Here is a 72089-nt window from a genome sequence, read left to right on the forward strand (position 1 = left end):
GTAGTCGGTTTACACGCTTACTGGATTTAAAGAGAGCCGGGGAAGAGCAAGAGCAACGTTTGCATCGCGTACCCCTCGGATGTCAGCGCCTCCGATGATAAAGTACCACAGGGTTCGGCTGTCAATCTCAAAATAATTGACAATGGGGGCAAAACGGACAATAGATTTGGCGTGAAAGGGCTGAGAAGATTAGGGGTGAATGGCCGACGATGGCGTGCTGTCCTGAAAGGCCGTGCTCCTTGATTGACTGAGCACATTGTGGCGGGAAAAAATAAAATTAATATGTTAAGGCTGAAGTTCAAAAAACAAGCCAGTCCTCACTCTTGATTCCATTAGCAGTCCTTTTCATGTTACCTGTTTCACGTTTGTTCTCCGTTTCTGCGCAGGATCAATGTTTTTTTCTTTTAAAATGTATTTTGCTTCTTTTAACAGCGCGACAATGAGCCCCGGCCGAAAAACATCTCAGCACTGCAGTCCGCTGGAAAAGTGTAACGCGCGGTGACAGTGATTGACAGGCTGGCCGAGTGCTCTCCTGTAGTGCCAAGGAAGATGCGGTGGGGTGGGGAGGCGCGGTATAATGCAGCGGCTCCGTCGCCAGGCTACCGGGGTGCGTCAGTGTGCCATGGGGCCAGTCGGGCCTGTCGCTGGCTGGCACACAGCTGTGCCACACATCTGCCTGAAAGAAGGGCTCTCTTTTTCCCCATGCCCCTCCTCCTGACGCGCCCCGACACTCTCCAACTGCACGCCAGGTCCTCCTCGCCACCATCTTGTCTCTGCCCGCCCTGGCCGCACAGCGTCACGTTACCCTGACGCAAACGCAGCACTCCCCCCACCACGCATGCCCGTTGCCGCATTGCATTCACGCACACATACACACACACACCCATACACACACTGACATTCATTCATGCCTTTGTGGAAAACATAAATGTACATTTTATTTGACACGTACCCAGTCACACACGGTACGATATGCAGTGAAATGCTTTTAATAGATGTATTAGATGCACATACATAGAGTAATCCTGAAAAGAACAAGTGAAAATCTGAATTAAGATTAAAACCCTGCATGTGTGAAACGTTCTGAAGTTTTAAACTCTATTCTCACATGACTGCCGTCTGGTACTCAGAAGTTCTCTGAGGGCCGGCAATGACTTACACTGAACATCAGCTGGCAATTATAGCACAAGGTCAGGTAGCACGACCAGCTCCTCTTCTGTACCTGCCTCAGCACCATTGGGGCTGGCACATGTCCTCTGTATGAACCAGTGGCGCCACCTAGTGTCGCGTTGTAGTACTTCGACGGCAAAAGGACGTTTGCACAGCATAACTAACAAAAAAAAAAGAATGTGAAATATAAAATATTTTAAAACTTCTACTGCTATCTGAAAAAAATGATCTCCCGGGATAACTATTAAACCCATATGTAATGCATATTTACGCATGGTTCCCTCTAGTGTTGTGTCAGGGAAATACTCAGGTAAAAGATGTGTGTGTGTTTATGTGTGCATGCACACGCACACATATATACTGGAGATAAAATAGATGAGTATTCGCTCTCAGATGAGCTGTGAATGTTGTTGTGATCGTGGATGACAGTCAATAATATTCATATTCATATTAGGAATAAATTGTCCAAAATCTGCAAAACGCAATCAATTTAAATGTAAAATTGCCTTTTCTGTAAACTATACATTTGGGTTTAATGTATAGCTGGCCTATGCCTTCCAAATACAATTATATTATTTAAGTATATATGTATATATTAAATATATATTAGATTCTACCTGTAACTGTACAGATACTATATTTATAGTATCTAGGATGTCTTATGTAGCATTAGTTTGACATGTGAACCTGGATGGAGAAGAGCATGGAGCATAAGGGCAGTGGTGGCCTAGCGGTTAAGGAAGCGGCCCTGTAATCAGAAGGTTGCCAGTTCGAATCCCGATCCACTGAGGTCCCACTGAGGTGCAACTGAGCAAAGCACCGTCCCCACACACTGCTCCCCGGGCGCCTGTCATGGTGCCCACTGCTCACACAGGATGATGGTTTAAAGACAGAGGACAAATTTCACTGTGTGCATCGTGTGCTGTGTATCACATTTGACAATCACTTCACTTTCTTATGGCCTTTGTTGGTGGTTACTACTCCTGTACATTTGACTCATAATGCTGAGCAATGTTGAGGTTGAAGTTTATTGTCATATGTACAGCGTACAGAGCACAATGAAATTCTTACTTGAAAACCTCTCCCACGTAGACAGAACATAGAACATGATACTTTGAAGACATAGAAGACAAAGTGCAGCAGCAATAAATAATAAGTCACAGAAGGGTGAATATATATAAGTTGCATAAGAAAGTGATTTAATTGCAGTGCGTACTATGTGTTGTATAGCCTGATGGCACTGGGGTAGAAACTGTTTCTAAATCGTGATGTGCGTGTGTGAATCGTCCTGAGTCTCTTGCCTGATGGCAGGAAAGTAAAAAGTGACAGTGCAGGATGGTTGGGGTCCTTCAGGATGCTCTTTGTTTTCCTGAGACAGCACGTGGTGTAAATGTCCATTATTGCTGGGAGTTGTGTGCCTGTGGTCCTCTGGGCTGTTTTCACCACCCTCTGCAGAGCTTTCTTGTCCTGAGCAGTACAGCTGCCGTACCAGGACGCGATACTGCCCGTGAGGATGGACTCCACAGCGCACCTGTAGAAGCCGGTGAGGACAGAGGTGGATACCCCAGCCTTCTGTCTATTCTCGTTTATAGACAAGAACAAAAATAATCCCGGATTCCTGTTTAAAACTATAGCCAAACTAACCAGGAATAAGACAGAAATGGATGCGACCACTCAATTTCATTATAGTAGCGATGATTTTATGAATTTCTTTAATACTAAAATTGTCGCAAATAGAGAGAAGATTAAAAGCACAACAAATAGCTCCGCCGATATTTCCATGGAAAATAATCTTCTAATAGACGACCACTGATTAGAACTATTCAACCTTATTAAAGAGCATGAATTAATCAAATTAATCTCGTCATCAAATCAATGTACTTGCGCTTTGGATCCGATTCCAACAAGGTTCCTTAAGCAAATAGCACCCAATGTTATAAATTCTATCCTCAAAATTGTTAACTCGTCGCTTAGCACCGGCCACGTACCAAGTTCGTTCAAGGTAGCAGTCATTAGACCCCTGATTAAAAAGCCGGATCGCAGTCAGCTTTCAAATTATAGACCGATATCCAACCTTCCGTTCATATCAAAAATCTTAGAAAAAGTTGTAGCCCAGCAGCTGAGCACATACCTAGACTGTAACAATATCCACGAAGTATATCAATCAGGATTTAGACCTCATCATAGCACTGAGACAGCACTGGTTAAAGTGGTTAATGACCTGCTGTTGGCCTCTGATCAGGGGCGCATCTCGCTGCTTGTCCTGCTTGATCTGAGTGCAGCGTTTGACACTATCGATCACGCTATTCTCCTTGCCAGGTTAGAGAATGTTATTGGGATTAAGGGAACAGCCCTTGAATGGTTCAGATCATATTTGACCAACCGATATCAGTTTGTGGACATCAATGGTGTTTCGTCTTCACATAGTAAAGTAGAGTTTGGTGTTCCACAAGGTTCTGTCCTAGGTCCGTTTTTTCTCTATACATGTTACCTTTAGGCGACGTCATCCGCAAACACGGTATTAGCTTTCATTGCTACGCTGACGACACACAGTTGTATCTGTCAGCAATGCCAGATCAGAGGCAGCAGCTGAACAAAATAGAGAATTGTCTGAAGGACATTAGACAGTGGATGCTCACAGACTTTCTCCTGTTAAACCCTGACAAGACAGAAGCGCTCGTAATCGGGCCTCAAGCAGCCAGGCATAAGCTGGCTGACTACACAATAACCCTGGATAGCCTTTCTATCTCACCGAGTATTGAAGTGAAGGATCTAGGTGTCATCATTGATGCAGGTCTCTCATTCAGTTCGCACGTAGATAATGTCACTAGAATAGCATTCTTTCACCTTAGAAATATTGCGAAAATAAGAAATATCATTTCAATGCATGATGCAGAAAAGTTGGTTCATGCATTTATTACATCAAGGTTAGATTACTGCAATGCATTACTGTCTGGATGCTCTAGTAGGTGCATGAGTAAACTCCAGCTAGTACAGAATGCTGCAGCCAGAATCCTAACTAGAACATCACCCCAGTCTTACAATCACTGCACTGGTTACCCATCAAATTTAGGATTGACTACAAAATCCTACTTTTAACCTATAAAGCTCTAAATGGTCTCGCCCCACAGTACCTGAGTGAACTTTTGGTTCTTTACGAACCGCCGCGCCCCCTTCGATCAATGGGTCCCCCTGTTAGACACAGACAAAGTTAAATTCACCAGTTAGGCTGTCCTAGTTAGGGTACCGGGCCACTGTAGCACCAATATACCACATATTTCAGTATCGGTGGTACAGTGCAACCGTCTGCCGCTGCTTCTGTGTGTTTTTCTCCGAGACACGGAATCAAGCGCCCAGACTACTGGCAGACCCCAGTGATCAGACCAGCAAATAAATCCTGGTTCCTGACAACTGCTTTACAAGGACAAAACATGAAACAAACCAGAGGGTCACTACAGCCACCACCACCGTTACAACTACAGCTTCAGGAATCTTCAAATGGACCAGTAGCATCATTATGGACACGTAATCTAGACCATGACACTGACTACATCCTGGACTTCTCCAACCCTACAACCGTAGGACTTCTCATTATATCATATCCAACCCTGCACTGACACCATTTGCAGGCTCACTCTACCCTGGAAGGGGGTCCCTCTCTGTATCACTCCTTCCCAAGGTTTCTTCCTTTCTTTTTTCTCTCTCCTAGAGTTTTTTTTGTGTGGAGTTTTTTTTTTGTGTGCAGAAGGGTCAAGGTGGGGGGTGTCACTGTAGGGCCTGTCAAAGCCCATTGAGACATACTGTATGTGATTTTGGGCTATATAAGAAATAAATGTTGTTGTTGTTGTTCTTTAGGCGTCTGAGGAAGTGAAGTCGTTGGGGCTTTTTTGGTGACCGCTGCGTGTGTTCTGAGGACTTGAGGTGGGAACTGAGGGTGACCCCAAGGAGCCTGAAGCTGCTGACCCTCTCCACAGCACCTCCTCCGATGTAGATGGGAAGATGAGCTGTATCCTGCCTCCTAAAATCCAAAACCATCTCCTTGGTTTTGCTGACGTTAAGAGAGAGGTTGTTCTCCTGACACCACTCTGCCAAGAGTCTCACCTCCTCTCTGTAGGCCGTCTCATCGTTGTTGCTGATCAGGCCTACAACGGTGGTATCATCAGCAAACTTGATGATGGTGTTGGAGCTGTGTCTGGAAACACAGTCGTGTGTAAACAGGGAGTACAGCATTGGGCTCAGAACACTTCCCTGCGGCGTTCCAGTGTTGAGGATCGTTGTGGTGGAGGTGTTCTTGCCGATCCTCACATGCTGTGGTCTGTTGGTGAGAAAGTCCAGAACCCAGTTGCACAGAGTAGAACTGAGTCCCAGCGCCCGCAGCTTCTGGATCAGCTTGGAGGGGATAACTGTGTTGAATGCAGAGCTGGAAATATCATAATAACCCTGTTACCCTGCTTATGAATGTATGTTTAAATATGACACCATTTATAAAAAGCAAAACCCACACGTGCTCTCACAAGCGAAATGTATTTTATTTCCTTGAAAAAAGATTGAAAAAAATATGACATACCAGAATGTATTACAGCACATAAGAAAAAAATGTGATCACATACTGTTTTTTTCCCCCCGCTTCATTCAAGAATGACTATTTACACCATGACGTTACCTCACACCATTCTGTACAATAATATGTGACAAAACACACATTACAGTCCCTAGTCAAAAGGCAAAGGTTTTCCACAACTTTCCAAAAAGTTCTCCGGCACACCTTTTTCTTCTGGCTCAGTAGCCCCTCTTGTGGCAGAAGGAGGGGCTTACACACTGTCCTCCCCAAAAAGTAACACACTGAAGGTCTAACAGAAAGCCCCTTTCTGGGTAAATGGTTGTGGCGCACCCAACAGTGCTGTGGAGGTCTTCTTCTTCTCTGTGGTTAATACGATGAGAGATGTGGTATAAATGAGTAGAACCTCGGACCGACAGAGCTCTAGACTTGCTGTGATTTGTGATCTGAACCCATCAGACAATAGTTAACGTATCCTGCCCAACGCCAGAGCATTTCAACATAATACAAAAGCTTCTTGCAATGCTAACTTGCTTATTTGTGTTTTATAAGATTCCTGCATAGTCCCTGAACATAGTTCTCCATGTTCTGAACTGCTATGGAGTCGAGGCTCCGTCACTGGGTTGGACGCAGGCTTCGTGCTCAGCTTTCGGTTTCTAAAGATGAAATCTAGTAGCTGCGCACACAAATACATGTACACTTCCCTGAGGGCTTGCTTACTGGCATTGAAATTCATGCACACTCTCACCCTGAACAGAGAAAGCCTGCAGGCAACGTTGTGTTTGAATGGAAGAGAAACGCTCTGTGCGTGCAATAGCGGCCGCCACTAAGCCACTAAGAAACAACCCTGACAACCTACAATCATTCACCATTTAAAGATTGCTTGTACTATCTGTGTGGTGTGTGGTGTGTGTGTGTGTGAGAGAGAGAGAGAGAGATGGTACATTTGTGAAGTTATGAGGCAGTGTGAGTGAATGTAGGGCTTTGTATTGTCACTGTGGCTGATAAAGAGGGGCTGAAAAGTTTGTTTTTTTTAAGCGTGTCAGCATGTAAAAATAAAGCCCTTATTCTCATGAATGACAAGGGTCAGTTGAGTTGAAGAATAAAGAATAATTAGCAAAACATTCAGCATATTAGGGCCAGTGCCAGCACTGCATAGCAACAATCCAGCCAAACAAAACAAAACAAAACAAAACAAAACAAAACAAAACAAAACGACCATGTTCCGTCGATATCTGTTTTGGCAACATACATTCAGGCGTAAGCTCTTTCATAGGAGACCAGTGTGTTGTGTTTTACATTTACAGAGCCTCTTCCGTAGAACACAGCTGAGAGGCAGGAACGTTGCATCCACACAGTTTCACAGCATGAACTGAAGATGACAAATCAGGTGTGAGGGAGGTGTCAGTGCCCCAAGACTGATTTTTTTTGCTTTTTCACAGATATTCAGGGAGCAAAAGCTACACATTCCCTCTCTATGTCCCATAGACATACACGCCTGTCAGACCTGCATCCCATGATGCAATTTTGTAACGGTTTCAGGATTTTCAGGAAATGAGGAGAGTTCACCCCCCCTTGCAGGTCCCTTTAGTCTTGTGGGTGGGAACTGCAGTGAGAAGGGGCCTGTGCCGGGTGGGGAAATGGTGTGTACGGTGGAGGTGCAGCAGGCTGGAGGTGCTATAGTTCGCTTTGGCGGACAGGTGGCTCCAGCTTGTGAGACAGGGCGATGAGGACTTTGTCAAACTTGTCGTAGCGCTCACCCTGGCTGCCCTCTGAGCCACGGCTGCCCCACAGCAGCCTCATCTGGAACTCTGTGCAGAAGATCTCCAACACCTCGTCCTGCTCTTGGAAGCCTGGTGGGACAGAAAGGACCACAGAACATCAGTGGCTTCAAATACATTCGTCATCAAATTAGGGCAATGCAGGTTAATCTAATATTGTAATAATCTGATATTGATTATAGTGCTTGGCTATCATCAGAGGCAGACTGCGACTTTGTAAAACATTCGGATCCAATCATAAAAATTCCTGATCAATGTAATTTGCACATGTATGCAAATTTGTATGTCAAAATGAAATTTGAACGCTGAAGTCCACATATTGTTTTAATATAAATGGTATTGGGATGTAGTGGTTCCAGGGAGCTTCCCCCTGCTTTAAAAGTTAAAGCTGTTTCTTCAGTGATTCAGTATTGAACAGACTGGGTCTGTTTTTCCACAGCTCGTAGTCCTGGTGGATTTTTTGAGTTTAGGTTGTGAAAGTACACGACAGCCATACAGCTCGTACCCTGCAGTTTGCTCTCTGTGTTGGTGCGGTAGATGGCGCTGTGCTGGGCGACGGTCCGCGCCGCCTCCAGGTGGCTCATCACCACATCCACGCCAGACTCCACACTCTCCCACGGCTCGAGCCCCTCCCCTCCTGCCACGCCCCGCTCCAGCAAGGACAGGAGAGGCACCACGGGTGGGAAGGAGGTGTTGGAGAGTACGCCACACTCTGAGCAACACAGACACACAAAGATTCAGTCCATTTTTTAAAATGATAGAAACTTAGAACATTAAATACATGTTCAGTAATATTTCAGATGTTTACCTTTCCCTTCGTTCATGGCCTTCATAAACGGCTTGAGCTTCTTCTCGTACAGGACGGCTCCCTCCGTGTGTCTCTGCCGCAGAGCCGTCCACGTCTGCTCCAGCCTCGAGATCTGAGCGAGACAGCGAGAACGGGGTTAATTAAAAAAACACTTCCCTACTCACAGTGCTTATCAAATATTACACACAGACGTATGCACACATTTTTTATTTAATCACTTCTCTCTTCCTTTCGAGGTTAAATGGTGTAGAATTGGGTTTGTATAGAAAAATATTAATCCTCATTTAAAGGACTGAGCCAAAACATTTAACCTTCCCCCCTTCTTCATTGCACCTTTAACTCTCTCTCAATTATTTTCCCGTCCTTCTCCCACCTTCCTGTCCCTCGCTCTCAGAATCAATTTCAGGTTTCAGGTGTACTTGATTGGCAAAACGCTATACGGTGCATTTGCATAATTCGAAAAATGTAATGAAACAGAATGAAATTGTTCATGCCCCGTTCCTCCAACCTGAGGCAGCTCCAGCGCCCTCATGACGGCGGCGAAGCCGAACATGTTGCCCATGTTGCACTTGAGCTCGGCGGCCAGCTGGATGGTCTTGTGCAGAAGTGCAGCCCTCTCCTCGGTGCTGCCCGTACAGCCCAGCACGTCCACCGCCAGCATGATGGACATTGTGTAGAACCTGCACCGTGAAGGAGAGAACTTCAGAGGATGCATGTAAGCTCCCAGAGGCAGTTCGGATGCTAGCACTAATCTCAGTGTCTTGTCTGTGTTCCTTGTGTGTGTAATTAGCCTGAGAACACTGACTGCAGGCCCCACCCCCAGGATGGCCTGCATCTGTGCACGGAACCATAAAGGAGTTCATTCACCAATAAGAGGAGGTTTTCTTCATGACAATTCTATACAGTATATGTGTGTGTGCTCTTTATGTGCAGGTGCATTTGTGGGGAAAAAAATATTACACTGGAGATAAAGCCCACATACTGTTTATCAAAATAAATGATATCCGATGCACTACCATGTGGTGTAATGGTAGATTTCATGTAATTACACATTGATTGGTTTATTACAAAGGTATTAACCGATATGCAAAATATAAACTGTGTTTACAGTTTATTTGACATGTACAGCATTTGGCTCTTATCCAGAGTGACTTTAAGATCACTTTGTCATCAAAAACCCTCCTCTGGTTAATTCAGAACCCAACCCAACTAATGTTGTAGAGAATGCATGGACACGTGCAAGAAAGATTGGAGTGTGTACACACATGTGTGTGTGTGTGTGTGTGTGTGTGTGTGTGTGTGTGTGTGAATGTTGAGTGGTGTGTGAATGTTTCTGTGGGATTTGTAAGTGTATGTTTGTTGTGCGGTTGTGCTTATGAATATGTATGCAGACTGTGTGTATACACTCGTTCTATGTGTGTGCCGGTGTGTACTTTCTCTCACCTCTCCAGCAGATCCAGTCTCAGCTGGTGTCCATGTGGAAGAGTCAGCAGCTCCAACCCAGAGGCCACTCCCATCATCCGCTGCATCTCCTTGGTAACGCCCAGTATCCTAGCAACCTGCAGGCCAGCACATATGGAGAAAGCAAGGGTTACATTTTAGTTCTCATTTCTTCCCCTAAAATAAATTTGGGTTACCGCAGTGACCGTTTAAGGGGCTTTTAGTCCACACTTTATTAAATAATGACAGGGTGAACACTGCTGAGCAGCTGATGCGACGCTATGCTGGATCAGTCCAGACTAATGCCGACCCCCACATCCATCAGTGATAAAAGATGGGTCATTTTCTAGGTGGGAGCTTTGTGTAACCACCTTTGAGATGCCCACCTTTGGCTCAGTTGGAGAAATCCCCGAAAGCAAGAAGAGCCGAGCATTCCTTCAAACATTCAGTACTGATTCACAAAGAGGAAATTGTGCTGAAAGTGTCTAAATGCATCTAAATGAAGTTTGTACATTTTACATTTACATTTACAGCATTTATCAGACGTCCTTATCCAGAGCGACTTACAATCAGTAGTGACAGGGACAGTCCCCCCCTGGAGACACTCAGGGTTAAGTGTCTTGCTCAGGGACATGATGGTAGTAAGTGGGGTTTGAACCTGGGTCTTCTGGTTCACAGGCGAGTGTGCTACCCACTAGGCTACCCACAGTGCTTATCAAATATTACACACAGACGTATGCACACATTTTTTATTTAATCACTTTTCTTTTCCTTTCGAGGTTAAATGGTGTAGAATTACGTTTGTATAGAAAAATATTAATCCTCATTTAAAGGACTGAGCCAAAACATTTAACCTTCCCCCCTTCTTCATTGCACCTTTAACCCTCCCTCAATTATTTTCCCGTCCTTCTCCCACCTTCCTGTCCCTCGCTCTCAGAATCAATTTCAGGTTTCAGGTGTACTTGATTGGCAAAACACAAAACACCCATAAAAACATAGAAACATGTTTGATAGGACTTTTTTTAATTACTACAGACTATAAAGTATTTTAACCTGAGCAGTTGAAAGTATTTCGAATGATTTCTTGAGCATTGGGCCAATCATCTGTCCTGTAGTGTAAATACCAAAAAAATCTGCTTTGTTGCATTGAATGTATTCTTATGTCATATATCCCAAGACTGTTCATTGACATTGAATTCGTACTTGATGCTTGCATTAATTCTTGCACAAATGCTTTGTGCTAAATAGTTTAAGAGCTTCCATTTTGAATAAATGGTTAGTGTAAGGTTAGGACTGTCTGGGCAGGACAAGAAAATAAAATATCTGCTGCAGTGTGTGTATTAGAGGGCTTTCATGTCATGCCCATACCGTGCAGTCAGCTTTGGTGATGTGCTTGGCCAGCATTTTGGGGTCGGTTTCGGCCATGAGCTCCTTCACCCTCTTCAGTACGCTCATCTCCAGAGGTTTGTTCTCTGCGGGAAGGAGGGAGACTGGAACCGTCCGGCCGGAATGAGGAGATGGTCTCCACCATGGGAAGCACATGAAGGGGCTCTCCTCCCTGCTCCCGCTCCCCGGGGATTTCCCCCACACTTGCCCTCCTCCACCTCAGTCTCTCACGTAGCTTTTGCAGGGGGGGTGGGGGCGCAGGTGTTGGCCTCAGCTCACAGTAGCTTCCCGTTGGATCCGGGCCCTCGTGGGGCAGGTTGGCGGGTGGTGGGCAGGTGTTGTTGGATGAGGAGGGCTGATGGTGGGGGTCGCTGGGGTGACGTAGGACGGGCGAGGGCGGGACCACTGCAAGAACGCGCCCGCCTGAGCCGTGCCTGTGCCGAGAGACTGCAGAGAGAGGAGGGGTGTGGCAATAAATTAAGATCAAGTCACACATAAACACGGTTTAACACACGACCATTAGAGGACACTGTATACACAGAATTTATGAGGTAAAAACTGACCAATATAAACACACACACACACACACACACACACACACACACGACCAATCACCATTAATCAGGTCACCAGACTTCTTTATGTCGTAATGAAATGTGCGGCGTCTCTAATGGATACTCAGCTAGCAGCCAGAGAGAAGGGTGAGGAGCGGCATCTCCGTGGTTACGGCACTCACCAGCACTGTAGGCGGGGGACAGCGGCGTCTCGCCCACGGGGGACAGGGGGCAGCGGTATTCCTGGATCTGATCCATACTGAGGGCGCAGTTTCTCATAGACTCCTTATGGTGGATGGTGGAGGGGCTGAAAATCCAGACACACACACACGCACACGCACACACACACACACACACACACACACACACACACACACACACACACACACTATTAGATGAGATGCTTACAAACCAAATCACCAGCCTAACTAAAGCATTTATGTACTGCCGATGGCTCACATTACATGCCAGGGTCATTTTATCTAGAAGGAGCAGTTTATCTGGGCCCATGCTGAGCTGTTCCACCACATCAGCGTCCCGGCGTCAAATAAATAACTCCCATATGAGCACACGCTGCATACAAACATAATTAAATGCACGCGCATTTTCCTCATACTCCGGCAATTTCACTGCAATTCAAAAGCCATTTTAGAAAACGGTAATGAAAGATCGGGTTGGTCCATTCCATTCTACTGAGATGAATTAAAAACACACATATTAAATATCACTGGGGGAGGGGCTGTATGAGTGAAAAAAATGAAGCACATCACAAAACTGTGAAAGATGCACAAAAAGTGATAACCCATATGGAAATGATCTACAAAATCTTCTTTATATTTGATTTATATACATATTGACTGATCAGTGATTGACTTGACATTATCTTGTCATAAGTGTTTATATGGCAAAATGATTTTTGAAGCACACATGGGATTCATACACAATCTATGAGACCATTTGAGATTTTGATGAAACATTTCCACACGGGGTGTATCGTGTGAATCAGCAGCAGGTCGGTGAGGCAGTGAGGGTGTGTGTGGGTGTGGTGGGGGTGAGGGTCAGGGGTCGGCCCACACAGCACCTCCTGCCCTCACACCGGGCTCCGGCTCTGCCTCCAACCGCAGGGACTCAGCTGGCTCCACGGGTTCATTATCACTGACAACACAAGAGTCCTGTTCATCAGAGCTGTACACGCACACATACACACACTCGCTCTCTCTCTCTCTCACACACACACACACACACACACACATAAATAGCACACCTACAAAAAGGCATACACACAGGAGCTCACACTTTCTCAGACACACACAGACACATTCAGGTGGACATTCACCCTCATTACCCCCCTGCTCTGCATGTTTTCTACCCACTTGGTCTCATTTAAACTGGCACGACATCCTGCCAGCCTGTTCTGTATGTGGCAGCAGACTTTATGCTCAGAAGAAAATGCATCTACTTTGCACCAACGAATCTGCCAAATAAAAAAATGTAAATGTAATAGTGCACGCCTTGTGCAAAAGGTCCTTCGTGTTCATTATTCAATTGTAGAAGGTAAACATACACCCCTTCAGGCACAACCAAGTGCTGATTGTTCGAATGAACAAGCCTTTTAATGCAATGTCAATAACATACATGATGTTTTTTTTTACTAATATTAACAATATTCAAATGGCAAATGTAAATGTGCTGTCTGTGGCGAATGGCTTCCCCCTCCTCACCTGTGAGGGATCATCTTTTCCGTGGTCAGGCCGTCCGTCATGGTAACACTCCGCCTCTTTATGTAGGCCCCTCTCGGGCTGGATGGCGAATGCCCAGGCCTCCCGTTGGCCAGTGCATAGGTGGCTTCCAGGTAGCGTAGTGGAAGCGTGCGGTTGATCGGGCAGTAGATTTGAGCGCCGCTCTGCTGCGACACCGGCCGCTGGCCACTGACATAGAAGCGCACCAGGACGGGCACCGAGTCGAAGCTCTCGTCCTCCAGCAGGTACTGCACCTTCGACTCGCTGCTCTTCACCACCACCTTGCTGATTTTGAAGTGGAGGACCTCGTTGTTCCAGCGACTTGTCAGCACGTAGTCTCCGGTGCTGGTCAGACAGTCGCGCACCAGGAAGTCCGCGTTGCGTAGGACAAGTGTCTCTGACACCTTCCGATATCAAGGAAAGAATAAACTTACAAACAGGCCATGGCCACTTTATTAGGTAAATCTTCCACTACTGAGCGTGGAGCATAGTTCACCACCCAAAATAAACCTTTAATAAAGCATTAGAAGATACTGAATACAAATCAAATAAATCATTGTAATAATTGGTGGATTCTAATACACAGTTAAAATGTTGTTTGATTTCCTTGCATATTTTCCCTTTAAAGTCTATACTGATTTGGTTGAGGGGTCTGACAAAACCCTGTGTAAGACACCATTCTCCAAAAGGGGGCGCCCTTGGCACAGGATTGAAGGGGATCAGCTGTACAGCAGTGCATGGCTGCTGGTTGCCAGATTTCCCTCTTTTTACTCTGTTACACTCTGTTACAGTCTGAATGAGCGAGAGGGCCAGATGGTTAACTTCAGGGAGCAAACTCTGCCAGGGAAGTGTGTGTGGGTGCAGAGTCCACTATATCTACTCATACATGTCAGCTATGAAAGTGAAGCGATTGTCATTGTGAAACAATGCAGCACAGCACATGGTGACACAACGAAATGAGTCCTCTGCTTTTAACCATCACCCTTGGTGAGCAGTGGGCAGCCTTCTGATTACGGTGCCGCTTCCTTAACCGCTAGGCCACCACTGGCCCTATAGACACACACTCAGGTAATTACTGCAAATGAACATGCACCATTTAGTGTGGACATTCATGTAGAATCAACCAAACAATACCAGATATAAAGCAAAGCGTGGAAGTCTTTCTACTAGCTCCCCAGAACAGGGATGTTTAGTGTGATTATCGTGTGTATTTCCTTCGCAGTATGTCAGTATTTGGGGTATTCACAGTTTATAGTATACATGCACGCACAGTGTGTATGGTGGTTCCATACAGTGTGTGCATATGTATAGTGCATATAGTTGTATAGTGTTAATGTGTAATGCATGTTAACCAAATGCCCTGATTAAATAGTCTGTGTTGTATACTATGCATGAAGCTATGGACAGTGTTAACATTTATATGCATGTGTGTTGTGTTTCCCGCAGCTCTAAGTGTGTGTGTTTGGTGTTTGCAGTGTTTGAAAAGTGTGTGTGTACCTCTCGGGGGATGTGTCCATGGTACCAGCCATGGCTCCTTATGTCACTGCTGCTCAGCTTAAGCTCCTCCTCCAGCTCCTTCCGCAGTTTCTCCGGTGGAGACTCCAGCAGGTACTTCTCTTTGGAGAACTTGGGAAAGGGGAGAAAGACCCCGAGATGAGTTGGCAGCTACAGCATCAGATAAGTACATAAAACATTAACCCTCATGAACACACACACACACACACACACACAACTCCATATTGGCAGAACCCTGCACTCTCGCTCACCAGTCCATATCGTAAAAGAGCACTGAGAGTCCCAGCTTACATTAAAAATGCTTCCCCTTCCAATCAGAATCCAGAACAATGGGCCCATGTCAGAGCTGATGGCTCATGGCCATGACCTTATCTGGGACAGAAACAGAGGGGCTGTGGCAGACAGACAGACCATTGTAACGAGTCAATAAAAAAAAGACAATACTGTCCAAACACATTAAAGCGACAAGACCATCCCTGAGCTTAATGGATGGAGCCCGGCGGCCCGTAGATCACATGGTAACAGTCAGTAGAATCCAGAGGGAATTTTGCTGGAATCTCCTGTACTGTGGCCTTGTGGGTATTTTTTGGGTATTTATGGGTATAACGCTGCTATGTCCACATGTCTCCTCCACTCCATCCACTTCATATCCTTGTGTAGGTGTGTGTGTGAGCATTAGAGAGAAAGAGAGTGTGTGTGTGTGTGTGTGTGTGTGGGGGGGGGGGGGGGGGGGTTTGAGGTAAAAGGGAGCAGTGAAATTGCCAGTTTCCACTCAAATTTGATTTGCCAGCAGGCCTGTGAACCGCAGCTGACGTGAGGAGGCGGGAAAAGGGAGGGATGTAGGTGGCCAGGGAGAGGTGACGGCTCTGGAGGGGTAGAAGGGTCAGCCACCTCATCACTCAGAGAGCGAGGAGGGATGAGAGCTCCCCCAGGGGGCAAGCCCGTAATCTCATGTGCGTCCCCCCCCCAAACCAGGTTTCACAGTGGTGAGGCAATGGCAGCTTCCATGCGTCAGAGGTAGAGTGTGGGCTGAGATTACAGAGAAAGACCCCGTGCTGGAGACAGATACAGATGAGGGCTCGGGTTGACAGGACCCCCGCCGCGCTGAGGGGAGGGCGAGTGGAGTGACCCCCTTTGCCTGCCCTTTCACGGGGATGCAACACATTTGAACCCAGAAACATTCAGTCTGCATACAACCATCCTCTTCTTGTACGCATGTGACCCCTGAAGTTCTCGTCCAGAACACTAGATAACAAATATTTTAAATTATTACTAATACAAGGATAACTGTTACAGCTAAATTCCAGTTAATCAAGACAGACATTAAAAACCTGAGATCAAAGCAACACTGTATGTCCCATATCTCTGTACGTCAGATAAAACCTAAAAATGGAACAGAACTTATTACATAAAAATAAACTAAACTACACATGTGAGTACATGTATGTAACATTGTCCCTGAATATAAGAAAATACGAGCCCCATTTTATCAAGACTAATTAAAGCAATTGTTTGCTGCTTATTGTATTGTATGTACTATTGTATTTGGCACCAATTACTATTATTGCATATTTGGTCTAAATTCCACATGTAAAACGAAATAAATCCCCATTTATGCCAAAATGGTATGTATGTACATTTTTTAAATATAGGCTTACATTGTCAGCAATGTAGAATCCAAATACACTGAACTAAACTGTAATGTTCCCCAATTCATGAAGGAAATCAGTAATATGTCTTTATTATTTCTAATGCTCACAATAACATGAAATGAATTAAAACACAAGGAATAATGCATGAGACCTGGTTTATGGTGTCATATCCATTGCTGCATCATCATAGCCACTGGTTGATGGTTTCACACGCCACTGACAAGCTTCACCACTCTACTATACTCACTGTAGTATATATTTCTTTATGTATATAAATGAGATGATGTCGGTATTGTACAGCACTGCTGCTACAGCGAGGGGCTACTATAGTTCTGGATAAATATATCATATATTATATATCAGTTGAGCAGCGGCTGAACGCAGGCCCACATGCTCATCACTGAAACCCAGGCAGAGTGAGTCCAGAGGGTGTAGATCTGATCTCAATCTCCCCCGGTCCCTACTGACAGGCTGAGCAATAAAATACATTTAACAGGAGACTTGCTGCTGCTGATGCAAGCATGCTCGTGGAAAATGGATACGAACGAAAAGAAGAAGGACAGAAAGAAAGAAATTAAGAAATGGGGCCCAGAGCTTCAGCACGTACATCACAGCACATCCACTTTCACACTGCAGGGGGTACACAGTTGAGACACACAACACACACACACGTACTCTACCTACGCCCTCAGTCTCGCTTACTGCCACTGCAACCCAATCATTAATCGCAACAGTGAGCCCGAGTCCAGATCACCCCACACTTCCCGCGGTACACATACACGCCAGCTGGAAACAGCTTTTTACTCACCACTGTATGTGCGGGAGTGTGTGTGTGTAGTCAGGGGGTGAGCTTGTTAAAGCGTGCACCCTCATCCCCCGCCATGAATAATAAAAAGCTATGACTCATTAGCCACCAATAGCAGCCTTCCGTGTAATGGTGTCCCCGCCCCCTGCACCAATGAGAGCAGGTGTTGCATTCGGTCAAATGTGTCTTGTGATTAAGTGCGGCTGCTCCGCCATGTGAGCTCAGCGTTGTTGTGACTGCTGTGCGTCTGCGTCTGGCTATCAAACACACCCACACACACACACACACACACACACAAGAAAGAGACAGAAGTGATTAGGCCTGGTCCTGGTCGCCCGGTGTTGGTGTCTCCTCTGTAACGAAATTTGCTGCGATAAGAAAGGGGGACAGGAGGAGAGTAACCACCAGAGACACAGCGAGATAGCGGCCACTTCCCTGAGATCAAAGCTGCAGATAAAAATGCCAGTTATTGTGACTGGGACAGCCCATTGTCCTGTTGCCACGGCAGCAGTTTCGCTCCGAGGACGCATCCCCCCAAAACCCTCCAACCACCACATTGTTTCTGCTGATCCGGGGGTCTCCTTCTCTGGACCCCAGTCCATCTGCTGACCTCTTGCTGAGCAGTGTGGCCTAATTTAGTGGCCGGGGCATTTTAGAAAGACCATATCTCCACCCTGGCAACTCATCCGCTCCCAAATCCCCCAATCCGGGCTTCATCCCTCAGTTTAATATCATCAGTTCGCTTTCAGCCAAAGATCCTACTAATCCCTCTCCTCTTGATCATCACCTCACTGACCCGAATCCTTCCCTCCCACTCTCACACTTGACCCCTGCCAGGTCCCTGTTATCCCACTTTCTGTACAGGGGCTTCGGTCACCATTGACCAGTCCACCGGTCAACTTATAGCAACAACTCTGAGCGTTGCAGTGCATGCATCAGCAGCTCTTCTATTTCAGAACCACAGATGTGAGCGTGAGAAACACAGACTTTGGAATGCAGCACTGCAACTCCCTTCTAGCTGGTCTACCTCCATGTACCATCCGACCTCTACAACTCATACAGAATGCAGCAGCACGACTGATCTTCAACCTTCCCAAGTTCTCCACACCGCCCCTCTGCTACGTTCCCTCCACCGGCTCCCAGTAGCTGCACACATCAGGTTCTAAATACTGATGCTGGCCTACAAAGCCAAACATGGAGTAGCACCATCCTACCCTCACAGCCCTTATTACACCTCGCACTGCACCTCGTATACTCCGAGCCTCCAGTACTGCTCGCCTGGTCCTCCATCTCTGAAGGTAAAAGGAAGACGCTCATCTAGACTCTTCTCCGTCTTGGCCCCTCGGTGGTGGAATGAACTTCCAGCTCAGTCACTGAGCACCTTCACACGGCAGCTCAAGACCTTCCTCTTTAGAGAAGATTTAGAAGAGATGCAAAAGACTCTGGGACAACTCCGGGACTTCCTGTTTTGTCTTGACTGTGTGTGCTGAACACGACCTTGCAGTTGACAGCCAATCAGCTCTCGTTCTAGAGCCGTAGGGAGAGATGGAAGGAGGCCGTGTGAGAAGGAGGGAGTAATACGGAGGCCAGTGTAAATCTAGCCCTAGGCTTCAGAGGCCTGTTGGGAGTCTTACACACTTTCATGCCCTCTCTCCCTCGCTCGCCCGCTCTCTGAGTCAGGCACATGTCAAATGACATCATCTCAGCTTTCCCTGTCCCCTCTAGTGACAGCACACGCCTGGTGTGCCAACCACACCCAAGCACACACTGGAACACAAACACTAAAAAAATACAACACACTTTAAAATACAGTCACACCCTTTACTTCTTAAGAACACACACACACACACCACACACACACACACACACACACACACACACACACACACACACACACCTTAGTGTCTCTTTCTTGTTTTACACTCATTCTCGTGCTCCTGCAGCAGATCCACTGAGAGCTCGCTCTGTGTTCAGCCCTAATGCTTTCTGACGAACATGTCTGGAGGCCGATTCGGAGTCCCGGGACTCATAACCTCTGCTTGTACGACTAAGTAAAGCCTAAAGGCAGGACACGTCCTGGCTGCAACAGGCCTGTGAGTAGTCGCCTGGGGGTCAGGGTCCCTGTCATGAGCTGAAGTGTAATGCACACGGCCATTTACCCTGGAGAACGCTCTATTTTCATCTTTTAATGAAAGGAATGTCTGATTGTTTGCATTCATAAATTCCCACACAGCAAGTTTATATGTAAGTAAATTAATAGCTTCTGTGACTGTGTTCAACTGATATAATGTTCTAAGCAGGGGCTAGCCGCTAAGAAGCGGATCCATAATCAGCAAGTTTCCGTGTTCAAATCCCGAGCTGCCACCGTGTTTCCAGTGAAGCTACACAGTAGAATCTAATGTCATTATTCTGGCTCCGTGCTGGACCGGCTTTAGCTTCCTTGTACGTGAAGTCGTGTTCAATAGCCAGCATGTCCTCTGCAATGAAAGCTCCAGGGGGATGTCATGCCCAGAGCTGGAGTCTTCTCCACGGTTCGCCAGGCCCAGGCAGGTCATTAGTGGTCCTGTGGCATTCCTTAATGAATGAAAACCCACGCCGGCCAGTCGCTTGCATGAGACCAACCACCATCATCCCTGCTGAAGTCCCCCCGGGGGTACTGGAGGAAGTAAAAGATCGACCAGATCGCAGCCATGTTGAAGAGCTACTATGTTAGTGCACCACCCACTGCCCCAGAAGTGCCAGTCTGAAGGTCCAGCTGCAACAAGCATCTGCTCTGCTCCAGCTGTGCCAGATTGCACGCGTTTGTTGGTGAGTAGGGGGTGAGGTGGGCAATGTGGACACCAATGCATAATACTTCGAATACATTTACATTTGCAGCAGTTAACACCCCACCACACTGCATGCTGCATTCTACAACAGAACATTAAAATATGCAACAATACCACAACACCAAAATGAGCCACAGTATACAGGAAACTCCAGATTACAGTCTATTACTGCACCTTACCGAGAACCCCCAGCAGTAGGCCTATACATTATATATCCAGGCCGATGCATTATTAATGCCAACATACACAGTCCTGCCTGTAGTGCACAGTGTGGGATCTCCACCCATGATGTGTTCGGTCTGACTCCTCGTGTACTCTGAACTCTCTCCAATGAGACGTCATGACCAATTGTGGAGAACTGCAAGGCATAAAACCAGGACTCACTCACACATTACTGCGGGATTAAGCAGCGAGCTGGAGCAAGGGCGGGAGAAGAGTCAGACCAGAAGCCGGTGCCAGCAGAGGGTCGGGCATATGGCCTCTACGGGTTGCTTTTTTAGAGAGAAGAAGGAGCAGGACAGGAGGGTGTGAGCATTTCATTAAGGTCTAGGGAGAGTGTGTGAGAGGGGCTGAGCAGAAGGCAGGAGCTTTAATGCACGGCGAATGGGCGTGGCCCAGCATTGATCTGCAGCACGCCGCATTGATCAGTGGCCCCTTCATCGATACCGGCCTTCCGAGCAGCACACGAGTTAACAAACAGACAACCAACACACACCTACTGCACCGTGTGAACATATCGACGTGAGATTGGGTGTATTTAAGAGAGTGAGAGGGTGATTGGATTGTTGTGTGTGTGTGTGTGAGAACAACTGTTTTATTTGTTTTCGGGTGTGGCCAACTGGATGATTGTAGGTATGTGCATATATCATTACGCTTGTTCCTATGTTTTGTATTTGTATGTTATCGGGGATCAAATGTCCCTAAGAAAACTGTGGGGACATCTGTAGTTCACATTGTGGAACATGCTTAGTTACAAGATACATATATACGTGGAAAAAAGTGTGTAAAAACCATCACTATGTGTGTGAGTGTGTGTGTGTGTGTGTGTGTGTGTGTGCGTGCGCTGATGCTGAAGCTGAAGGTGGAGCTGGCACTAAGCGGATAAACAGCTTGTCTGTGCGGTGGGCGGATGGTGATGGATGTAGACGTGTGCTGGCATTTATGAGAGTACAGAATCCCCCCCCACCTCCCAGCCTTCAAGCTGCTGCCCATTTAAGGACCAATTTGCAGTTTGCAAAAGGTCAGGGGTCACACCACTGATGTATTGCGGGTCATGGAGCCACATCAATACTAACGCGCTATTGCCAGAAAATAGACAATCACATGCACACAGACTGCTGTTTCCATGACATCAAACAATAAATAAACGAGTAAATAAATACTTTCAGGAAACCCCAAATCCCATGATGCAGTGTGACACTGCCAATAGGAAAAAGCCTTGCAAGGAAGCGTTCAGGTTCAGCACCGAAATATCACAGAAGCACACACAATCAATAACCGTCAGTGGCAAATTAATTGTGCCCTCAATTCAAAGACATAGAGCCTGAAACTATAACTCCTATAAGAATTCAGCATCTAAACACCGTTCAAGTCATTCATCTTAGGCCATGTACAGCCCTCTTTATGAGTCAAACTGGGCAAAGACGCGCTCATGGGAGATTTCTGGGCAACAGCCTATTATTCACCCATGTTTTTGTTCATTTTTTGGGGTTGTTTAGGAGCATTTTAACGGTATGAGGCTGCTGAAACGCTTCCTCACAATCAGCATCTGTCGAATCGAATCAGGACTGATTCTGATGGCTGCAATCTGCATCCGCCACAGTTGCCAGTGCTGAACCGACACATCTTAAGCCCCGACTCTCAGACGGAGCTCAATCAACAAACAGAGCATTACCCGGAGCGCTTGATGGAGTAAATCTGCCTGACGGCTACTAATGGCAGCCCACTCAGCTCCCCCCATCCATCCATGTCAACACAGGAGAACGGGTCAGTCAGGGCAGCGGTGGGTGTTGGGCCCTAAAATGAGATTTATCGCAAAATGCACCGCACCGCATTCGCTAAAATCACCATATTGTCTTTTGAATATGACGAATGACTAAAGGAGCAAACAATCAATGTAATAATCTACGATGGCTATATATATTAAATAATAAGTACAGAAGCACTGTTATTTTTACTCATAATGATGATAAGAATGAGTTTTATAATAATCTCTTCTTTTATTAATGTTGCTTAGATGTGTTAACATTGAAGCCTGTGACTTTTGTGTGAAGTGTGTGTAGGGGTGTGTCCACCACATACATAAGACTTTTGCACTTTTGCTCAGGACTTCTCTTAATGGGTCCACCACTGCCCCATCTGATCAATACAGCATCCGGAAGATTTAGTGAGACAAACACAAAGAGAAATAATTCTCACAGACTTAAAAACACAGACATCGTGCTCTGTGACCTATTGACAACCCGACGATGCACTGTGACCAAAAACAGAGGCACTTTTCAGAGGAGAAGGGGACATTTAAAGGGTAGGGAGGGCCGGGGCTAAAAATGGATTCATCTTAGAGTCGCAGAGGACGTGTGCACTAAAGAGAGACAGATAGAGAGAGAGAGGGATGATGGGAGGAGACGGCGAGGCTGGGCGGGATCCAGAAGTAAGGTCGGTGCCCACATCAAAACCGTACGGAAATCTCCCCGCGCCACCGTGGCCAGATGAATACAGATCAGGGGTGGGCATGGAGCCGGTAAACCAGCACAGGTGCCGAAGGAGAGAGAGAGCGGAGAGGGGACGTGCACCTGCTTGCTAATGCCAGCTGACAGGTCACTGAGATAGATGATAACAATCTGCTTCCTGACACACACACACACACACACACACACACACACACGGACACGCTGCACACCTGCACCACTTCTGGACATGACAACATGCCGAATACCTTTGAGGTTTTCCGCCTCGATTCAAGTCTCTCCTGTTCAAACCGGCAGGAGAAAATTTGACCTCCCGTCCCTCCCTTTTCATCTCCACCTCTCAGTCCCTTTCCTGCACCCCCCCCCCCACCCCCAATCTCATCCCCTTTTCCATTTATCTCTCTCTTTCTCCACTCCCATCATTACCGCCGAGGCTGCAGCATTGGGCCTCAGAGCTGCAGTGCCATTGGCTGGCGGTGATGTCATCGCTTCCGGAGCGTTCTGCAGCAGCCAGTGCCAGCGGCCGGCAGGGGAGGCGGCCGAGAGGAAAGCTGAGTTCTCACTTCCATTCATGCAGAGCTGGGCTTTGTGCAGCAGACAAACATGCCAACACACACACACACACACACACATACACTATACATTTGTGGGGGGGAAATTATATAAAAACACACATTTGTTCTCTCTGATGGGGGGTTGGGGTAAAGAGGAGGGGTGTTGTCCCAGAGCTGAGACGGTTGCCATGGAAATGTGCAGATGAGAGTCTTTGTGAAGGGGGTGGTGGCCACTGAGAGGGGAAACACCCTCTTCCATCAGCCAAGTATGTGTGTGTGTGTGTGTGTGTGTGTGTATTTGCATGTGTGTGAGATCATCTCCCACAGGAAGCTCTAGGACTCACCATCACCCTCCTGCATGCCATGTCTTCCAGCACCCAGGTGCATGGTACCTGCCTCCCTCCACCACCATCTCCTACTCTCTTCAACTCTCCCCTCTCCACTTCTCATCTTGTTCAGCCTCTCCGGCACCTTCTCCCCCCGCCCTCCCTCTCCATCTCCACCCAATGCATGATGTCACTGTCTCACTTGGGCTGCTGTAGCCGGAGGCTCTGAGAGAGAGAGAACATGCTCCATATCTCTCACAGGGTCATATCACCCTGTAGGTGACGTAGGACCCTTTTCTAATTTACTCAAGACCTGTAACGGCCCGCGATATAATGTATTGTAATGTAATGTATACATGTATACATTATAATGTATAATGTATTGTAATGTATATATTATGTATATATAATATATACATTATAATGTATAATGTATTGGAAGACAGCAACACGTCTGAAGGCAAAATTCTCGCGTCCAGACCCCCCAACACACCCACACACACCCGCCCAACTCTTAAATTCAATTGGACATTATCTGCTTATGTTCACTGGCCACAGTTTAATTTGCGCCTTTTAATTAGTTACTGGTAATTAAGGACCATATTAAGGACCATATCGCGGCAAATCAGTGTTGCGTTGCGGTATGGAGTCAGGGTGCATAATCGCTGTCTTAATTCCAGCGGTGATCGTGCTTATCGTGTGCCGGCTAATTCTCTGCTCCCACGCGCTCTTCGCCAATCACGTGCCGGCAGTTTTATGGTGACGGGCCGCAGTTCTATAAACCAAAATGATGCAAGGCTGTTCCGCCGGGGGTCTTTAACGGCTTCGGAATGGAATGGGACGTTGGTGTTGAGCGAAATGTCGCAGGAATGGAACACGGCATCCTGTCTGATCAAATAAGGGTGCGGCTGGGGATCAGCGAACGCGGCAGAATAATGAGCTGCGTGGTTTCACTCTCGGGCACATTATGCTCCAGGGATCTAATTAAAGTCTCTTCAAAATGTGGCTGGGAACCAATGGGAAGCAGCCATGTTTCTGAGGTTCTATACTATGCCTGAAATGAACCAGCACCCTGAACACAATGCAGAGAAGTGCTGGACTTAGTCTAATAATCCAAACACAGACCCCACATCATTCCTGAGGGGTCAAGTTAACCAATGTTAGGGGCTGTGATGGTGTGAGGGGCTACCTGACAATAAGAACCCATTTGTGTGTGTGTGTGTGTGTCTGAGTTATATTGGACATGAAAACAGAGACGACCGAATGTCAAGGTGAAGGTGGTGGTTGTATGAGAGTGTGTTGAATGGGCTGATCTCTTTGAATTCTCTGCAGTCTTCATAAAAGGTTGTTCAAGCAGAGACAGGGACAGGAACACAAACGTTTTACTAAATCTAAAGCCACTTCTTACTTTCAACACACACACACACACACACACACACACACACACACACACACACACACACACAAGCACTGTAAGGACAATGGTACATATAAGGACAAACATGTATCGTTTAAATGCCTCCATATCAGAAGAATCCATCTCCAAAACTGCAGGTTTTGAATTGCAGGTACATTCCAATGATATTTATAACAGGAGCACAACCCAGCTGTGCAGATACTACAAAATCACTAAAACTCCACAAAAATACACACACACACACACACACAGAACAAATGTGTGCACGCTCCACCAACGCACACACCCGAACCCACGCGGTCCGGCTCTTATCTCACACACTAAAGTACACACCACACCAGACTCGCTCTTCAAACCGCGACAGCGGCCGGTCTGATCTCCCGAGCGCCGTCCTGCCCCAGCAGCCTGTCAATCAAGCCCCCGGCCCCACCTGTCAAACAGCCCGTCCGTCAGGTCCGCGGAGCTGTCCAGCAGCCGCGCATGATTTAGACAGCACCAGCTCGATAAACAAGGCAAGGCTCGCACACACACACAGACACACACACACACACACAGCTTCCTCACATTCGGCCAAAAAGCATAATTCAACTTGAAACCCGGGGTAAGTGAGATAATCCTTGCTTTGGGGGAGAAACCCCCTCATTTGAGGGCAGTTTCTACGTTGTTTATTCCCGGCCATCGTGGCTCATTACTTCTGAAGCGGCCGCGGCGTAATTGGCCGCTCCTGCTCGGCACAGCCCCGGCTCGTCTCTTCAACTTCTGGTTAAACGGGCACTTAGCCGCCGCTGCCTGGGGGAGGCGGCGGGAAAGAGGATTTGCGGAGAGACGGCGAGACAGAGAGAGGGAGAGAGAGAGCGTATAAAAACAGGGATTACAACATGCATAATTCAATATTAAAGGCGGGAGAGACAGAGACAGGGAGGGGTGAGAGGACCACAGCTGGGACCCTGACCATGATGATGCGGGGTGCGGGACAGCGGGTGACACACACACTTACATGGACTAATGAAAGAGGGAAGGAGGAGGAGGAGAACAAAGAGAAGAACTGCTCCAACAAATGAGACCAGAAGAGGAGATACAGACTGAGACAGATAGAAAGAGAGAGAGTGAGATCAAGATTGAGAAACTGAGGAGGAATGATGGACCAAGGGATAAAAAGACATGAGATAGAGAGATGGATTGAGATAAACCTACCAGAAGACTCATAAGGCCAAGAGAAAGATAATGAGAATACAAGGAAATGGCGAGAGAGGGATAAATGAAGATGGAAGAGATGGAAGAGAAAGTGAACCACCCACAGACCCACTAAATGGGCCACATGGGCCAGCTGGGGATGCGAAGGCATCTTAAAAGAATGACTTTTTTTGGTATTTTATTTCATTCACTTATTTTTGTCTAGGTAAATTAAGTTAAGCACTTGCATATTTCTATTTGTATTCGTAGGGTTTTGATTGTATGGTTAATTTAGTTGGTTTTAATGTCCTGCGCCCGGTGTCTCCAGATGGGCTCTGGCTCCTAAGTTAGTTGGTTACTGAGCGAGTGACTACATGTCGATGAAATTAATATTTTGTAATGCAGCTTGTATTGTCAAGTTGAGAAAGCATCAGAGTCAGTGGTAGAAACGGGGTGAAAAATGAGAGAAAGGAAGGAAGGAAGGAAGGAAGAAGGCATCATAGCGTGAGACGGGGTAAGCTGGCAGACGCAGACACAAGAGGATTAAGAATCTCTAAACGAATCAAAGTGTGACGGCAGAGGGGCCAGATGGGGAGACTGGGGTTAAATCACTCGGCAGAATGGCCCAGTTTAAACGACTTTACACACACACACACACACACACACACTTGAGCTGGAGCGGGATTGGGTTCAAGGGGGATCGGTGATGTTAAGGTGATGGTACTGACCTCAATATGACAAACGGAAGTGAAAGAGGCCGATGCTGAAACCGTTTCTCCGACACGGACAGTAAGAACTCTGCTGATCCCCGGCCGTGTTTGGGTAACGGCCCAAATCAATAACCTGCTGTGACACGCCGCTGTGACGCCGCTGTGACACGCCGCTGAGACTTTTCCCCTGAAACGACTGGGGTCCCACACCTTCAACCCCGATAAAGTCAGATCATTTCTGACTCTTTAACCCTCTGGAGTTTATTTATTATCAGTTATTTCTCACCCACAGCACAGCACACATTCTGAATGTATGTTTTAAATCTAAGCAGGTGCAGCCTTCTGTTCACCTTTACACTCTATTTCACATCCAGATAAGATATGAAGGTGATTGGTATTTTTTTACACACCTATGTACCTATGAATCGTGCTTTTACCAAACAATAAAACATGACAAATGTAATTTTGTAATTTTTGTAATAACTAATGTTTTATTAGAGCAGCTGCTAATTCCACCAGCCAATCACAGGCCTTCATAGTCACACGGCGTGTCAAGCATTTTCTGAAGCCACTCATCCAGGTCCAGGTTACCTGGGGTCTGAACTGCATGTCTGTGAACTATGGGAGTAACCAAGCTGATCGAGCATCCTGCCCACCTTGGCCTGCGTGGAGCTTCACCAGACTGATGAACCCTACTGAGAACCAACTGGACGTTTCAAATAGACGCACAGACAGAGAGAGAGAGAGAGAGAGGGTGTGTGTAAATGTTTCATTCAGGATTTTATGGCGGGAACATTGTTCCTCTCAGATGTCCAGCATGACATCCCAATGGACCACAGGAGAAGGTGAGACAGGAGACTTAGACCTTGACACAAATACACTTCTCCAGCTCATCAAATCTGCCCAGCTCTCAAAGTCAGTTCCACCCGGCTGAGCAGAAGCTCAAAGATTCCAAGGTGTGTGTGTGTGTGTGTGTGTGTGTGTGTGTGTGTGTGTGTGTGTGATAAAAATCCCCAGAACTTCAGCCATTATGGCAGTCAAACACGGTCGAGCGGCCCCGTGTCCCCCACCCGACGGCCTGATGAACCCACAAAGGGCAGCTGGGGCTTCAGGACGCGGCCCTTTCGTTGGAGGAACGGGATAGTGGAGCTTCTCTTCTCGGCCCGATATATAAAAAGCTCGTGCCGGCTCCGGTTTCAGCCCTGCGTGTCCATTCCTACACACGACGCGACACAGTCTCCCTCTGCCAAGTGGCGACTGAGGGACCGTAGAGGCGACTGTGTGTGTGTGATGGCGGAGACGCGACAAAAAGCTCAGAAGCACTTGACCACATGCACAGACGCACAATAACAATAAAGCACATGCACGCTTTCAATCAACTAAACACAGCGATGTACGTGTGTGACAAAGCGACACACACACACACACACACACTCAGACGCCCCGCTCACCTGCACCTGCATGAAGGAGCTCCGGTAGAAGCAGCAGGCGGCGGTGGAGAGCGCGCTCCACAAGCTGCACCTTTCCGTCATGGTTCCCGACGTTCCTCTGGCTCCCTGACCCTTTACCCTAGAACCCCCTGGGTCACGCCCCTGGACCGGCTCCGCTCTGCTACGGCACCGGCGCGAACGTCATCCCAGCCCGGCGCCGGCAGATCTGGCTCGCTCTCGCCGAGCCGGCAGGATTACCTCATCGCTCTCCGATGAGCGGAGCGGGTGGGGGAGGGCCGAGGGAGGGAGGGATGCTCCCGTGCTCTGCCGGCGGACCCCACCCACCCCCTCCTCCGCCGGCCACGAACAATACCGGGGGGGAGAGAGAGAGAGAGAGAGAGAGAGAGAGAGAGGGAGAGAGAGAGAGGCTCACGCCTTTCAGCGCCTTTCATTCTTTCTTGAAAAGGACCCGGGGTGGTGCGGTTGAGGACCCCACAAACACACACTAACACACTCATGTGCGCTCCGACCGGCTGGGCACAGACACACAGTGGAGGTGTGTGTGTGTGTGTGTGTGTGTATTTAAATAATGCAGAGACAAGTCATTTGTGCCTGTGAGCAAACGACACACACACACACCAGGCGAACCTCCATCAGTCCCGGGTGGAGGCAGCATCTCCCGGGGAGGAAGAATGACATCACACAGGACGCCTCGCCATGGCAACCGATCCACAGCCTCGACAGCGGCATCATGAAATTCTGCCAGAATTCTGTCAGTGCTGCACTGCAGAGTACGTGTGTGTGTGTGTGTGTGTGTGTGGGTGTGTGGGGGGAGGGTGTGTTTGGAAATGTCCTTATTTTTGAGGTCACCTCTGCTGTGTTTGGGAGTGATGTGCACGAGGAACCGGCCAAGTGGGGCTGGTGGTTCGAGTACAATAAGAAGGCGCTCATTAGTGCTCGATGCAGCAGTGGACCCAGATGATCCCAGAACCCACAGTGACCAGAACCACAGAAATCATCTTTCACCACACACACTTACACACACACACACACACTTACACACACTCACACACACACACACACACACACACACACACACACACACACACACACACACACACACACACACACACACACACACACACAGTAGTAGCCTGCTGGTGTGTGCATGACTTTTTTAATAACCTGCTGTGGAGAGTAGTGTGTGTGTGTGAGAGAGAGAGAGAGAGAGAGAGAGAGAGAGTCATTTGTGACTCCCATAAATAATATTTCTCAGCTGGGGCTACACACACTCACACAGACACACACACACAATTTGAAAGTTGATGGGAGTGCCAGGTATAATAAATGTGTTATTAATTAATGTAACTAACTGTACACTGTAGCTAATGCAAGACTTATCTAACCTAAACTGAACCTCAGTATACAAATATTTTGGCTTATTTTCTTTTCTGAATATGAATCTTTTGTGCTATTCCTATTAGCATACAAATACACACACACACACAAATTCCTCTTCATTGTCTCTGAATCACTCTTTTCACTCTCTGCGCTCCGTCATGTTTTCCCCACCCCGCTTCTCCTCTCTACTTCTCCAGTGATTTTTTCCTCTCTTCACACACCAAATGAAAAGTAAAGCAGGACCCTTACACACTCACTCACTCTCTTGCACGCACACACACACACACTCACTCTCTCTCTAGCATGCACACACTCACTCACTCTCTTGCACGCACACACACACTCACTCACTCTCTTGCACGCACACACACTTACTCTCTCTCTAGCATGCACACACACACACACACACACACATTCACTCTTGCACGCACACACACACTCACACTCTCTTGCACACACACACACACACACACACACACTCACTCACTCTCTTGCACGCACACACACACACTCTCTCTCTAGCATGCACACACTCACACACTCTCATTCTTGCACACACACACACACACACACACACACACATTCACTCTTGCACGCACACACACACTCACACTCTCTTGCATGCACACACACACACACACACACACACACACACACACACACTCTCTCTCTTGCACGCACACACACACTCACTCTGTTGCATGCGCACACACGCTCACTCTCTCTCTCTTGCATGCACACACACACCTTCTCTCTCTCTTGCTCTCACTATCTCCTCATCTGCCTGTGTCAGGAATCTGAATGGAGTTAAATATTAATTAGCTTGTTGTCATCTTGCAGGCAGATTTTTAGAACACAATAGAAGAGCTCCCCCTGAGCCTATGGGCTCTCTGATAATGAACACACACACACACACACACACACACACACTCACAACCAGCAGCCTCCGCCACTTTCCCCACCACCGTATCCACCCAGTACCAGTAAGTGTAACTCGCTCTCCACTCCTATTTTCTTACACAGCATTGCATCCTGGGATATGTAGTTATAGGTGTGATCAGTATGTAACTGTAGCGGTTCAGTCGGTGGGCGTGATTCAGTGTTGATTTCATTGGCACATCTTCTCAGTGCTCAGTGGACATGGTGTGGATGAGGGGTCTCCCCTCCTCCACCTCATAACACCAGCTGTGTCTTTCATCCCTCCTTCCCAAAATCGCTCCATCTCTCCCAGGTGGAGTGTGTTTCTGATCCAGAAGTCGCTTGTGAGTGTGTGCGACAGCCCATAATTATCTCCAAATACACCTGCTCCCTCCATTGCCTCGGCAACCACGGTGCTGCCCCACCCCCAAAACAATTCCTCCCCCCTCTCAGTGCCCCCCACCCCCTACCCCCAGTATCTATCTCTCTTTCTGTATTGTTTGGATCAGCTTTACCGGTGTAGACTAGTGAATAAATGCCCCCCCCCCCACTTTCCTGGCCCCTGCCATCACAGCTGGGCACCTCCACCCCCTGCATTCGTTTCCAAGCTGCTCCTGCTCTCCGCTCTTCTCATGCAGCTCATTCCTGTAGTTCTTTTCTTTTCGTTCTCAACGCCCCTCAGCGTCAGTCACCGCTCGGCTCTTTTCATCCCCAAAAATCTCCCCCCTCCCCACATCCACCTCGTCTCAGCCCGCTTTCCTTCCGTACCGGCCTGTCCGGGACATTCAGGCCAAAGCTCTCAGTGAAGCGTGAGTCAAGCATTAAAGTTTCAGAGTGCTGGGATGCAGCTCGGAGAGAGCAGGGTGCAGGCGGAGGGAGTTCCGGCCCTCACAGAGGCCAGAGACGAACCCCGTGAACACTGCTGTCTCTTCTGCACTTCATGTGAACTGGTGAACTTTTCCTATTTAAGTGGGTCGGTCTGTGGGTACAGGGTCATGTCGGGCTACGGCCACGTTACATTATCAGGAAATAAACTGGCTTACAGCACCATCTACTGGCCACGTAACAACTAAACCAACTAAAACCAACAAGATGATTCTGCAGGGGTCCTGTTACCCTGATGGAAATTTTCATTCAAACCTTCTCTAATCCCCACTGTTTGCACCACAGCAATGTGGAAAAACTAGATTATTCATTTGGATTCGAATCAACTTCAGTGGACAGTCAACAATGTCTATAATACCATCATCTGGTCTGGTTTGGGGTGCTAGTAGCCTAGTGGGTAACACACTCGCCTGTGAACCAGAAGACCCAGGTTCAAATCCCACTTACTAACATCATGTCACTGAGCAGGACACTTAACCCTGAGTGTCTTCCCTGTAACTACTGATTGTAAGACGCTCTGGATAAGGGCGTCTGGTAAATGCAGGAAATGGAAATGGAAATGTTGTTTAATTCAAGACAGTGAAGGTATTTTCACCTTAAACCAACCTTTTTAACCTTCACTAGGCATTCTGCAAGAGATCATCTCTCCCCTCTAAAGGGTACCTGGCATCTGGATCCCTGAGATAATGCAACCTTCTGCATTTTAAACCTCTTTTCTCGCAACATCATCCGCAAACATACTCCCATACACCACAGACAGCACGTGTATCAGCCTTTATTATTTTGCAGTCGTTCCACATATGCCCTGAAAATGTCAAAGCATGGAAACAAAAGCCGATCTTCAGAAACTTCAGACCAACAAAGAGAAAGTTCTGCTTGGAGAAATCTGCATCACGGCAAGCACCCCTGGATCCCAGCCTCCCTCTCTGCTTTTTATCGAGCAGAGCTCTGGGCAGCTCGCTGGCCATGTTACCCCCCGACTGCCGCTGATCCCCCATGGCCATGTTACCCCCCGACTGCCGCTGATCCCCCATGGCCATGTTACCCCCCGACTGCCGTGTGATGCACACTCACACGCATCAGAGGAGAGTTGACGGCTTCTGCATTGCTCTACATGATGCAGCATGATGCTAAGTGCAGCGCTGTGTGTTGAGCGCGGGACCGATAGAACTTGTCTAGCATGTACCACACTCGCCTATGAAGTCACAGGTTCAAACCCCCATTGTGTCCCTGAGCAAGACACTTAAACCTGAGTGTCTCCAGGGGGACTGTCCCTGTAACTATTGGTTGTATGTGGCTCTGGATAAGGGCATCTGCTAAATGCTGTAAATGGAAAGAACTATACTTATAGTTCTAACAATAAATGCTAAATTATTGTTGAATATACTATTCAAGCTTAATGTGGGATAATACTTACAAGATGCTAAATTGTGCCTGAATCTTCCCATCATTTATACCCATGCAGCTCAATTCCACCGCCATAAACCGAGACGGAAAAGAAAGGACAGAGAGACAGACGGAGAGACAGACACTGATCAACTCACGTGCACATATTCTCCTTGGACCTCTGGACACTCCATGTGGCTGTGAACGAAAGAGAGAAGATTCAGTACGCAGCCACTGAACGTTCTAACATCTGAGCTCCGAAAACAATAAGGCCGCGCTCTGTCCAAACAGGAAAACACATTGTCCCCTTCTCGCATGAGCTCACTTCCCACTCCTCTCCAGCCCGGTGAACCTGATGGTGGGACCCCATCCTCTACACGCTATGTCATGTCTGGTGTCCGTGAGAACATCAGTAGCTGGGTCCCTGTAGAGATTGAGGGATCCGGCTGATTATTGATTGTGTATAATTGATATTTGATAATTGAAGTTTTGTGATTCTACATAATGGTAGAATTATTTTTGACCTGATCCCATTTTTGTTTGTCATACTGCTTCAATAAATACAAATTTGTGCATTTTTTGGGGCTCTACCTGCCTCTGTCTCTCGCTCACATCGTGACATCTCGTTAACCAGTTGTGTGCGAAGGAAATGGGGACAAGGTTCCCATTTAGATCCATGTGTCTGTAGTTTGCACAAGGTCCACAGTGGGTTTTTTTAATTCATTTATGGAATCCCTACATGAAATTTGCACAAATTCACAACTAATTTGTCATTTTGCTGTGACGTTTTAGTGAAAGTCTACCAAAACATAGAGGGGAAAAGTATGTACAGCAACTTAAGTCTAATGATTTCAGGCATCATGCAACATGACGCACCAGCTGATGCTGGGTATCCATCTGCAGAAATACAGATGACAAGGGGCCATTTTTATCCTCATAGCTGCTAAATTATAAATACAGAGAGGTCTGTGAGTCAACAGCAAGCTCGGGCCCCAAGGTCAACTCATTTCATCTGTCAGCCAATACGGGGCTGCAGTATTAATGACGGTCTCTGAGGGAGATGGGTGGCTCTCTGCCTCTCTCTCTCTCTCTCTCTGCCTCGTTCTCTTTATTCATAGTCCAGTGTGACAGAGAGCTGCTCCGCTGAATGGAGCATCAGTGAAAAAACGACAGAGCAAACTGCCTGGGACAACACACTGGGTGTCTGAGAGTTCTTCATGTGTGCTTTTTTTATTAAATAATAAAGATTTGCTGTCTGTACAGCTGAATATTTAGTCTTAGCCTTGCAGGGTTGATGTTTTGAGATTTATGTTGGAGCTGTGGTTGCACTGATGGAAGACAGCTAGAGATAAAGGATGAGGAGACACTAGCCTGGTGGACACCCTGGCTGATGGTCTAAACTTCTCAAAAGCTGCAAAAACACATGTTACAAATAACAAAATGATAATTATGACAATTACCAATGGACAAATGACCTTAGAACATCTGAGTCAGAATAAAAAATTTACATAAGGAACATTGGTCAACACTCTGTTCTCCCACTATGCCCAAATTTAAGAGACGGTTGCAGTCCGACCACAAATACAGTTTACAAGAGCCTCCTGGGTAACTGCTGGATGAGCTCAAAACCCAGAGAAGGGGCTCCCATGTAGGGCAGGATCAATCAGCCCCAGCCAGGGAACAGAAGCCTGTTCTGTATGCTCGCTGTAGAGCCGGATCAAATGCCCGGGTCTCTCTGCAGAAGAATCGCACATGAAAAATGCGCTCATGGCGAAGCTGGATGGCGCCCAAGTCCCCGTACGGCTCGCCAGGCGAGATTACACGCAGGGCGTCACCAAAACGGCTTTTAAACATCGAGCCGGTGGAGAGGATACGCAGCGTCGCATCTATGTCAGAGCTCCCCCCAGTGGTCTCTATGTGCAAGAATTTCAATATAGCCACAGTCATTTCATTCCACAACGTATAGTCTGCTATCTTAAAAATCTTGATGTCATTTATAGTGAAAGGTAGGTAGATCTATGGCAAGAACAGCTGATACTTGTCTTGCTTGTTTATTGTCAGGGAATTAATAAAGTTTTCAGCCCATCTCTCAAGTCTCTAGTTTGTTAATGAGGAACCTGACCTCTACCTTCTGTACTTGCACCTTGCAGATCCAGGATCACGTCTATCCATTATATTACCCTGACTCACTCTCTGGGCTGCATTTGAAACACTTAAGGACAGAGGTATCTCCTCCCTTCTTCTGAGAGTGTGAACCGGCGAAAGCCATAACCTCTCCTGCCAAAGATCAGGATGGGGGACATCCCAGAGCCTCACTGAATTCAGGCCTTTTGTTTAAAGACAGGCGAGGACAAAAGCAGGAAGGCTCAGGAGTTCTCCAAGCTTCCTGAGAAGGCCCCTTCTCAACCTCCGTATTCCCGAGCGAAGTTTCCACTCTTTTTTCATTACAGTTCCCATCAGTTTCCAAAGAAGCCGGCGAGTCGCGCTTAAAAGCTCGCGTGAATGGTGCTGCACCACCTCTACAGTGAGAACTTTAACCATTTGTCATGGAGTAAAATCCAGACGGGAAGCATCTGTTGCTGTCCTTCAACGCCAACCACGGACATTTATCTTGATGGGACATCCTGACCTCCAAACTGGATTTCTGTAAAAGCTCCGGCTCCAAACTAGAGAGCATAGATACAGTTTTTTGGACAAATGTCAAGCAAAGTTTCTTCAGGAAAGGATTACCGTCAAAGCCAAAAATTGGAGCCATATGTGTGTGTTCACTTGGTTTCTAGTCACTGGTAGTGGACACACACACACACACACACACACACACACACACTCTCCAGAATCTGGAGGATTTATTGGCTGATCCCGCTCGTCCAGATACTGAGCGGCTTACACTCTGCCTTCTGCATGATTGGATTTTTAATCCCTGAGCTACATGGCATCGGGGGGAGAATTAAGTGAGCGCAGTCCACAGAGGAGCTGTGTGCAGGAGCACTTCACAAAGGACCCCATAACCTGCGCCCCACTCAATAAATCAGAGCGATAACGCTGGCCGGGAATCCGTCTGCCGTGGGAAGATGCGAAAGTTCAGAGCCCTGGAATGACAGGCAGGCATTTCCTCCCAGTCTCTCCCACATTCACAGCCCACCATAACTTTATTAAGAAGCTATATAAACTGTTTGAATATTAAAGAGCCACTGACCTGTGCCTTATATGGAAAATGAAATTAACACAGCTTCATAATTTTACTTGCTTGTTGAGGAAGTTGGATTATCATCCCTAAAACAACCGAACCAGAAACGGCGGGGAAAAGAAAGAGAGAGAGAGAGAGAGCGGAAAAAGGGAAAAGGGAAGGGGCAAAAGGGAAGGGGCAAAGCGGAGAGAGAGAGAGAGAGAGAGAGAGAGAGAGAGAGAGAGAGAGAGAGTAGAGAGAGAGAGAGAGAGGAGAGAGAGAAGAGAGAGAAGAGAGAGATAGAGAGAGAGAGAGAGAGAGAGAGAGAGAGAGAGAGATATATATATATATATATATATATATATATATATATATATATATATATATATATATATATATATATATATATATATATAGAGTATAGTATATATACAAGTTGTCTGAAATAATTTAATACAATACGGTATCAGTTAATGGTGAGTTTTAAGAAAGAGAGGAAGTCTCACCTTAAACTCCTCTCTGGGCTGCTCCCAGAAAACATGCCGGATACTCCGGACTGGACCAGAAAGGAACCGGCAACCGCGGTACTTTAGAAGTTTGCTCCGTACCGAATTTAGGCACGACCCCCTGTCCAACAGACGGATCCTGGTTCAGGGCGGTGATGTGAAGCCCGACGCACAGACCTGTTGAAAACCTTCATAACCGAACCCATCCCGCGGGTTGCCAGGTTCAGAGCGGAAACCACGCCAACGCGTCTGTGAGCCAGTAGGGGTAAATGGATGAAGATTTCTAAAAAATATATGTATGTATTATTTGCATTATTTGCAAGTTTTAACCTCACAATTTTTCTTTTGCCTGAAGAGCATTCGCGACTTCAGGCAAAAGAATAATAAAGCTTTATTGGAGAGGCTGAACCACTTGAAGCCTGCAGAGAGAAAAAATAAAGGGTCTGAAATGTCATTTCCACCACAGAGGGAAATCTTAAAAAGAAGATTCTCAGTTTTCTAGAACTGCCTTACGAATACGAATAAACATCTTACAGGCATCAGACACCAAAGAACTCACTCAAGTTAAGTCCAAGTTATTCACCGCTAGGAAAAACTGGATAATTATAGTGGATTTCTGCTGGCACTTGTCCTTCAGAGACCCCCAGCTGTCTAAATGTCCACCATAGCGAGACTGAATAAAGCATGAAAGCCAATAGCATCTCTCTCGTCGCGGCTCAATTCAAACATTCAATCTAGAATGTTAACACCTCTGTATCATGGGAGGAAAGACCTGTACAGAAGAGTTTAAGATGATAATAGTAGTGCATTGAAACATTTTTTTAATAAAATAAAACTTTGAATTGATGGGTCTGTAGTTGTCATCCATTTCATATTTCATATTTCAAAGATACAAACTGCTGACAGATACTAACAGCAAGTTACAAATGATAATTTTAAAGATTGTAAGATACTAAATAGTGGTTTGCAATGTTTTTTTTATCATGAGTAAGAGATTGCATTTATTATGTGCATTCAATTAATTTGTTCAAATAAATCACTGTGATTAAATCCGAGCACGACTATTATTTGCAAGTTTTAACCTGCCAACTTTTCGGAGTCTTCACGACTTCAGGCAAAAGAATATTTTTTTTAAATGCTTTATTTAGACGGACCTGGCAACAGCGTCTCAGCTCAACTGTTTTACCAGAATGTATGGGAAAAATTCCAAACCATGTTTGTCATATTTGTTAGTGAACAAGTGACATTGGGACCTGACCTAAGATTAAAATATAGAAATAGAAATCTCTGAAAAATAGCTAAGAGATTCAAAACAAAACAGCTTGGTTTCCTGGTTTTACACCCAATGTGTGGTTTGCATCTGTAGATTTATACAGCTGCTTAATTCTTTTCAGCCATATGTGTTTTGTTTTAGTTCATTATTTTAATTTAACATTTTTTTGTATATATCTTTTTAAATCTCTTGTTGTGATCGTCTCACTGTGACCCCCCAGTGACCCCCCCAGATCCTGTATAACCTATGTCTAGGTTATATAGGATCATGGCAACCCTTTATTAGTCACTTAAAGTGTCTCACCTGTTCCCTGGCTCTATCTCCAGACTCATTTTTTGAGGATTAGCCTGGGATTCTTCTGTTTTCTGCCCCAGCCTCCTGTCAGGCTGATGGACCCTCTTCATGGGCAGCACCATTTGGTGCGGGGTTTTAGGTGGTGGTGCCTTGTCTTTTGTAAAGGCATCTGGAATTCCTAGAATCCCTGAATCTGAGTTTTTGTTTGGACCACATGGGATTGCTGCTGCACTCAGACAAGGCCTGTATGGACTTCTGCATGTGGGCTCCATCTCCGTAGGGGTCGCCACAACTCTTCCACTGCATGCACCATCTGAACCACCTCCAGGATTTTGGAGGCCAGCGTCACCAACAGTGGTCTCCTGCAGAGATGGAGTAGCCTGGCTGGACAATACACTGAGCAGAGGGGAACTGGGAACATTGTCCCCCATCCTCCTCATGCCCACCCCAGATCCAGACTCACCAGGTGTGTTCTTGCTGCTTTTATTGCTCTTGTCTTTCCGTTTGGTGAACAGGCGTGGCATGGTGCCTACGTGGGTATAATTCTCATTTGAGCGAACATAGCTGTGGGTACGCTCCCTCATGTACATGTCATCAACTGATGTCTCTGAGAGGGTGGGCTCATCCTTTGCTTGGGATTTCTCAGATTTGACCAACGACGATCGTCGAAAGGAGAGATTGGAGAGGCTGAACCACTTGAAGGCTGCAGAGAGAAAATAAAGGGTTGCGAAATCTTAAAAAGAAGATTCTCTGTTTTCTAGAACTGCCTTACGAATACGAATAAACATCTTACAGGCATCAGACACCAAAGAACTCACTCAAGTTAAGTCCAAGTTATTCACCACTAGGAAAAACTGGATAATTATAGTGGATTTCTGCTGGCACTTGTCCTTCAGAGACCCCCAGCTGTCTAAATGTCCACCATAGCGAGACTGAATAAAGCATGAAAGCCAATAGCATCTCTCTCGGCGCGGCTCAATTCAAACATTTAATCTAGAATGTTAACACCTCTGTATCATGGGAGGAAAGACCTGTACAGAAGAGTTTAAGATGATAATAGTAGTGCATTGCCAATTTTTAAAAAATAAAATAAAATTATATTTGTCACCCATTTTATATTTAATATTTCAAAGATAAAAACTGCTGACATACTAAAAGCAAGTTACAAATTATAATTTAAAAAATGATACTAAATAGTGGTTTACAGTGCATTCATTATGTGCATTTAATTAATTTGTTCAAATAAATCACTATAAATTCTGAAGACTAAAGATTTCGATAATATTTAAATATTGCTCTCTGCACCACAGTCACTCACCATCAAGTGTTGAAACATATTAAAAATATAAAATATTTCAAACTGATCTCAAGAATGAACACATTTATTTTCACAAACCTAACACCTATTTTATAGCTACATAAAGTAAGATATTGCCTGATTGGCTGAGCCGTGTATCATATATAAATTAATGACTTAGTAAATCAGATTTCAGGGCTACAAGCAGTATTTTAAATGCTAGTCAGTCTGAAGATACCGTCCTGGCCTGGATAATGGGGATGGATGGTGGAGGTGCTTGAGTTTTAAGCAAGTGGTTTTGTAAAAAGTGACAGAAAACGCTTCCAAAGTGTGTACGTCCTCAATATTGCATGGTGGGTAACAGAGAGTTTAGGTTTCATCGCTGTTATTCATGGAACATCCAGCAGTTCCACCACTGGATTTTAACAAGCTCAATTCCCTGAAAGTGGAAACACACACACACACACACACTTGCCTCCTATTGATGTAAAGACCTTCAGTAGGACAAAGGAGACACAGATGGAGAGCGAGACTGAAAAAAAGAGCAGAGGGCTCAACAGGTCAAGACATAATAGGAGGCAGGAGCTGCTGAGAGGTTCTCACTACTCGCTGTCAGACACCAAAATCTGAAGATCACGGAAAAACTTCGTATCATTTTTTTATGAAGCTGAGTTTCACAGAAAATCGTGTCATCAAATTCTTGTCTGGCGAGCTGTGAGACTGTGCAGTTGAATCATCAAAATGTCCTCATGTCAGAGAAAATTTAGCACCAGTTCTAGTTTCTTCTAGTTTCTCTATTTGCTGTTCTATGCTCTACAGAATATGAGTGTAACACTTTTTCCCACATTTTCACACTTTTGTTACCGCAAAATAGAAAAAACACTTAAAATAAAAGCCATTTGAGAATTCCCAGCATGAGTGTGTCTGTCAGCGTTGAATACTAATGTGATTATTTGCATTTTTCACTGTTGAATATTAAAAACATATCTGCAGCTTCAAATATATCCCCTTTTCACACTTTATTGAACTGGCAGGTCCCTCATCCCAACTTTTTAATATCCTGAACCCTTAGAATCATTTTTGCTTCATTCCAATCTTCCTTCAGGTCTATATTTTTGTTGTTGACCTGGGGACGTCCCCAAAGTCATTATAAGGAATTCCCCTTGCTTTCTATGGCATTAGCAGACTTGGAGAAATAGGTTTTCTTTTTTCACAAATTATAATCTTTCTAAGATCAATGCTAGACATACTTTGCTCTTGAGCAATGTATGTATGTGTTGTGTGTGTGTGTGTGTGTATACACACACACACACACTCTTTCAAACATATATATTGCCCCAGTCAATTGACTATATATCAATGACTATATATATAATATATATATATTAAAGTACCTTAGAAAAATGTGGGTATGTGCTTAAATGCCCACCATATCACTTTTACCAATCTCACAACTGCTCGTGGCATCCTGGCCATCACAACGATACTCACTCTTGCGTTTGCTCATGATGCTGCTGTAGTGGGGTGGGCTCTGGTGTCCTGGACTTGGTCTTGGAGTCCTGTGCTGACTCTGTGTTCATGTGAAGGTTTTGGAGCTGCACTTCCTGCTCTTTAGCTGTGCTATAATAAGTGTCTTCGTGGTGCATCTCACAGCTTCCTGTGTGGGGTTGATGGGCGGATGTGTGTGACAGGGTGACACAGAAGCTGCACTCTTTGCATTTTTGTAGCTTTGCAGCTGCAGGCGTTGAGGAGTTTGACCTTGGTCACCGCTACTTCCCTTTTGAGGGTGAAATTTGTTTGAGTTGTAAAAGCAATCTACAAATGAAGTGCTTTTTTCACACGGCCCCACTTGTGCAAGACTGAATACTTCATTTTGACCCTTTTACTGAACACCATGTGAAGGAGCCGAGATATAAACACACTGCGTTGGGAGGGACGTTAGGGTCCAAACTACAACGTTCCTGGGGGCACATTAATGACAGAACAAGTGGTAAGGATGCAATGTTGTAGCCTGAACCTCACTTCTGGCACACCCTCAGTGGGTGTGACTTCCTGCTGAGGCAGAGGGAGGTGTGAAAAGGCCACAGACAGGAGTGATCAAACAGCGGAATGAGAGACAGTCGGCGGCGCTTTTTAAATATAAAAAACACGACATCATATTCCAACCCGTTGTGATTCTGCTCTGCATGGACAAATCGGACTGCATTTCTGTAGGTGTGCCAGAACTTTTAAGGTTTTATTCAGAGGATTTAAAGTCCCTGCTGATTCATAACAACAAATAAAACTAAAAAGGACCGAATATGGAACGACAACAAAATATATCAAAGGCTCAGAATACAAAAAAACAATATAACCACATAAATACTACAAAGTGCAAATCGATGGAGAATTGGCATTGACACTGCAGTGGAAGGCATCAGCGAAGACTGTTAATGACTGAACTTTTATTCTTGCACTGGTACTGATAAACTAAATGCATCCAGATCAAAATGTATTCTCACAAAATACCAAAAAAAAATCGAATAATGCAATGGCCATTTAAACATCCTGAGCCCTCCCCTTCTCCTCTTCTGTTGTGTTCTGATGAGGGCGGTGGAAAACACTGTTTAAAAATGTACATTTCTCAAGTTCTCATTTCTCAATTCTCATCATCATCTTGGAAGAAGCAACACAGGATGTGACAAAACATTAGTCTTGTAACACTCTCACTTGACCTGTGTCACGACGGATTAATATTAATGTGGAAACAGTGTAAAACTGAACAGGGTGTAGAGTAATGTTGAGTCATGGCAACTGGACTTTCTTTCTTTAATGTAGACATTGAGAAAGTTCTGTGGATGCAGAATGAAACGTCCCCACGTTAAAGAAAGAAAGTCCAGTTGCCACGACTCAACTTTCAGACAAATTCCCCTGGATGACTGAGAATCTTCACAGACCACAGACTGTATTTACTTCCTACTGTACCGCGTTTTGTGGTCAGTAGGGGGCAGCAGCGGTCAGCTTGCTGCACACAATGCACCACAATGAGGTCAACCTGCCTGCTCATCTCCTAAAGGGCATTCACTCATTGCACAAGTGCAGTTTTATTCATCCTAGTATTTAAAGCCCTGGTCATTTGAAGAGGTGCGCTTTTCATGTTAATGGAGCTTTTTGTGTCTCCAAGGCTTCTCAGCTTGACTCCAGGGATTTTATTCAGGCAGGCTATTTGCCACCAAACAGTGGGCTTCATGGCATTTGGTTTATATAAACCTCTTGGTGTGCTAGGGTGGTGCATTTCAGACATGTGGACCATCACAATGGGTCTTGGACCTAATGTCACCCTTTACAACAACAAGATATGTTCAGAAATTTTCATCCTGTCTTAATTAACCTTTAATTAGCAGTTGTTCAGGCAAATTATCAAGCTTCATATATGCATTCATGATACTGAGGACATTAGGCAGCAGGGGAACTGACAGGAAGCTGATGATCCAGGATTCCCTCTAGACTAGACAAGAAGATGTGTGAATTAAGTGCAAAGACCCCTTACCAATGCTTTTATTAATAGAAAGTACAATTTGCACTCAAACTGAATGACTAAAATGCAAAAGTTAAACTGGTAATGCCAGAATAACCGGTATTACTGGCCAAGTATGATGTTGTTTTGCATGGCAATGTTGATCATCTAGGAAAACCAGCAAACAGTGATCTCTTTCTAAACCTCATAGTCGGCATCTAGATTTCCTCAACAGTGCATCATTAATAGGGTGGTAGCAGCCAAGTGGGTAGCACACTTGCCTATGAACCAGAAGGCCCAGGTTCAAATCCCACTTACTACCATTGTGTTCCTGAGCAGGACACTTAACCCTGAGTGTCTCCAGGGGGGACTGTCCCTGTAACTACTGATTGTAAGTCACTCTGTATAAGGGCGTCTGGTAAATGCCGTAAATGTAAATGTCATTAAAGCCGGTTGGGTGAGCTCGTTTGCATTTGTACCATCCTCTTTGCAGTCATGAATAATTCTTAATGTAAATGTAACATGCTAAACATGCTGTCTTTCAGATGACATAACTCCTAGATGCTCCTATAACATCCCCGGCCACATGTCCGATTCTATGTTTTCCAGACTGGTGCTTGAAATTTGCATTGTCTCATTATCTCATTACTGCCCGATTACCTTTGTTATCACCTGTGGTAACACATGTAAATTCATCCCTGGCGCACCAAGGATGTCCCCTTTCACTCCCTGTCTGTTCGTGTCACGATGGCTTCGGCCACTTTTACAGATCCTGCTACAACCATATAGTGTTCCTAAGTAACACACTACTGGCCTCCAGCTTTGCTCGAACCCCTGCATCCCAAGCATGCTAGCTTATGCGGCTGTGCTGAAATCGGTAGTCCACAGTCGCCGAAGCAGCCCGGTGTGTTTGATGTCGGTGTTTTTCTGTTCACCGTCACTTATTTACTGTGAAAAATGCGGCGTTGTGTGGTACGTGTTGGCACATGACAGCAGTGGGGGGACGAAATGCTGTGTGAACAGCACTGCTGATGTCCTTGACGCAGCATCCATCACCTGCTGCAATGGGCAGATGATGAAGAGGCCACGCCCGCGGCTTCCGTTTCTGCAGGTGCGACATGGCGCGGTGAAGGCCCACCGGGTTCATTATGTGCACAGGGTGAGCGAGTGACATGCTGGGGCATGCTGGGTTTTTTTTTAAAGCATAACGTGCAGTTCATGCAACTTATAACTTATAGATAATAGTCATCCAAAAGGACACGATCCAAGAAGATCATTCATAACCTGTTATTCATAACCTGTCCAGACATGCAACATGTGTACACTGAAGTCCGGCCTTCATTCAAGGTGACTGGACGTCTGGAAATGTTATTCAATGTACCGATCAGAAAGAAATCAGTCCTCATCAAAACCAGCTCGTGTCCTCGATACGTGAGAAACGCTGGGATGTAAATGTGAGAGTCTCAGCGCCTGTAAAACCAGGCTGAAGTCATTAGCTGCTCCTATTTCACACAGGATATCAATAATTCAAAAGGTCTCCCTCACACACACACACACACACACACTACAAGTCCCTGGAAGTGAGGCAAATAGGTCAGTCCTCACCAAGGACACTGAAGGCTCACCGACGCAAAGTCCCACTAATCCCCCTGCATACAGAGCGAAGGGCAGAGATGGTGCGCTAGAAGCGGAGCTTCTAGGAAGAGCATACAGATAAATGAAATTTACCTGTTAATGTCCTTTTCTATCTAGAGAGACAGAGAGAGAGAGACATGTCCAATAGAAGAAGTGGCCAGAGAAGCACCCGAGGCAAGAGCAACGGAATGAATGAAAGAACAGCGAGGCGGTGAGGGAGAGAAGCACGAAGAGCAGGGAGTTCCTTGGTAATAGCCGCCCACAGTGGCCTGTATGGGGACAGTAACAAGTGTCAAGTAGCGTCTCAGCCTCTCTGGGACCAGACGGAAGGACCAGCATACAAACAAAAAAAGGTCTGCTTAATCCGACAGCTGCTTCAGAGTACCTGACAGAAAGAAATGTCTCAACTGCACACAGTAGTTTGGTGATTCTGCAGCTACCTCAACTCAAAAGCAATTTAAAATAAAAGTTGGCTGTATATTTCACTTTCCCATGTCTCTATATCATATATAATTATTCAAAAAAAAATATTATAAAAATGCCAAATCCCAATATAGCCCATTATAGTTTGTCTGTACAAAAGTGGTAGCACAATGCTAACAAAGCACCACATACAAAGGCCGCCTAACAGTAAAGAATTTGATGGAAGTGTCACTTGAATTGTCACTTGAGACAGAATCAAGGTCAAAGTTCACAGCAGAGTCATGTTCAGGGACGGCCGCGGAAACAACGCTCTAATGTTACAGCGTTAACATCACCCTAGATGGAGGATGAGACCGCGGCAGGAAGCTCTACAAGTTAGTGTGGGACAGGAGGTAGTTGCAAATGAGGCTGCCTTGTCCTCGGAAGATGATTAAAGCACGCACAATGTGCCATTGTTTTCCTTCATGTTGTCTGATGAATGTAGAACCTGCACATCTAGTCGAGGGTTGCAGACAGGCTGGGACGCGTGTGTATGCATATTAAAAGTCGAGAGTGTTGCTAAAAAGACGGGAGGAACATTATTTGAATTGGCGACAGAGTAATGTGTCCCAGTGCTGCGCTCATCAGCACTTATGGAACTACTCGTGCCCTATCAAACCACTGAGCTGGAGCTAACTGTTCAGGAACTCAGTTATTCCATTATGTGTTAAAGCACAGGAGTTGGTCTGTTGCACACATGGCTACAACAGATAACAACACACAAGGAGGTGATGTAGAGGCTACAGGAATCTGCTGGTGTGTTTAGTAATCTCAACCTCGGCACTTAAAGTCCCATTATCCCCGGGCTCTAATCAAACATTCCCACACGTGGACCAGTGCGCTGATCTGGGTTCACCCAGAGCTTAATGCTGTTGTATTATCAGGGGGAGGACACATGCTGCTAACCTACAAACCTGCATGAGATTAGACAGAGGGGTCAGATTTCAGCCACAAGTCTGTCACAGTTCGTCTTAAGCTGAGGAAGCATCTCACAGGTCCAGGTCTGGGGTCAAAATTGTCCTGCTCTGCATTCAAACTTTCACAGGAAGTAGACCCTGAATACTCCCATCTGTTCTTTGAAGTTTTATGAACGTAGGCTCAGCAGGGCATGTTGTCCTGGCCTCTAATTTGTCATAATTCTGCAGCTTCTCCTCCTCCTACACTCCAACAGTGTGTGAATAGAAGACCACATGTCAATGCTGTCTAAAACAGTCAATAAAAATCTGTGGAGGGAAACCTTTGTGGGAGGCACCTTTGCTGGTGTGGTTGGGACGTGTGGCTTTTATTAACCGGGGGTTAGGATTGGATGAGAATTAGAAATAATTATCTTTTTTAACACAAGGTGTTATTACAGAAGCAGAAACTTCATCTTGTATCATCTTACACTCAAAACTACAGGTTTTGTCTGTTGAAAAAGTGAAGTCATTGTCCTTATGATACACAGCTCAGCACACGGTGCACACAACGTAATGTGTCCTCTGTATTTAACCACCACCCTGAGTTAGCAGTGGGCAGCCATGACGGGCGCCCGGGGAGCAGTGTGTGGGGACGGTGCTTTGCTCAGTGGCGGATTGAATTTGAACCAAAATCGCAGTCAGCTTTCGAATTATAGACCGATCCCCAACCTTCTGTTTATATTTCAAGAATTTTCGTAGCCCAGCAGCTATGCGAGTATCCAGACAGCAACTACATTCATGAAGCATATCAATCGGGATTTAGACCTCATCATAGCACTGAGACAGTGCTGGTTAAAGTGGTTAATGACCTGCTGTTGGCCTCTGATCAGGGACCCAACTTGCTGCTTGTCCTGCTTGATCTGAGTGCAGTGGTTGACACTATTGATCACGCTATTCTCCTTGCCAGGTTAGAGAATGTTATTGGGATTAAGGGAACAGCCCTTGAATGGTTCAGATCATATCTTTTGGAGACATCAGTGGTGATTTGTCTTCACATAGTAAAGTAGAGTTTGGTGTTCCACAAGGTTCTGTTCTAGGTCTGCTGCTATTTTCCTTTTTCATGTTACTTTAGGTCATGCCATTCACAAACACGGTATTAGCTTTCATTGCTATACTGATGACACACAGTTGTATCTGTCAGCAATGCCAGACTAGAGGCAGCAGCTGTACAGAACAGAGAATTGTCTGAAGGACATTAGACAGTGGATGCTCACCAACTTTCTTCTGTTAAACCCTGACAAGACAGAAACTCTCGTACTTTGGCCTCAAGCAGCCAGATGTAAGCTGTCTGATTACATCATAATGACGCTGCGAGAGTTCTAACTAGAACTAGAAAATCCGACCACATCACCCCAGTCTTACAATCACTGTACAAAATCCTATTTTGACCTATAAAGCTCTAAATGGTCTCGCTCCACCTTACCTGAGTTATTTACGACCCGCCACGCTAATTTGTTATACTAATGTATTATCAGCGGGTAACACTTTTACCTGCGAATCAGGTGATCATAAAGTCACAGGTTCAAACCCCACTTTTTACCATTGTGTCCCTGAGCAAGACACTTAACTCTGAGTGTCTCCAGGGAGACAGTCCCTGTAACTACCGATTGTAAGTTGCTCTGGATAAAGACGTCTCATAAATGTTCATGTGTTTAGCACATTCACAAACTCGCTTTTCATCTGCAATGCAGCCTGTCTGAGATGCTCTATGTAAAGCGCCCTTATTTTTATTTATGAGCAGGTGCCACCCAAACTTGACATTGACAGCATCAGCACATCTCTGAGCTCAATTGAGGCTTGTCAGTAATTACTTGTCCGGATTTGATGGAGCTGGTTGTCCCCTAAAGATCTGGGTGTTGGATGTAATGCTTTGTTTCTACCAGACGCTGCACCCTTAACCCCCTGCAGCCATAACCTTTGACGGGAGGAGTCAGAGTGGCCCTTCAACTTCTCTCCTCTGTCCCTAATCATGGCAGGGATCTCAAGGTGACTTCTGAAGTGGGCTCTCTTCTCAGCAGCTGAATGAACAGCAGGAGGGCACTCTGACCTCATTCCACCCCCTCCCGCTCTTCTCCCTCCACTTCATTCCTCTTCCTGCTGGCCTTGATAACTCTTTCTACTAATCTTCCTCCATTCCTCAAATTTCTATGTCTCTTTTAATGAAATATATTTCTCTTTTTATCACTTACTCCTTGCTAATTTCATCATTCTCTGGACTACCGACTAGATTTTTCCGATGGGCACCATCTCTGGGGATTGTTTTCATGTTTGACTTAGTCCACTGGTCCACAGGTGAAGCCCATTAGTAATGGACTCTTTTTTTTTCGCGTGGGACAATTCCAGTCGGGGGGTGGGTGGGGCAACCCCCCACCTCCTTTCTAGTCTCTAAGTTTGACAGTTTTCTTTGAGAATGAGTGACGTGGCAATTTGACCTTTGATTTGTGTGATGGATGAAGGGGTGAAAGTGAAAGACATGGGGAAGGGGTACAAAAAGTGACTAACTTTCACAGCTACTCACACATACACATACACCTGCACAAAACACCTGTGAAATTGTTAATACTCACTATTGTCACTACTCACTACAGTTCAGGACAAAGTTATCTTGTTAATGGATCAAAGCGATTACGTCTGTTATATTTTTACCAAAAATGTCTCAGTATTCTGCATGTAGTCTGGACAGTGAAGCACGTCAAGCGAGTGCAGCGATCTACCGATAATCCTCAGCACCCATGCCCATTGCCGAATGGGCTCTCATCTAAGCCAGTCGGCCGAGCGTCAGCCCTGCTCCCTGTACTCCAGAGAATTAACCACGGCAATCAGAGCCTCTCGTCCGCCACGCTCTGAACAAACAGGCGCTGAGCGCACGAGCCGATCCAGCTCTTCATGTGCTCTCCATTCATCTCCAGCTGTAATGAAGCACTCGTGTGCAAACGTCTGGCCATCGAGCCCTTGTCGGTAATTACTGTTCCCACTGACATTTTCAGATCTCTGTCTCTTATCGCCCTGTCTCCTCTGTGTCGTAATGCCATGTGAGGGGACAAGCGAGTCTGAAAAAGCAGCCTGCAGATGCCCCCCACCCCATTACCTCTTCCGTCCCCTGGTGGCGCTACCTGTCTCCTAGACACCAGGGGGAGCAGAGAGATTTATGGCATGTGGGGGTATCATTAGTGGCAGAGGGGCTCATAAATCAAGCCTTTATTCCTCCCTGGAGGAGCAGTAGGGGGAGCACAAGGCTCCGCCCTCACAGAGAGGACCCGGTCCAGGGGTCGGGGAAGGATCTGGATAAAACCCCTGTCCCAGACACAGTCAGGTTTGTTGCTTCCAAATACACAGGACACGATGCTCTAACCTTTCTGGAACTGAAATGCAGAGAGCTGGTGTAGGTAACCATTTTCTTTCTTCAGCTCAAACCCAAAGGGCAAAGCTATTAAAAACAAGGCGGCAGTGTGCCTGACCAGTGCCAAACCTCAAGCCTGTGGGCTTCTGCTTGCAAGTCTCAAATCCTCCTTCTTCAAACTCTCAGTTCCCTTTTAAACAGGCCTGCAGCGGCCTGGCTCAACCCAGTTTGTAGACAAATTGCACCTGCAGCACGCCAGCGCCGAGCTCAGCAACACGCTGCATCACAGGCTGATTTTTATCTCTGCACATTTGAAACAAAAAGGCCGTCCCCGAGCGTAAGTCAGCGACCGTCATCGAAGTATTCGGGCTAAATTCCAATGCATGAAAATGCACTCTCAGTACTACCGGGGAACAGGTTTTAATGAGCCTGCTGTTTACTAAAATACGTTGCAAGTCGCTCTGCCAAATGTCTTAAACTCAGAACAGGCCTGCATGCAACACTAGGATGCAGTTTTCAGATGACAAAGGTGCACTGAGCACAGTGAAGTTGATGCAGTAAACCCCAAAGCATCCTTAATCAAGGGTGGCCGTTGGCACAGGCCAGGTGTGTGTGAGCGAGTTACATATATTCTATTTGGGTTCATTATACAGATCATGTTATCAGAATCAGATTTAGTGGGTTTGGGCCATTGGATCAACAGCATAAAGTCTAGCATGCGGGGGCAAAAATGTATACGTTTTTCAAATGAGATGTTTCTGAAATGCATATATTAATTCAAAGGAGTCCACGGTATTTACATAAGTAAATAGATAAAACAAGGAAGAAACACCTGTATCTTGAAGAGACCTCATCTATGCATAGCGCCAGTATGAAAATAGTGCCCTTGGTTTTGGGCTCTGACTGAAGCAAATAAAGTAGGTACAGCGTGTTACCGTGCAGTCACAGCAATATATCAGGGAGCATCGAACGCACTGTGAGCAGAAGAGCTCTGGGCCGGCGGGACTTGTGTGAGCGGAAGAGCAGATGGTCTCTCTCTCTCAAACTGGCCCCCTTTCCCCTTCACACAGCAAGCCCACCGCCACAGCAGGGCCAGGCTTAAGGCTGACTGAGCGCCAGACGCCGGAGCCCACATCAGACCCTTCTGGACGTCTCCTGCATCAGACACAAGCTTTATTCTGGGAGAGGAGGAGATGGACGAGATGAGAGAAGCGAAATATTTAGCATCTCTGGAACTCGGGGGTGGGATCGGTCCAAGCTCTACAAATAGACACTTCATTTCGCTCACACACACCAACACATTTCCGAGAAGAATTCTGTTTTCTAAATATCTTTTTATCCGTATTTTCCTCCTCATCTCATATGCAGCTCTCTCGTCTCGCCATCTGTCTCGCTTTTTTATTTTTTCCCCATGCTCTTCTTCCATCTCCGGTCCCTTCCTCACTCTCTTGGTAATTAGAAGAAATGAAAAAAACTGCAGGAGAGCGCAATGTTGTTCATCCCTCCACAGACGAAGATGATCTCCGGACGTCACTTACATGCCGTCGAGCCGCCAGGCCCCTCCCCCTTTCCCGCCTCCCTCCACAGGAAGTGTCGCAGCGCTCCGTGACCTTGAGCGTCTTTCGCAGTGGCAGATTGAGTCCTGCCCTCGGTGGATCGGCCGAGTCATCAAATATTTACGGGCAAATCTAATAAGAGCCGGGGGTTCGGCGGGGGGTGGGGGGGGCACTCGCAAAGCTGCTACTCAGCAGGATGATGGGGTGTGGACGCGTGGGGACGAGCGGGCCTCGGATCAATCCGTCAATCAATCCCCCCTTTTATCCAGGCTGAAAATTACGACCAGGCAAACAGTTCCAATAATATAATATTTATATTATAAATACGAAATATAATATTTATATTATAAATAATGCTCGAAGGTCCAGCAGATCGCGCCGTGCCACGTTGCGGTTCGCACTTGTTAGCTCTTAGCATGGTGAAAGGAGGAGGTGATGGCTGATTAGCAGAAGGACAAATTGCAGCTATAGAATCCTGGGACAGACACGAACATCGTGGTCCCCTGTCCTCTTTTGTCCTGCTCATCCACCTGAGCGGCCGTGTCCAGCGAACCACGCTGCACATTAGAGGTGAATCGATCCCGCGCTACGTTAGCCGGTGTTGGCACCAGCCGCGGCGCGTTCTTCGGTGTTAAAAGGCTTTGATTGAGAGCCGATTTGCTTCGTCCTCATCCTTCACGATGTCATCATGCTTGCTGGGGGAGGGGGTGGCGGGCCTGGCATGTTGTGGCCGCGCCTCTCGATTCGTAATTAAACCTCGTGTGCTCGCACAGACATATTTCCCTGTCTGCCTGATTGCCCTGTGGTGAGTGAAGCTTCCCGAAAGGCTTCATTAAAAACGTGTGTGTGTGTGTGTGTGTGTGTGTGTGTGTGTTTGGGTCTTGCAGTGTCAGGATTGTTGCCCACAATGTACATGCATTCATCACACAAAGCTGCATTAAGTGAGCGCTCACTAAAAGCTCTCGATCCGGCTCCGCCCACCCCAACACGGCAGACAGCGAAGCAGTGGGCAGACTGTGCTCTGAGCACTGGGGTAAGGGGGTTGTCATGCCGACCGAACCCCCCCTCCCGTCACTCTCCTGCCCCGTCTCGGAGCGAGTGACAGCCGGAGAATAAATGAATTCCCCTTCCTCTCCCTCGCTGTCCCGTGGTTGGCTGCTGAGCTCCGTTGTGCCAGTTCAGTGCTTGGTGTGGTCAGGTGGAGGGGACCAGACAGCTGGGTGTAGGTGAAGGTTGTTGGAATGACCTTCCAATCAACCAATTACACAGACTCCTCCCATGGAACTGAACACCTTTATCACGGACTGGTTGTGGGAAGTCGTCTAAAAAAATCTACACCTGCACCGACTTTTCACAGACCCTCGACCCCCCACCACCCCACAACTCTAATAGAGCTGCAGCTGAAGGCTTATATTACCTGAGTCAAACTTACCGCAACTCATCATGCAGTCTGGATGGAGGAAATGCATCCCGGCTCAGTTACAGGCAGACAAAGCCTCTTTACAAGCAAGATGGAGGTACACACACACACACACACACACTCATAAGCAACAAGACAAACATCCATCAAAAAGACAATCAGTGAGATTATCAGAGCAGAGCTGCTCCCCTCTCAGAGTGAAACGATGTGGGGCTGAACATCCGTTCTGATCCCATAATCGCTATGTCTTAATGTGTGTGGTAGGTACAGTACAGGAGTGTGAGAGCAGTGTGGGTATGTGAATCGTCACTCTTGTTTGTAAAAGGGTCAGTGCTGATTTACTGGAATCAGCATCTCGCTGCTGGTATGTCCTTGTACTTCTATTGAATTCCAATTCCGATACAGAGAGCTACAGAGAGCTAATGCCCCTGCGAAGCAGGTCGGGGAAAATGGGCCCTGCTTTATAATTCATCAGCTATTTGCACTCGAATCACATAATGGCCAGGCTGAACTGCCTGCTATTAAGATTCTTAATAAAGATCATCTGATGTGTGATACGTCAACGCGGCCCCTTCACTATTGCATGAAGGTAATTCCATGCATTCACTATTCCGCACAGCCTTTTAGGTCATGGCGCCTGCTTTGTGTGTGTGGAGTTTGCATGCTCTCCTCCACCAGGTTCTCCGTTTTTCCAAAGCAGTGCACTTTTAAATTGCCCATAGGTGTGCGTGTGTGAGTGAATGAATGGTGAGAGTCCCCTCCCTGATTAGGAACTGGTGGTTGTGGCGAGTGACTGTGTGATGTCACACCCCAGCCTTCTTCCCTCACACTCAGTTACCTACCTACTGATCTTCTGCTACTCTCCTGAAAAGTCCACCTCATTTGCTCTTCTCAGAATGCAAGCCCTCTGCCAAGTCTGGTGAAATGACACGTTGCGCTGCTGTATGTTTTCTACTAATACGTCTTCTCTTCCTTTCGTCCTGCACAGATGATCAGTGCACTTCCTTGTTTTTTTAACATAGATGTGCAAGCCCAGATATTTTCTTTATTTTATAAGACTTTATTAATCCCGAAGGAAATTGCTAACCATCACCCTTGGTGAGCAGTGGGCAGCCATGACAGGCGCCCGGGGAGCAGTGTGTGGGGACGGTGCTTTGCTCAGTGGCACCTCAGTGGTACCTTGGCAGATCGGGATTCGAACCAGCAACCTTCTGATTACGGGGCCGCTTCCTTAACCGCTAGGCCACCACTGCCCCATAATGGCCCCTAGTTGGAGTTTATATTCAAAATGTGGCAGAATGTTAGACATATATATACACAATATTGCTACATAAACAATGCCATAGACCATTCAACATCAATATTCATAATTAAATGCCATGAAGGACAACCTGGATCCACTGAAGGGCCCTACAAGTGAGAAGGAAAAGCGATCCCAGAATTCCGTGCAAATGACATACACATTTTTCACCTTGTCCAAACATCTAATCTACATTTTCTGTTAACGGCCACCCATAAATCCCTCAGCCCCTTCTGTGTAGGTGCGGTTTGAACTCATTAAATGGAGCGTGAGGGGATCTGAGTGCCAGAGAGAGAAGGAGTGAGATCGAGAGCCGGAAGGATTAATCTTTGACCTCCAGCGGTGGTGCTTCGCGTTGGCACCAGCAGCTCCTTGTGTGAACAGGGTTTTCCTGACACCACCCTCTTCATGCTGATGTTTGATCCCCACGGACGAGGGGAGGATCAGCTACATGCGCTGCTTTAGGAAATCCAATCAGACATGGACTTGCCCGTATGCCCTTATGTGACATATGTGCAGTTCGTACTGTCTGGTATGCAGACTGCGTGTGTGTTTGTGTGTAGGTCATGGCTGTGTGTTGGGGTCAGTGAAGTCAGCTGGAAAAGCTCTGAAGACAAATACTATATTTCTATTTAATTACCTCAAATTCTTCAAAGATGCTGAACAGAGTTGACCGAGTCATATCATCACACGTTGCAAGGACACACTTATTAAAATGTCAATTTTTCTAACCAGTCAAGTGCATCTTCAGGTTACAGTGACGTTTGATGCGTTTGTTTCTTTTAAATAGCTGCAAAATAATCTGAATTGGATGAAATTGCCGTTTTAGAGTGTCACATTTGCAAAATACTCAAACTTGTGAAGCCACAGATTTAAATGTTTATCACTCACTCATTCACTTACTTGCCGCTGGTATCACCTCATCTTTTCCCTCAGTGTCCCTTTTTGTCTTTTTATGACCTTGCTGCATAATTAAAGCTGCGTGCTACACGCTGGGTTTTACGCTCATTATGGGTACTGGGAGACTGACGCCTCCCTGTGTCTCTCAGCTTCATTATTACAGCACAGCATGGCAAACATCTTCTCTTTCTATTATGGTCAAATTATCATTGAAAAATCCAAATGTGGATTGAGATCTAGGAAACAGTATTTAGAGTCATGTCGAGTGTCTCTCTCTCTCTCTCTCTCTCTCTCTCTCCCGCTCCCCCTCTCTCCACCTCTCTATATTTGTCTTTGTAAATTTGGTGTCAGATGTCCATATCTCAACAACTAGGCTAATGTGTGAGTATTTGTATTGTCCTTAGAATGTATTTCTAATGCTGGTATGCAAAAATATCATAATTAATAGCAGCAATGAGCTGGCACATACATATATACAGGATACATACAAATATAAGGGAGCCAAATACCAGGCAATGCAGTAGGATGCACTATTTCCATCAATTTAAAAAGCCATCCAGTGCAATTACCAATTAACAGGACCTGAACAAATCTATTCTGTCTGATAAGACTTAAGGTCAGGCTCGGAGGGCTTCTGAAGCTGCATGCATGGATAATAGAATATTACGTGTGTGTATACAGAGATGGATAAACCTATACGAGACAAATTTTTTTGGTTTGGTCTGATGTTAGCTCTCATCAAATAGCCCCAAGGTCACAGCAAAATGAATATTGGTAATAATCAGGAGCTTATTATTATATTCTTTTGTTTGATTGTCTGCAGATGGCAGGTTGTCCTTGATGTGGTGGTCATTTTACCAGCCACCTGTACGGATGTATTTTATCAGTCTCCGTGGCTCGTGAGCGGAAAAGGACACGTTATATTGAATGACGGCTCCGGCATCCAATTTCCATCCTTCCAGGCGTTCCTTTGTGTTTGGCTTGCAGGGCATTGCCTGCAACTGTAACAGGCAGATTGCTATGTGTGGATATTGAATTTCATGGGCTGCTATTTTCTATTATTAATGTTTATGCTCCAAATGTGGTCCCAGAATGCACCGCGGTGAACTGGAATCATGGCGATCCTTGTTCTCGATCAGCCAGTCTGTAGTTACTTGTCATGATTTTGTAGACTGATTGAAGGGGGCTCCAGCTGCAGTGGCTGAGAACAAATTTAAATTTGAGCCCTTGGGTTGGGATTTATGTCCATGTGGGCTGTTCAAGGTTTTTTTGACAGTTGTAAGGTTTTCGCAAGGTTGTTTTAACAATTCTACTCCCTGTCAGACGACTGTCGTATTTCTCTTGTTATTAGTTCTGCACTCTGCACATAACAGCAGTCGCATTGTCCTTTTTATACAGGATTTCTGCCGGAAAGCTACTCTGAGCATAAATGCTTTGCTTACAATTTACTGCACACCCTACAAAGAGCAAAAATGTTCAGGTGCTGGGAATGGTAGCAGCGTCTCTGAAAGGCCTTCGAGAATGAAAGTTATTTTAGAACCTCTGAAAGTTGAGATGCCATAAAACATCAGGCCAAGTGGCATTCCTTTGGAGCTCGGTATGAGGAAAAAACTTTTTTTTTTTCCTCTTGCATCGTACCTGGCTGGTATTTATTGCAAATCATCATCATCAATACTAATTAATTTGTTCATACACAATTGCCAATTTATTCATTTATTATCAAATATCATATGCACCCACGGACAACTAAAATGCACCCTTCACACATCTGGGTTATATGACCTACGCTACATAGGAAGTGGAGAGCTGGCAACTGGCACATCAGCCCCAGCATGAATAAAAAAGCAACATAAACATTATTTTTCATTGACTGAAATCCACTTTCTCATTTGATCGTGCAGCGACCTTTTCAATTTAGCTCTTCTTGGTGGAAAGAGATGAGCATCTCAACTGGAAGAAGGATGTTGTAACACTCTTCTGTGAAGTGTGAAGTAAATGAATAAGGAGAGATGAAGGTATTTGAAGTGTTTATCACTCAATAAAATATGTGCTTCAATCTTTTCTGAATTGACTGTAGTTACAATAAATGACTCGTTTAAAAGTCTGTCTGTGTTTGTGTGTGTGTGTGTGTGTGTGTGTGTATTGAGACCTTCAGGAGATGCTCCAAGGTTGCTCCCTAACACGATCCCAGATAACCTGACAGCTCACACATAATGGAGGTGGACGAGTGAAGCGTGAGAGGTGGGGGGAGGAAGACACACGGTGGACACGCGGCTAAACCCTGAATCTAATGCGCATCCACAGGTCCCTCTTCTGGCTATGGTGAAGTGAAAAAAAATGAAACCATCAGATTGTATGAGTGTGAAAAAACCCCAACTCTTCCACAGGCTCTTTCATGCAGCACGACATGCTAGATGCTCCAGAGACAAAAACACCCTGAAGGCAAGCGGGAAGAGGGAGTGATGGAAGAAGGGATGGAAGTGTGGTCCCTGAGGGCCCGGGTGCAGCGTCAGTTCTGCCGGCTCAGGCTCCTCTCCTCAAATCAATAGCAGCGCTGCATCCGTCAAAACGCGGGAGGGGAGAACAGGAAGGAGGAACGCAAAACCCGAGCAGGAAAAAGGCGCGAGGAAGTTATTTTATCAAAGGCAGAGAGATAGGAGATAGAGATGAGCTTAAAACAGTGTGCTCTGCTCTGTCCTGACACCTCCAACCTGAAAATGGCTATAAACTTCCCCTCTGCATCTCTCTTCTAAGCCTCTCCTTTTCTTTCTCGTGCCATAACTGAATCTCATCTGCACCTCTCGCAAAGCCCCACATTTCCCCCCCCCCGTGTCCACATCATTCACGTGGCTAAATGGCAGCATGTTCTCTTTAACGATACCTGCCGCACGAGAGGCCATTAAAATGAAAGTCTCTGTGCCCCACAGGCATGAGTTGCCCGATCCCGAGCAGCCAGGGACCGGCCTTTCATCTCTGCGGCAACGGCGTCGGCCCCTCCCTTTCCTGCCTTCCTCTCCAGCCCTTTCTGTCACTTTTCATATCCCTCCATCATTCTTCAGGCTTTTGCATCCTTGAGAGGGTTAACCCGGGGGCTGGGGCCGTCCCCCGTGCCGGCGCTCTACAAGCGACCTTCAGAAATGAGTTTCCATCCCCGCTGCGCTGCGCCGTTAATTGCGTTGTCTCCGCATGCTTGTGTTGTGCCAGAATTAAAGCAGAGTCACAACCAGGCTTCAATAAAAGCGCCGTCTCGCAGTGCCAGACAGTAATGAGAGAATTTCCGTCCCACGTTCTGTGCTGCAGCAAGACACAACATGCAGGACTCATATGTACTCATATACACACAAGCTCACACACACTTTGCTATGAATATAAAAGCTTTATTGTCGTTGCACCAAGCAACACCAGAACTAACACTCACACTCATTTCACATCATTCTACTAAAAATACACTTGGTTACTACCTTTAAACCTATACACTACACACACACACACACACACACATCTCACACACTTAGAATGCATAACATTCATATACATTCTGTCTTATAAATGCCACTGAAGCACACAGACACACACAGCTGTGCTAGACAATGTTCAGAACACTGAAGATGGCTGGCAGGAAATGAACTGGAGGTTCGCCTGCCAAAGAAAACACCTGGATGTTAATGTTCATCATGTGTGTATGTGTGTGTGTGTGTGTGTGTGTGTGTGTGTGAGAGAGAGAGAGAGAGAGAGATAGAGTGTGTGTGTCTGTGCACATGTATGAAAATTGTACACTACCAAAGTTTGGATGCACCTACTCTGTGTTATTGGTGCCTTCATGACTACTTCAGTCACTACTGACATCATCAAAAGCTTCTGCATGAGATTCACATGAGTGAACGATACGTGTTCAGCATAATAAGACTTCAGAACTCCACGTTGCCTAATTTAATGTGAAATGTTGTCATCACAGCAAAAGCTCCCTGCTTTGGAGAAACTGAAATGAAAACCCGTTTTTGCTATTTGTTCTGTTTATTACATAACCTCACGTGTGTCATTTCATAGTTGTGTCGTAAAAAGCTTTTGACTGGTAGTGTATGTGATACCATATTGTGTGTGTAAACAAATCTGGTGTATGTGTCTATGTGTATGTGATGTATGTAAATATGTTTTTTGTGTGTTTTATGTGTGTACATTTATGTATGAATGTGTTGTCTGTGTTTATGTGTTGTGTGTGTGTGTGTGTGTGAGATGAACTGGACTGGTTCTCTATTGAGGGAAATTATCATGTGTTGTCACACAGCCTGAGGGTCTTCTCTCTCAGTGCTGAATAATTCAGGGCTGCTGCACTTTAATCACATCATTTATTTCAGTTCATCGTCATCTTATCTTTTTGTCTTTAATTTTTTTACACCATTAACACTATTAACTAAATTGAGACTCCTTTTTTCCTCTTCAGTCGGACATGGGCCCTTCATTCAATTTAAGCAACTTGAGTATGTACTGAAGTGACAGATTTAGATTGGATGTGGACAGGTTACACATGTCAACAACAACTACACATCTCAGTCAGCTAACTGCTTCTAGAAGTCCATTACAGTACATGGAAACAATGCTGTAAAAGCAGAACATTGCCATCGCCACGGCCCCCATTAAATGGCATTAATAAAAAATGGTGCGGCATTAACTCTGCAGCAGCGTCTTAAGCAGCCCCACCTGGCAGATCTCCATTTACCCCGCAATGTCAGTGAGAGCGTGATGCGTCGTGGGGCTCCACAGACGGGGACAGTGTGTCCTTCTCATCGGCATCTTGCTTGGCCAAGTGGGGTTCTGTGCTGCATTAGGCTTCGGTGCTGCACTGCACTCTGTCAGCAGAAACAGCTTCCTGTAGTAGAACTCCTATCAGACCACACACAACGGGGAACTGAACCATCTCCTTTCAGTCAAATCACTCGGTACAACACAGGAAGTATGGGAGAACCACACCTCTGAATGCCCAGCTGAAGACACCTTTAATCAAGCCAAAAGTGGGTAAGGAAAGTACTCAATGTTTCACTTTTTGTTATATTGCAGCCATTTGCTAAAATCATGTGATCAAGTGATTATTAATGTACACACAGCACCCCAGAATTGTTGGCATTTTTGCAGATTTATTAACAAAGAAAAAACTTCCTGCCTACTCTCTATAACCCCAACTTCCAGGCAACAGCCCATTAAATCAACACATGGTCCTAATATCACATGGTCCTAAGTGTTCAGACTATTTACTGTGGCACTCATATATTTAACGCTGTTGATGTCCATTTCTTCTGATCTCAACACCTTTATTTGAGTCCAGCTGTGTTATACTGATTGGACTTGGTTAGGAAAGCCACACACATAAGACCTTCCAGCTCACAATGCAGGTCAGAGCATATGACAATCAGGGGGTCAAAGGAACTCAGAGACAGAATTGTGGCAGGACACAGATCTGGCCAAGGTTACAAAAAAAATCTGCTGCACCTAAGGTTCCTAAGAGCACAGTAGCCTCCATTATTCTTAAAAGGAAGATGTTTGGGATGGCCAAACTGAGCTATTGAGGGAGAAGTGGGTAACACTCTCGCCTATGAACCAGAAGACCCAGGTTCAAATCCCACTTACTACCATTGTGTCCCTGAGCAAGACACATAACCCTGAGTGTCTCCAGGGGAGGACTGTCCCAGTAACTACTGATTGTAAGTCGCTCTGGATAAGGGCATCTGGTAAATGCTATAAATGTAAATGTAAATGTTGTAGACGTCCTTTAGGGAAGGAGGCGATTGCGAGTTGAAATAAGATTCTCTGGTCTGATGAGACAAGATAGAACTTTTTGGTCTTAATTCTAACCAGTATTTGTGGAGAAAACCAGGCACTGCTCATCACCTGTCCAATTCAGTCCCAACAGTGAAGCATGGTGGTGGCAGCATCATGCTGTGGGGTGTTTTGCAGCTGCAGGGACTAGGCTGAAGGTTTACCTTCCAACAAGACAACGACCTGTAATGGGGCAGTGGTTGGCCTAGCGGTTAAGGAAGTGGCTCCATAATCAGAAGGTTGACGGTTGCCAAGGTTCCACTTTACAGAGGACACATTTCGTTGTGTGGACACATTTCGCAATGACAATCACTCCACTTTCACTATGTTTACATTTACAGCATTTATCAAATGCCCTTATCCAGAGCGACTTACAACCAGTAGTTACAGGGACAGTCCCCCCCTGGAGCAACTTAGGGTTAAGTATCTTGCTCAGGGACACAATGGTTATAAGTGGGATTTGAACCTGGGTCTTCTGGTTCATAGGCGAGTGTGTCACCTGCTAGGCTACTACCACTCTGAGCACACAATTAAAATAATGAAGGAGTGGCTTCACAACACCTCCATGACTGATATTGAATGGCCCAGCCAGAGCCTGAATTTAACTCAATTAAGCATCTCTGGAGACACCTTAAAATTCACTGTCCACCAACATCCAACCTGCCAAAATTGAAGAGCATCTGCAAGGAGGAATGGCAAAGAATCCTCAAATCCAGGTGTGAAAAACAGAAATGGCTGTTTTAGATCAAAATGCTTCTACTAAATACTGAGCAAAGGGTCTAAATAATAAGAACCATGTGATATTTCAGTTTTTCTTTTTTAATAAATCTGCCAAAATATCAACAATTCTTCTTTTTGTCAATATGGGGGCTGTGTGTACTGTAGCAAGTTGTAGCCTATAGGGCTGCAGCATTTGCATGGGGCCGCCTCTGGGGGTTGCGGGGCGAGCTTCTACCCACCGTTAGAGTGAGGGTTAGTTTATTTAATGGTCTGTTGCCTGGAAGTTGGGGTTATAGAGAGCAGGCAGGGGGCGTATTATGAACTTGGGTGAATGCCTCCACTGTTGCCCTGCTGCTTTGCTGCTTTCCTCTGGATGTGCCTCCCTTCTAGCTGGTCTACCTCTATGTTCCATCCGACCTCTACAACTCATACAGAAAGCAGCAGCACGACTGATCTTCAACCTTCCCAAATTCTCCCACACCACCCCTCTGCTACGTTCCCTCCACTGGCTCCCAGTAGCTGCACACATCAGATTCAAAATACTGATGCTGGCCTACAAAGCCAAACATTGAGTAGCACCATCCTACCTCACAGCCCTTATTAAACCTCACACTGCACCTCGTATACTCCGAGCCTCCAGTACTGCTCGCCTGGTCCCTCCATCTCTGAAGGTAAAAGGTCTTCCTTTTAAGTCTCCCTTGGACTATTCCAGGCTAGAGTGGCATTGTTCTGGCCAGAGTGAAAGTGAAAGTGAAGTGATTGTCACACGTGATACACAGCAGCACAGCACAGTGCACACAGTGAAATTTGTCCTCTGCATTTAACCCATCACCCTGAGTGAGCAGTGGGCAGCCATGACCGGCGCCCGGGGAGCAGTGTGTGGGGACGGTGCTTTGCTCAGTGGCACCTCAGTGGCACCTTGGCGGATCGGGATTCGAACCAGCAACCTTCTGATTACGGGGCCGCTTCCTTAACCACTAGGCCACCACTGCTACCCTCGGCCTAACAGACCTATACTTGTGGAGGACCCATTCAAACTAGACTTCAATGTGCTCTAGCCTTCTGATGAGGAGGACATGCAGGCCACACCTGCACAAAAGCTGACACGGTTTGCTGTTTTTTTTCTGCCCCTTGATCTGATGTCCATGTGACCCTACTTGCGCTTGTTCCCCAAAACTCACCTTGTCGTGGTCCAAACCTGTGTCTGCATGTACTGCAGTTGTGGACTCGTCACTGGCCACCTATCTTGTCCCGAGCCATAATCAGGAGGTCATGGGTGCTGCTGCGCTTCACTCCCCTCGTTTCTCGTTTGGCACAGCTATAGAACATTTAACAGTCAGGCGAGTGACATGCTGAGTTCAGTCACCCTGCTTCAGACCTACCAGATGATGCGCTTAGCTGTGTGTGGGGTGAAAAGTGCAATAAACGGTGTTCCCGTCCAGGCCTGCTAGGCATCCCTACCATATATCCTACAGACGCATGCACACAGTTACATTACATTTACAGCATTTATCAGACGCCCTTAACCAGAGCGACTTACAATCAGTAGTTACAGGGACAGTCCCCCCTGGAGACACTCAGGGTTAAGTGTCCTGCTCAGGGACACAATGGTAGTAAGTGGGATTTCAACCTGGGTCTTCTGGTTCATAGGTGAGCATGTTACCCACTAGGCTACTGTTGCTGTAGGTTGAGAGCACCATCGCACAGGGTTATTGCCTGCAGTTTCAGACACGCCCATCTCATTTTGCTGGGTACGGAGTAGTGAGAAGATTCTCAGAGAGGAAATATGCAGCCTCTCACACAAATAGGCAATTTAACCTGATCTTCTCGCGAGCGCACCAAGAGGCTGGTACCGCCACCATTTTGTGGTTCTGAACAGAGATGGCGGTTTGCGTTCAATTTTGGACCTGAGAGTATTAAACAAGCACCTGCATGTGTATAATTTAAAAATGTTGACAGGCTTGCAGTCTGGGTGATTGCAGGGGCAGTGGTGGCCGGTTCAAATCCCGATCCGCCGAGGTGCCACTGAGGTGCCACTGAGCAAAGCACCGTCCCCACACACTGCTCCCCGGGCGCTGGTCATGGCTGCCCACTGCTCACTCAGGGTGATGGGTTAAATGCAGAGGACAAATTTCACTGTGTGCACCCTGTGCTGTGCTGCTGTGTATCACATGTTATCACTTCACTTTTAAAAAAAAAAACAGTCTATTGTACTGGTTCAGTACAATAGACCTGACTGATGCATATTGACCTATCGCAGTTCACCCAGTTTCTCATATTTGCTTTCGAGGTGGTGATGAAGAAATACTGTTTACTGCCCTTTGGCCTGTCCTGCCCCTTGCATTTGAAATGCCTTTTGCCACCTTGGTGCCAGGGCATTCGCTTTCTGCCATATTTGGACAATATGGTGGTGATTTTGCCCTCGAAAGCACAGCAGCACACAATTGTTGTCTTGTCACACCTGAAGCATCTGGGGTTTTTATTGAATGTGAAAAAGAGCTTGCTATCCCCAGCTCAGAAAATTCCTTATCTGGGTCTGGAGATCCGCTCTGTTGCCGGCCACGCTTATTTATCAGAGCACAGAGTGGCTTATTTATCAGAGATTCAGTCAGGACGCAGACTTATCGGCATCTGCTGGGTCGGATGGCCTCAGCACACAGGTGGGGGTGGACTCTTGGCTAGGTGGTCCACTCTCAATGCAGAGCTTCAGGCCTAACATTATTGCTACTATTCAGAGTTCTCGGGCTTCTTCAGCCAGGGGCCTCTATGCTTATAAAAGGCGCAATATTTGGAGCTCTGGTGCCAGGGGAAGGGTCTGGACCATTTCCTCTGTTCCATTGAGGGCATTCTAACCATTCTGCATGAGCAATGAGCAATGTTGTAAAGGTTTATTTGGTGGCTATTTCAGCTTGTCATGTTGGTATTGATGGGGTGTTGCCAGGGGCTCACCACCTTGGCATACCTTTTCCAAAGGCTGTGTGACAACCTAGGCCTGTCAGTAGGTCTGCTGTTCCTCATTGGGACCTCACCATGATATTGTCTGGATGTTGAGTGTGAGGTTCCATTTGAGCCCATAGAGCTGGTGGACATCAAGGCACTTTCCTCCAGGTTCTCTGCTCACTGCAGGTGTATGCAGTTTTCACTTGACAATACTAAGTTTACATTGTGGCCAACTCTGGCCTAGGTAATGGCGAAATCTTTCAGTTGTTTGGCTTCTGAGCTGCACTCCCTTTCTCCACCACCTTTCACAATGGACATGGAGAGGTGCCTTCATCTGCTCTGTCACCTCAGGGAACTCTTAGTATTTTCATTTGGTTTGGTTCTGCCGGGCGGGGTGTGTATAAATGTTCCATACTTCTTTTGTTATACCAAGTGAATCAACTGAAAGGGAACATCAGAATATGTGTATAACCACTGTTCCCTGAGGAAGAGGAACGAGGTCCATCAATAGGTGCCAGCAACAGGTGGTTTTATTGAGGGCGTGGCCTCCTTCCCTGTGGCCCCAGGTCCTGCTTATAGGCGTGATTAAAGGGTGATGGCCAGGACAAGAAGGTGCATGTGCAGACATGGGGGTGAGGCAGCAGGAGTAGGACGTGGACAGTTGGGGTGACACAGGCGGGTAGCAAGGGAGGTTCATGGGACTGCTCAGCGGCAGTGAGAAAAGCAGACGGTGAATCAGCAGAGTTTATGATTACCGTAGCGTGCATGTAGCAAGAGGCGGTGGGCAGTAGAGTGGTCAGACGGCATGGGTTGGCATTTGATTCCCCTCAGCCTTGATCAACTTCCCATCTTGGTTCACAACTTCACACCAAATGTTCTCACAAAAAATAAAGAAGTTCCAGTGGGGACATGTTGCTTGTTGTCCAAAGAAAAGTGATCCATGGTCCTCACAATACTTTTACACTATAAACATTTGTTCATTTGTGTGCTTGCAAATGTACTGGTGCTAGTAGCCTAGCGGGTAACACACTCGCCTATGAACCAGAAGACCCAGGTTGAAATCCCACTTACTACCATCGTATCCCTGAGCAAGACACTTAACCCTAAATTGCTCCAGGGGGGGACTGTCCCTGTAACTACTGATTGTAAGTCGCTCTGGATAAGGGTGTCTGATAAATGCTCTAAATGTAAATGTACTTTCACCTACAGTGAAAATGCTTCTGCTATTTACAGCTCACAGCATTACAATCCAGGAACCCAATGGGATAAAAGTAATTTGGCACTTGTGTATATTTGTGCTTGTGAAGCTCTCTGTTTTATTTGTCTTAAGATATCCATGCGTCACCAACCGTGACCGCGCTGTCTGTCCATGACTGCGCCGGTCTGAATGACATGGAATCGGGAAGACTGGTGTGCCTTCCTCAGCTCTGTTCCTGAGCTCAGCTTGTGTGGGAGGCTGGTCTGACGTTACTCTGCTGCTTGCCTGGAGATGCAGGCTTATCACTGGCTCTACAGTGTGAGGCAGCAGCAACGCTGCAGGGACTCCGAACTCGCAGCTGATGTAGGGGCTCAGCGTGTGTTACCTGATGCACACAGATGTCATTCAGCAGCAGAGAGCCTGTAAGGCTCCATAAACACACACACACACTGACAAAAATGCACATACATAGTCTTTATTTAGCTCCATGTTTCTAAAACCCTTGTTTTTAAAGGGTTTTGGATGCCTGGCCCTGGACTTGCATAACAAGTACATGGTCAGGTCCTGAGTAAAACTCGACAATGACATGCTGAGATGCTGCAGGCATTCCTGTGACATTCTGACTCTTTCTGTGAACTGACAATAATGCCCCGACAGGGTATTTGTTCATTCTAAATTCTCAGTGCAAAAAAACTGCAGCTGATGAGTATAACTCATTTTGCATGAAGTCTTTTTTTTTTAGTTTTATGCTTTTATTTCAATCAAAAGTACCCATAAAAGCAGTCTTCATAAATATGAAATTATTACAGCCTAATGCACCATTTTCACAGCTAAGCATGTGTGTTATTTTAACACATCTGTGTATTTAGCAATAGCCGAATACTATTACTATCACACACCACCACAGTCTTTTTGAATATGATGCACACCTATCCTTGGCCAGTTTCATCCATTGCTCTTTGCAGCACCTCTCAAGCTTGGATCAGGTTGGATGGGAAGTGTCAGTGCAGACATTTTAAGATTCAAGTCTGGTCTCTGGCCGGGCCACTCACAGAGTTGTCCTGAAGCCACCCTTTTGGCTGTGTGATTAGGGTCATTGTCATGCTGAAAGATGAACCGTCACCCCAGTCTGAGTTCATCCAGGACGTCTCTGCACATTGTTGCAGTCATCTTTCGCTCTATCCTGACTAGTCTCCCAGTTCCTGCATCCCAACAGCATGATGCTGCCACCACCATGCTTCACTATGATGGTATTGGCCTGGTGCCTGGTTTCCTCCAAAGGTGACATAATTTACACCAAAGACTTCAATGTTTACCTTATCAGACCAGAGAATTTTATTTATCATGGTCTGAGAGTCCTTCAGGTGCCTTTTGGCAAGCTCCAGATGGGCTGCCATGTGCCTTTTATGGAGTAACTTCCATCTGGCCCCTCCAGTATACAGGCCTGATTGGTGGATTGCTGCAGAGATGGTTGTCCTTCTAAAAGGTTCTCCTCTGAAATGTTCTCCACTGATGACCTCTGGAGCTCTGACAGAGTGATCATTGTGTTCTTGGTCACCTCCCTGTCTAAGGCCTTTTTGAGCTTCATGGCAAGGGCTGTGAATACTTTTAATTTTTTTTTTAAATTTTCCAAAACCTCAATTAAACCCTTTTTCACATTGTCATTGTGGGGTGTTGTTTGTAGAATTCTGAGAAAAATAATAAGGGAATCCATTATTGGAATAAGGCTGTAAAAAGTGTGGATAAAGTGATGCTTTCCGGATGCACTGTATGTCTCATATAAACTCACAGACACAAGTACATGCATGTACACATATACACATCTCCATAGTACTGCTTTTCTTTGCTTTGCATGTGTGTGGTTAGGTAGGTGGTTCCATTATTTTCTCCATTGCTACGTCTGAAGAGTTAGTCATGAAGGAGCCGCTCATCAATAAACAGACTTGGGAGCTCATTGATCCCCTCGAGCTTTGATCAATTCCAAAACCCATCTATTCAAAGAGCCCTATCCATCACACACATGCATCACAACTCTAGTGGTCTGGTTCCTCTTCCTCAGACTTTAAATCAATATGACAGAGGGCTTAAAGGTTAAAGGTTAACATGCTCCGTGTCATCTGGACTACTGTTCGTGTCCTTGGACTTGACTTTCAATCATCTAAAGAATAAAACAAGCTGGAGCACAAACTTCTCACCTTGCTCATTCAATAGTAACTCTTTAGGTGCCCTTTTGGGATGAATAAAGTTTTTGAATATGAATTTGAAAAGATGTTGTAAAGCCTTGTTTGCCATAGTTTCTCTCTGTGACAGGACTTCAAGTTCAGGTCAAGTGCTCAGATGAGATTACATTCAAATGCAGGCCAGCTGATATGATGGTGCTAAACTGACCCCGGCTTCTGCATTCACATGTACAAGCTCATCCTGGGATTGCTCAGGGCGGTTCCTTCGTCAGATATTGCTGTTATAAGCAGGTTGTGAGTGGATGGATGCAATTTTGTGTTTATAATCGCAGCTGTGGAAAATGTCTTTGACGTGTCCTTGCAGCTCCCTCAGCGTCTGTGGTGTGTGTTCAGCGGCTGGAGGTGCAGTGCTGGCCCTGCAGCCATACATGGAAATCATCAGAGCACTGAATCAGTCCGTACTGTCTCGGACTCTTCTGGTCTACTCATTAAGATGCTTTGGAGTGGCTTGGTGCTTTAATGGGTATATAGATGTGTGTCTGTGTCTAGATTGGATGACCTGCTGAATTAGCAGCTGAAACAGCAGTTAAGGGGCAGTAGTATATATGTGTGTCCTTTTTATGTACTGTAGCGCTGGCCTGTATAGGAGGGAGAAATGCTTGAGATTCTCTGTTCTGTGAGTGTGTGTGTGTGTGTGTGTGTGTGTGCGTGCATGTGTGTGGGTGTGCATTCTCACCATACCTCTGCACTTCTCAGTTCAGATAGACTCCTGAGTTTGCTTGTGTGTGTGTGTGCATGTTGCTTGTCTGCTGACCCTTTGTTCTTTTTTGCTTTGAATGTGTGTGTGTGTGTGTGTGTGTGTGTGTCTGCACGGTGTTGTAGCTTGAAAAAGATTTTCAGCAGCTTCTATGGTTATGGATGTGTGGGCCCGTGTCGTCTCACACAGATCTGTCTGTATTTCTGGACTGTCTGTACAGGTCACCATTTCTCTAACCTTTGTGCTTGTGTGTGTGTGTGTGTGTGTGTGTGTTTGCAAACTTGCCTGCAATATTATCCTTGTATAAATGTAAACAAGTTTGCCATCTGTACAAATGTGTGTGTGTGTTTTGAGGAAGGCAGCAAACTTGCCTCTATCACCTCCGGATTTTAACTGCCAATGCTGTGACCTCGCGTGACCTGGCCTGGTTCTGGTCTGTGTTTAATGAAAGTGTCTTGAAGCACTAAATCAATGCCAAAGCAGAAGAACATGTCACCAGACACGATCTCTCTCTCTCTCTCTCTCCTTCTTACTCTCCCTCCATCTTGTTCTATCCGTCTCCCGCAGTCTTTAAATCCCAGAAGCCATTCCCTCCATTTTCTCCTCTGCCATCCACCTCTGCACTCTGCTCCTGAATATTGCTCTGCATTTTCAAAGATGCCGTCTTCCATGCCTGACATCCACACTGGAGAGAGAGAGAGAGAGAGAGAGAGAGAGAGGATCAGACGATGGGAGCTATATTATTCAAACCTTTACAATGTTCATGTCTGCCTTTCATTTATATAGTCGTTATCAGGCTAACGTCAGAAAAAACGAATTGACCTTTTTGTTTTAGTTAATTACTTTTGCATTCACAGCGTCATTATGCCAGTGAGGAATATGTGTATATATTGTTATGAGTGAGAGAAAGGGACCTGGAGGAGGTGACGGACTGCGAGACCGCATACCGCTCACGGCCTGTAGAGGAATGACGAAGGGTGCTGTCCAGGAAGGAGGTGACATTTTGTGTCAACCACAGTTGAGATCTTCACCAGCAGGTGTGAAGCTCTGCTCATGCTGCACCACCACCTACTGTCCTGTGTTGTCCGGGCTTACACACAGAAAGTGACACTATGGCCTGTATTTTCATTAAAGGTCCTCTGACATGAAAATATTTATTTAGGTCCCCTAATACTGTATCTGAAGTCTCTTTTTCCGAAATTCAGCTGTGGTGCAGAATTTCAGCCAGTCCCACAATAAGAGTTCCCCAGGTTGCACAATGCAAAATCCACAACACAAATACAAAAGCCACAATGGAGGTAACACACAATGGAAGTTATGCACCCCAGAAGTTAGGGACACTGTGTCAAATATTGTAAATTGCTCGTAACATTTGATATATGAATGATATATACACTATTCACAATAGGTTAGGGATATAGTTATTTACATGAGTGCTTTTTCTATTTGAGGCACTTCAACTTCCTTGAGCTGTGACAATTCTGTTATCATCCATGAACAGAAAGTTGGGGGTGTGCTGGCAGAATTGGGGGGTTGATGATGGGTTCTATGATGTCTCTGAGGTAAGAACCCTTGTACAAAAACCAAACCTGTTTTGCGCTGACTGGTGATGCTGCCCAGACTGGGGACCATGTTGAGGTCAGCGTATCGCTCACCTCGCCTTCTCCAGCAACGCTGACGCAACACTTATCAGTGAACAGGACAGTAGACCACCGCTGCATTGTCCAGGTCACATGGTCTTGTGCCCACGTTCACGGCAGCGTCTTGGTGTCAGTGGAGTCACCTGCAACGTCGTCTGGCATTCAAGCCAAAGCTGTAGAGTCGGTTGCGAATGGTTAGTCTGGAAACCCTGGTACCCTCGCATCTCGTAACCGGGCCTGCAGCCGTGTGGCAGTTGCATAACGAGGTTCTGGTCATCACTGTGGTCTCTCCACTCCTGGGTCTGTCATGAACTCTGCCAGTAGTTCTGTGTCTTGATGCAAGTCTGCTGATGACACTTGGAGACGCACCAAGTTCACGAGCAACATCTGACTGGCTGCCACCAACCCGAAGGTGCGCCATGGCCAGGTGACGCTGCTCGTCCGTTAATACCAGGTTTATATACCCACAGAATGTTGAAATTGATGCCACATTGAGAACGGTCTTGGTATTGTCCCCAATATAAGACACACCTGTACACAATGAGACTATTACATGGAAAACACTAAATGAGGTGCGTCTATCACCCCAATACAGATTGGTCCCCATCCCAAAAATGTCTGAAGTAAAACAAACACCGTATGTATGACATCCACCAAGTCTCTCACAATCTCCCTAATGTATATACACACATCACAGTGAATAACATTGCTCATTATGACACATTAACAAATGTTTTCTAGCATCAGCAAAACGTCTGTTGTGCATTGTCTCTCACGGTTGAAGTGTACATATGATGACAATTACAGACTTCTCTCAGCATTTTAAGTAGGACAACTGCATAATTGGTGACTCCCGGTGAATACTTTTTTGCCCCACTGTATGTGACTAACCAGTAACGTTAATAAAATGTGTTCATTAAATTGAATATCTTGTCAAATGGTGGTGCAGCAGTTAGGCTGTGAGTTTGAACCCCAGCTTGGACCTTTTGTGTGCGTAGTTTGCGTGCTCTCCCTGTGTTGCCGCAGGATTCCCCCTGCCCTCCATAGTCGTGCAGAGTGAGTGAGTGAGTGAGTGAGTGAGTGAGTGAGTGACAATATGCAAAATAACTTCTAGTGGTAGTACAGAATGTCATTTGGCAACTATTGATGGGACCCTAAAATAGTATTTTTACTGATGGGACCCTAGAATAGTGTTTTTAGTATTTTTACCTTTAACTATATAACCAGAGCCTGGGATCTCCACTTCTGACCAACATTTAAAATAAAGCAGCATATAAAATGCAGCCGGTGAGATGTGGTGTTTCCAGAGTCACTACATTCAGACACAGTGGTTGACAAAGTCCAACAGTAGCTTGACTTTCGAGAAGACGTTTGAAATGTCAGCCTTCGCACAAACTTCTGCATCACAGTCTCAAATGAGAACTACTCAGTCCACATCCACAGCTCGCTACAGAGATTGGGGGAGTGGAGGTGGCACAACACACTGCTGGCACATCACTCTCCCTGCCATTCGAGACACCTTCCACCAGCATTGTCTGCAGAAGGCACGCAGCGTCATTAAAAACCTCAGCCACCCAGCATGCGGTCTGCTCTTCTTCTTTACATCAGGCAGAGGAGATAGGAGCAAGGCTGCACACACTTTGAGGAAACTTTTTACCACCAGGCCATTATAGCTCATGTGCTCATGTCACAAGCAGGACATGTGCTGGTACTCCGGACCCGAATTTCATCTTACCAGTTCTTGTTAGTATAAATGTCTCCTAGATGTGTCCTGTCCTCATTCTGTCATTTGTCTTTTATATGTGGCTCATGTGTAGCATCTGTGTGTGGGTCCCTGTACCCCATTATTGAATCCCTGTGTTTCTGAGTCATGCGCCCCTGACAGTTCACCCCCACTATTCACTAATGTGAGTGCTGAGTGCTGCTAGTGAGCAACACTATTACGTACCTACTCTGTTATATACACCTTTTAGTTTAGCATTTTTAAAATATATGTTAATACACCCATGAGCTCTTCCCACTGATCCCTGTGGATTTCATTGCACATTACCTGTTCAAGGCACTTGGGTAACATTTGGATTATTATGACTGCAGTGTTTCCCATCAAGTTGATTGCAAA

At 46.1% G+C, this 72089-nt stretch overlaps 1 protein-coding gene across 1 annotated transcript; it reads right to left on the bottom strand.

The window, feature by feature from the left end:
* Nucleotides 1–7023: 7023 nt before the first annotated feature.
* On the bottom strand, nucleotides 7024–41286 carry LOC114773374 (SH2 domain-containing protein 3C-like). Its single transcript, XM_028965826.1, is given in 14 exon segments — nucleotides 7024–7581; nucleotides 8015–8221; nucleotides 8318–8429; nucleotides 8826–8997; nucleotides 9761–9876; nucleotides 11126–11255; nucleotides 11257–11590; nucleotides 11880–12004; nucleotides 13419–13840; nucleotides 14934–15062; nucleotides 33282–33321; nucleotides 38372–39065; nucleotides 40135–40191; nucleotides 41151–41286. Coding segments are annotated over 14 exon segments (2730 nt in total). The 5' UTR covers nucleotides 41167–41286; the 3' UTR covers nucleotides 7024–7405.
* Between the last annotated feature and the right edge of the window lie 30803 nt (nucleotides 41287–72089).

Source organism: Denticeps clupeoides, unplaced genomic scaffold, assembly GCF_900700375.1.
Source record: "Denticeps clupeoides unplaced genomic scaffold, fDenClu1.1, whole genome shotgun sequence".
Lineage (NCBI taxonomy): Eukaryota > Metazoa > Chordata > Actinopteri > Clupeiformes > Denticipitidae > Denticeps > Denticeps clupeoides.